Here is a 72,089-nt window from a genome sequence, read left to right as displayed (position 1 = left end):
AAGTGAATTGCTACGTAAACCTACCTGAATTTTTTAGAGTTCAAAGTGGAGAAGACATTACAAAGTCTTGTGAATTGGTCCTTTTGAATTATTTTCTCAGAAAATACTTGTTATGGTTTTTAGCTAACTCCTAGGTATTCTCTTCTTTTAAAAGGTTTTTGAAATTCAGTCAAATTAGAAGCCAACAAAATGGTGACTCTATTGGGGAGTGCATTGGTATGTTTTAGTAGACAAACCTTGAGAATCTAAAAAAGTCTCAATACACTAGGCATAAAGTACATGACGTGGGTTATATCTCATAGTATGGTGGGTCATGTGCCCAAGTAGTGCCTTGTATATGTCATAGAGTTTTCTTTTCCTAAAGTGCATCATGATAGAATTATTTTTGTGTATTGGGCCCTGGTGTTAGATCTACGGTCAGCTTTCTTTTCTCATGATATTTTCCTATTTTTTGGTCATATTAAAGTTTTTCCCTTCAGTGGGTGGCAACTCAGTCAAAGGTTTAGTAGCTAGTGTTATATTTTAAAGTGTTGTTTGAAATGGCTAATAGAAGGAAAAACACAAGAGCATATATGAAGGTAAATCCAGAGGACCCTCTATACACATAACTACCTCAAGTTGGTAGGAAGAACCAGCCTAAGAAGAAAGGAGATTTTAGCCATATATGGAAGCCCTAAGATAATACCTTAGCCCATTTATGGTATCATCATGTGGTAGAAAGAGAATCTTCATCTCTGAATTCTGAATCTGAGAATACTAGGCTTTTGGGTGAAATCTTCACTACTCCATTACTTGAGGAAAGAGTATACTAGGATAAAATTGTCTCTTCCATAGGAGATACTACTTTTAGACCCATATTTCTAACAAGGTAAATCAACAATGGGGATATAAGAACATTCTAAATATTAGGCCAAACCTCGGGCAAGTTCCATATGTCGAAAGAAATCTCATAGATCTAGATGATCCAATAGATTCAAAAGTCACCTCTACAGATCCCAATGATCTGTTATCTGAGATTGAAACATTTAGGAAGTAGGTTGCAGAGGAAGATGCCAAACTTATACGTTTGGAGAAAGAAAAAGAGGTAATTATTGTGAATACCCTTATAGAGAGGGATGCTTTGCTGAGAAGAATGGAAGCACTCAAAGAGCATACTAGGAAGTTGGAAGAGAAATCTTCATACATTTAGAGACATGGAAGAAATAAGGTCTAAAATCCAAGATCAAGAACATGTTCTAAGAGAAAAAGAAGGACATGTCATTTCTCAAGTTCAACCTTACAAACCCATTGAGGAAAATGTAATAGATCTTACTACCAAGAATGTTGATAAAGGAAAACAAAAGGTGGTGGGTGTCCAAATTAATGAGCCTCATGTCCCTCCAAAAAATATTGTTATTTCCAAACTTGATTTAGAATTGGAAAGAGCAAAAACAAAGAGGGAAGATCTTGCTAAAGAATTGGAGAAAGTTGAAAATGAGGCTAAGTCAACAGAGACAAGGAGACAGATTCATTTCCTTAAATCTGCCTTTGGCTTAACAAAATGGCAAAACTAGACTTAACAGGTTATACCTTTTATCCCAACTTGTGGACCTATGATGAATAGTCAAGGATTTTCCCAATCAATAAAAGCTTCCTCTTTTACTACTACTTTTCAGTTAGTTGTAACTCAACAGGGAAAAATTCACACACAAACCCAAGGGGTTGGACCTAGTTCTTCAAATCTCTTAGGATTTCAAAAAAGGCCAAAGCTACATACAACACATAAAATGACCTCGAGATTGTTTAACCTTGTGTGATGCATTGTGTTTCTAGATCCCCTTAGGTACACCACTAATACTATAAATTTACATCATAACATTATGCAATGTACAACACCTATTATACTTATGTTAGTGTTATTGTTGTTGAGTCGTTAAGCCCAAATTGTAGGCCATTAAGTAAATGATGCTCTACATTCAATATGCATCAACATGGAAACACAGTGTCTTAGAACGTTGGTGCTTATAAAATTTGATCATCTAGAGTTTAGACTAGACGTCCCACCCATTAGATTTTGTTTCAAACCATGAACAATATGATTACACTTTAAGTAGTATGGGTTTAATACTACAAATATTTTACTTCTTGCCATAAAAATAATAGTAGTTTAGGTCCTTTGCAATCGAGTCATCAACAAGGACCTCAATGCAAGTGTGGATAGAGGTATGGTGAATACCATATACCATATGTGCTTGATTTCACCAAAGAATTTTTAGTGTTAAACTATGTTGAATTGCATATTTAAACTCGATATTGATACAAATTTCTATTGATAGAAATGTTTGTTGTTTTATAATAAGATGTAAGGGTATATTGTTGTTAATGTTAAATAATATAGTTCGTTGGCTTTCAGACTATGCACATTGGAAGAATCATTGTGTATAAATATATACTCAATTAACAAGAAGTGCCTTATAAATTAATGATATCATAACAACTCTTAGACAAATAATTGTCATATATTCAACTTTTTATTTTAAAGACAAGGTGCCTCTTTTATAGTAAATTTGTCATTTTATATTTATTTGCTTGTTGTTATAATAACACGTGTAACATAAAGAGGAGAATATGTACATGTGTATATTTCTACACACAGAGAAATCAAAATTCAATTGACGATAGAACTTAAGGTTGCTTTTCAAATTATGTCAAGTGAATTCTATTCATAGTACTTACAAGCTAATGCTTTATACTTTGTCATGTGTCTAATCCATTACATGCATTTCACCATTATAACTTTGTATAACCATTTTGTTTTTAATAAATAAGTAGATATATTCATTTGTTTTAAATATACTTTTTTTATACATTAATTACAAAAATTAAAAGTTATATTATTCAAATTTATAATTTATCAAATGCCTTTTAAATTATAATTCTATCAAGAAACCATATAATAGTTTCTTTATTCATGTTTAGGGGGAAGTGGAAATAATCAATTTGTTGATGTAAACTAGATGGGCTGAGTTCATAAATTAAACATCTTCACCCTAAGTCATTCAATATGAGAGAAAGAGGGGCTTCCAAACATAACTTTCATTATAACCCAAGTAAGCAAACAAGAAAGTCCTCTTTCATGCAATGTCCATTCACTTTATATTTTTAATGTGAAGGTAAATTGATTAAGATTACAAGAAGCATAAATGGTATCTAAGCATGTGAAATTTTAGATCTAAAGCATTAAGGTAAGAGTTGTGAAAAAATGCATACCTTAAGAAATGAAAATAGATAGATGGAGAGGAATGATGATTTTCTACCACCTATTGTTCCTAAAATAGAAAAAATATTACAAAATCTAATAGAAAACCTAAAAATCTAAATTCGGTCAGTCTCTATTTTTGCCTAGGTACAGGTCAACTTCTGGTATAGGTCAACGAGGTCAACCTGTACCAAGCTCCCAAGATTCTGCCGAACCAAACTTTTTCCAAATGGGTGCTCAAATATGTATTTAAAACTCTGATCCTAAAAGTGCATATAAGGGGAAACAAATTTTGTTTGTTGGGGCCCTAGATTGAGGAATCAACCTTAAAATTGAAATGTAAATATATGTAAACAAGATATATGTAAATATTCACCTTGCTTATAAAGGATGCTTGATTGTTGAGTTGCTTGAATATAAGATATCTCCAAATATGTAATGAATGTACAAAGTCATCTCATAGACCCATGAATGAAAAATTCTCAATAGAAGAAGGAGGAATGCTTGCATGAAGATGCAATGTGATGAGTGTAGATCTCTTCTCTCGATGGCCAACTCCACAATCAATAATTAAAGACACAAGATCTTGAAGAGAAAATGCAACATGAAAGAAGAGTCTTCGATGAATCCCTGTTTTGACTCCTTGAATGTCAAAATCTTGCTTGAGAATCAAAGTTAATACTTGCATAATATGCAGATTGCTAGAAGATGTTAACATGACTTGAAGATGTAAAAATCAAATGAGAAAACTTCATTTTTTAGAGATCTCAAAGTGGCCAATGCCTTAAATATTAAAGTGAGGTGAAACTCATCTTAAAGTGGTGAAATAAAATGATTGGTCATAATAAGATTTTTTGAGAGAAAAAATTAAAAATATTGAGTACATATCAATATTTAAGAGAAATTTAAATTTAAATTAATAATAGTCTACCTTAATTAAGAAAATAAGAGGAGACAAATAATATTAATTTACTTATTAAATTAATAAAGATTTATTAGGGAGAAAAATATTAATTAAGATACCTAGTTAATTAATATAAATTGGTTGATAAAAGAGGACACACAATATTTAAGAGAAATAAAGGTCCAACTCATTTTATTATAATTTAAATTATTAAAAGGTCCAATGAGATGAAATAAATTGTTCGATTAGAGGATAAAATAGAGGTGCACTCCTAAAAATAAGCGTTAATCTTGAATTTTGAACCAATTGAGTCAATATTTAATATTAATATTAATTAATAAAAGAAGATCAAAATCATTAATTTAATTTAATAAAGGATGATGCATAATAAAAAAAGAGATCCAAGTAGACAAAAAGGTGAATAATTTGAGCATGAATGCATATGTGTTCTAAGAGATCACCAAAGAGGAGCTAAACATCACAAGAGCCCCAAGTCAATGGGTGTTTCCATTTTAAGATGGCACATTTAGACCCCACTTTAGCGGGAGAATGAACCTAACTCAAACTTGTGGTAAAGTAGATCAAAAGCAAGAGATAATCTTATTATGACTAAAGAGACAAAGAAACTATTAAGCCCCCAACAGATTTGAGTGTCTACCAACTCCAACATCATATTAAGATATATGTCACTATGTGTGTGTGTGTGGGAGAGAGAGGGTGGGGGGGCGTGGGGGGTGTGTGGTTACTTCAAACACTAAGATTTGTGTGTCTTACTATCAACCACAAAAGAGAGGATTGAGTAGTCTAGCCGGTTTGTGTGCCTTGTAGTCAATCCCATAAGAATCTAAAAGGTAGAATTGAATAATTTAGAAAGGTTGTATGTCTAATAGTCAATCCTACAAAACATTGTGCCTTCTGGTGGCTTTACATGTGTATACCTTCATGATATAGTACTCATATATCATGAGGATGGTTTGTGTAAGTGTCATGATAGGTCAAATAGTCTAGCAAGTCAAGTTATGCTAGTCAACTAATTCAAAATAGATGAATGAAATACTTAATCAAATCTAAAATTTGTAAAAAATAGATGAATGAAATACAATCAGTACATATAAGTCTCTGTTAAAAGACTTTGAATCTTTGTCAGGAGATTCTAACCCTATTAGGAGTTATGTCAACCCTCTTAGTTGTTGGAAGGAGGACAACTGAACCCACTATTCAAATAGCCTCAAACTATCTTCACTAAACAATCTTTAGGATAACATATCCAAGTTCTTCAACTAACTAATAAAAACTTATTTTCAAATACAATTCCTTTGAAGCTCACAATACATCCTCAACGTCAATCTCTACTCTAATAAAACATAATTCACATTCAAAGCTTGCATAAACAATAACCATCGACGCTTGATACCACAAACACTTTACCACAAGGAAAAAAGCTTTCATTTATACCAAGTCCTAAAACAAGTATTGAGTTGGCCTTTAGGTTTTCTCAATTTAAAATGAATAGTATAGGACCACATTAAGATGTTACAATACAAGTAACATTACAAATAACACTTCCCATAAGAATTTTATCAATAGTCAGATTCAATGGAAAATACAATGAACAATCTTCACAAAACTTCACTGAATGAACATCTAATTCTACCATATTAACCATAACATCTTGAATATGTCTTCAACCATAATCCAAGCGTGTTGAACAATCCTCAACCTCACCAAAAAGATACAATGCAAATACCATATAAACTCTCTTTGAGACCAGTCTCCACAAAACTTTCTATAACTCATAAAAATCTTCATAACCCTTTTCGTGAATATATACGTAGCATTAGGATAGGTTCATGAATATACCTTCAAGTGTGCATAATGTAACTCACTAGTCGCGAACCTCGTCAAATGAATTTTCCTTTGCAACTTTGGTTGAACTATCTATAAAACTGATATGTTGACATCAATGACAAACATTGTCATGAATGCAAGACATAAGTACTCAATCATGTCTCTGACATTAAATCAAACTCCCTCATACAATTGCATCAAACATTCATGCTTAAGATAATTGGCCTTAGCAAGTTGTATTATGTTAGTGTACTCTATATGGCTTGCTTGAAATAAATAAAAATATATGCAATAAGGAGGCTATGTATGCCCCCCCTGTACAATGAAAAATAAGTGCTTATTTTTGGCATCTTAAGGAAGCGATGAACAAGGATAAAGAAATTTCAACATCAAGATATTATCCACAAACCACACCCAATCCAAGCAAAAGAGGTTGCAACTCCTATGATCCCATGGAAGGGAAGAATACAATTAGATACCATTCAAGAAGTAAAATAGATCCCAATGAAGGATAATATACCATTTGAGGGTCTAAGGTAAAGGATTTATCTACTATAGAAATCAAATTAAAAATTATGTAATATTGGATGTAACATGATAAAAAAATAGCATGTAACCAAAGAAAAGTGGATCCTTGAGAGAATGAAAAAGATGGATAGGATTCCGTTGTGCGCCCCCCCCCCCCCCCCCACCCCGCAAGTGTAGGAACATAGAAAAAGAGGACCTATTATGCTACTCACAAAGAAGGCCATGCATGACAATGAGACCCCAAAAGATAGGCTAACAATGTTACATGGTGTAGAGCAACATAATAGAGACTCAGATGTTATTTAGATAAATCAGATTGAAATAGAACTCATTGTGCAAAGATACGTGAATAACCTCATTATCAATGTACTATCTAATTTTGTAATATAAATCTTGAAAACGATTAGTAAAGTGATCATGATAGAAATGATACATGAAAAATACAAGATTTATAAGTTTTTGACTATGTTTCTTGTTGTGTTTAGGTGTAGTAATCACCTTAGCTTGAAGAAGTTTAGACAAAACTATTTCTTGATTAACAAGAGAAGGTATGCTAGATGATAAAGAAGAGGATATGGACAAAGATCAAGATTTAAAACTTTGTTGTACACATCCTAAATAATGATTGATAATTGTGTTGATTGCTTGTGGCTTATAAGGATTGAATTCTAGTCCATAAGAATGTTCAATACCCCCATTTCCTAAGGGCACTTGAATTCCTTGTGTAGAACATCCATTCCTAGTGAATAAATGGTAACTAGGACCATAACAAAAAGCCATATCAGAAGGATGTAGAGGATCTTCCTTAATCACTATATCATCACAACTAGGCTTGACATATTGATCATGAGTGTAAGGAGTGACAAAGTTATTATAGAGATAATTTGTTTTAGATTTCATAAATAAAAAGTCAAAAACTCTATATGCTTTGATAAAAGTTGGTGTGAAATCTAAGGATCCCCAATCATCTTCAAAAAGGACATTGGTAGAAGGAGGATCATCTTTAGATTCTTGATTCTTTTCCTCAACATTCAAACAATTATTTGGTCTATCATTCATAGGAAGAGTGCACATCACGTTATTGTAGATGAATTTGACTTTTCAATGAAGAGTTAAAGGAATAACATGCATATTATATAACCAAGGTCTACCCAAAAGAAGGTTGCAATTAAGAGGTCCAAACATGACATGAATGAGAGTATCCAAATGCCTAAGGCTTTTTTAGAAATATTATCAAAGTGACATATATGAATATCATTAGGTTGAATAGTTGAAAGATTGGCTTCAATTGCCTTAAGCATGTCCATACTTCAAACATTAAGCCTAGACCCATTATCAATTAAGTTAATAAGAATGAGATTACTGATCATGAGGATAGTTACCATAAGAGCATCATTGTGATCTTGAATCTACTTAGGAGGAAAACCATCATGAGTAAACATAATTGGAGGTGAAAACATGAGTAGAATTCATGCATTGCAAAAAGGTATTTGTATTATCTTGATTAGGAGGTAAAGTTGAATGAGTGGTTTTTTTTTTTGCAAGGCTTCATGATATGTTGGATATGTTTGAAGAATTTCCCAGAGAGAAATCTTGGTGGGAGTATTAGGTAATTGGTCTACAAAATGATATTCCATTCCAAGATTTCAAGGAAGAGCAGGTAGAGGAAGACAAACAGGTTGAGAAGGTGGGAAATAAATAGTAGTTTGAGGATTATTTCATATAAGATATTCGTGAGACACAACATGATAACCCAAAGGACCACTAGGTTTCCCTTTAAGGGTTATTGAAGGATAACCTTTAAGGGTGATCAAAGGTTTATTATGAAGTTGATTGAGGGTAACCTTTGAGAGCAAGAATAGTCTTGTTGACAATCATGGGTTGAACAACTTTAACTTGATGAGGATCTTGCTTCTTCGTAGACTCATTGATAGAAATTAAAGATTTCTTTGAAGGAGTCCTTGGAATAGGGATTATTGTCTACCACTAAGGCTACGTCTCCACTAGGAGAATCAAATGAAGGCAAAGTCACATTGATAAAGAGTTTATAATGTCTTCCTCTTGCTCTAAAATGTTTATAAAAGGAGGGTATGTTTTAGGAAAAGAAGAAACATCAAGCTTGTCACATTGAAAAAAAAGGAGAAATGTATCAATCACTATGTTATGTTTTTCATGAACAAGAGAATAGTCAACATTATCATATAGAGGTCCATCCCATGTAATGAGATCATTGCGGACTTTAAGAGAAGTATCATTGTAATCCAAATTTTTTTAATTCCTTTAAGGAAATGTATCACCAATGGAATGTTGTAATGTAGATCCATGGGGGATTTACACATAAGAGAAGAGTTAACATCAATCATCAACACCTCTCTCAATAGAGAGAGGTCAAATGTAGAGTGAAAGACATATTTTTGCATCAAAATAGTCTCATTAAGAGAGGGATCTTTAGGAGAGGGATAAAGTGATAAAAGGGAAGCTAGAACCACTACCACCTTGACAATAGATGTATTACAAGAAGTTAATCTAAAAGAAAACTACAACATTTAATTTTTAAATTTTGAATGTAAATGCATATATCTAAATAAATACAATGTGGAAAAGATGAAATGCATACAAAGTATATCTAGATGCATAAAGAAATCAATCTAACTCCACAAAGAATGGGGCACAAGTTGGGTTCATCAAATGTTTTAGGTGAAACTCATTGCCTTAGTGCACATCTACATCTGTGGTTCCATGATGTGGTATTGATTAGATCCATTGGATAATTATCTATGGTGCTTCCATTTTGAGTTTCATAATTACTTATTTTCTTACAATACTTACAAGCATGTTGATTACAAATGGTTTTGCGAGATAAATTTGAAGAAGTAGGATCAACAGACATAGGTTCTAAGGAGGGCATAATTATGGGTTGAGAGATGTTGTTTGAAGGAGGATTAGGTGGAGTAGGTAGGATAGTTGTAGAAGGATCAACCTTGAGTTGACTAAGTGTGAGAATCATTTGGATTTTGAATTTATGATAAGATCAGTAAAGTTGATCATGATGAGAAGGAGATTTATGAGCTAAAAAAGACCAAAAGAAGTTCATATGAGAACAATATTGTGAGTGAGAAGGTTGATAAAGAGAATGATTCATAGTGATGATTTCTCCATGTGAGGAAATTTAAGGCATCTATGAATGGGAGAAATAATATTTTGCATGGAAGAAAGCCATGTGATACCAAACTTAACTTGAAATTGATTGGAATTAGGGATGAAACAATGGTAGTATCCACAACTTTATTAGAAAGGGTCACATGAAGAGATACAAAGCCTTAAAGATGATTAAGGAAATCATTACAAGTTTCAATCCAAATATTAGATTTTTATAGGAATATTTATGAAATTGATTTTTGTAAATATGTTCTTTAGTGATAACGTTAACCATGGAAGAAGGATCAACTAAGACACCATGAGAAGGGATATGAGCAACCCTATCGATAATGTAAATATGACCATCATGCACTTTAATCATCTCAAAATGATCAAATGTGATAGAAAGTGGAGATTTAAGTTTAGATGGAGGCAAATTCAAAGGTTGAGATTGAGATTCAACATGATTAACCACATTATTACATTCTTATGCCTTGCCATCATAAGTGATATTAATAACAAGAGAGGAAGATTAATTGATAACACTCACTAAATGTGAAGGTAAAGGATTAGTGTAAATTTACAAGTTTTGATTAGGAGGTGCTACAAATGTATTTGTACTATTAACCTCAACACCAATGGATATAACATTCGAATCAATAAATCTTGAATAACATTTTTCAAAGAAGAACACTTTTGAGTATCATGGCTGGCCTATGATGACATTGAAAAAAACAACATTTTGTTCAAATGAATTGGGCATCAATTTACCAGTGTTGATAGGGTGAATAAGAGGAATTTAATTAATATTATCATCAATTGATCTTGAAATCACAACATGTAAAGGTTCAGTTAAAGAAGTGTACTTATGATTAGAATGATACACACAGGAAAAAGATAAAAATGCCTTTAAACACGACAACAACTTGATGATCTACTATGTTCATTGTCTTGCCAATTTTGACGTAGTTGTTAGGTTTAGAATACTTATTTTGATGAACAATGACATCACTCTTATAAATAGTCACATGAGCCATTAGAGTGGTACTCTCAAGTTGGTTCACATGTAATTGATAATGGTGCAGTATTGTAGAAAGATGTGAGAAGGAAGTTCACTCAGCAAATATAATCTTATCTCTAATGTGTTTTCACAAATTATAAAAATAAATATCTTGAATATCTTGATTAGGCACAAGATTGGGTGTTTGAACATACTAATGTTTGAATCTACCAATAAAGTCACTAACTTTTTCTTTAACATTTTATTTACAATGCATTAAATTAGTCAAATAAATTTGAGGACTAATGTTGTTTTGAAATTGTTGAATGAAAATGTTGACAATTATTTGAAAGGAATCAATTGAATAGGGGGGTAAAGAGAAATAACATTGTAAATCTTTTCCACTAAAGGTTTGTGTGAACAACTTAACCATGAGCCTATAGTTGTAAGAAAAATCACTACATATAGTTTAGAAAGTGCTATCATGAATCACATGATCACCTTACCAATGTAGGTCTCAAGACGAGGTATCTCAACATATTGAAGAATAGAAACATGAAGGAAGACTAGAGAGAGATGATTAACAATGTCACATACAACAATGTTGTATTTGGATTGAGTAAAATGAGAAACTCGTTGTTATAAAGCCAAGATAGTTAGAAGCAAGCTACTAATGGTGGGATTAGAAGATGCAATAGTAGGCATAGACACACTAGATGTGTTAGCAAAGTTGTTGTAAGAAGAAGATGGAACATCAAGAGTGGTAGCTAGAAGAGTTGGAGTGGGAAGAGGATTGAAACATATAAAAGACACAACATGATAAGAAGGCAATGAAGAAGGTAAAAAAGTAGGAGGAATACTCATGGGAAGTGTGGGGTTAGGAAGACCAATACTTAGGGAATTAAAGACTTGTGTAGAATTCATCATAAGAGGTGGATCATAAGTGAGAATTCTAGGAATAAGAGTTGATATAGGAATTGAAGATCCAATGGTTGCGGAAAGAGGATTGTGTCCTAACTCTTGAGCACATTCCATCAAAGGCTTAGCATGAGTATCGATGAGATGAGAAATGTGACACAAAATAGAAATGTAATTGTCATCATGGTTAAGAAGTTTATTTATAGCTTCAATAACAACAACACTATTAATAATTTGATTTTCTTTCACAAGCCAATTTTCTATTTTATCAAATTCATGAGCGAACTTGTCAACTTGGGAAGGAATAACTCTTGAGGCTTCACCTTCATCGTGAGAAGAGTTATTCTCCATGATAAGATCATGAGGGACAATGTTTGTATCACCATGGGTCCTAAGAAAGAAAGAGGAATCATGACCAAAAGAGCCCATGAGTTTATAACTTCTTCTAACATGAATGTTATAGGTTGGACTTAATGTGATAAAAATGATAAAAGGGGATATCACCCAAAGATAGCCTAGTGAGATCTAATCACAACAAAGAAGCTCTAAATACCACCAATACAAAGAACATACAAATCAGATGTATATATGCAAACAAAGCAACAAAATCTAATATAAAAAATCAAACAAAGGAGGGGATGTGCAAAGAAGCAATCTAACTCCGCGAAGAAAGGGGCACAAGTTGGATCCAATATATTTAGGGGGGAATGGAAGCAATGAATTTGTTAATGTAAACTAGAAGAGACAAGTTAAATAGTTAAACATCTTTACCCTAAGGCATTCAATACAAGAGAAAAAAGTGCATCCAAATATAAATCTCAATATAACTCAAGTTAGATTAGTGAAACCTAAGTAAGATGAAGGGATTCCAATACTACACTGAAATTATACCAAGGAAGTACACAAGAAAGTCCTCTTTCATGCAATACTCATTAACCTTTACAGTTTCATAATTATCTATTTTCATAGCTTACAATAGATAGTAATTTTTTTTTAATGAATATGCAATGGTGATGAGTGTAGATCTCCTCCCTTGATGACCAACTCCACTATCAATAATAAAAGAATCTAGATATTGAAGACGAAATGCAACATGAAAGAAGGACCTCCAATGAATCCTTTCTTGAACTCCTTGAACTCCTTGAATGCCAAAATCTTCAAAATCTTGCTTGAGAGCCAAAGTGAATGTTTGCATAATATGTAGATTACTAGAAGATGTTACCATGACTTGAAGATGTGAAAATGAAATGAGAAAGCTTCCTTTATAGAAATCTCAAAATGGTCAATGCCTTGAACTTAAAAAGGAGGTGAGACTCATCTTAAAATGGTGAAATACAATTATCACTCATGATAAGACTTCTTGATACAATAAATGAAAATATTGATTAAATATCAATAAAGAAATATTTTTTAAAACATAATAAAGATCTACATCAATTTAGAAAAAATGAGGAGACACAATTTTAATTTTAATATTAAATCAATAAATATTTAGAGAGGAGATAAAATACTAATTAAGATAGGACTTAATTAATTAATTAAAATATTAATTTGAATTAATTAATAAGAGAGGACATATGATATTTAAGAGAAATAAAGGTCCAACCTACTTTATATTAATTTAAATTAAGGGTCCAAGAAATTAAATGAATTATTTACTCAGAAGATAAAATAGACCCCACTCTTAGAAATAAGTGCTAACCTCAATTTTTGAACCTATTGAATCAATATTTAATGTCAATTTAAATTGATAAAGGAAGACCCATATTATGAATTTAAATTAATAAATGATGATGCATAATATTAAAAAGATCCAATCAAACACAAAAGTGAAGAATTTGAGCATAAATACATCCATGTTATAAGAGATCAACAAAGAAGAGCTACATAGTCTTAAGAGCCCCCAAGTCAATGGGTATTTCCATTTAAAGATGATACAATTCATATAAAATTTACTGTTATGTTATATCCATTTTGATGCATTCTAATTACTTTTATTTTTCTTCACCTAATCTTGTAAATGATTTTGAAAACCAATAAAAGAAGTTAACTCATTATATCACCCGTGTTCTACTTTTAAATTGACATATAACATCTTTCCAAAATATTTTAGTTAAAATATCAAACCTTCTCCAATGCACAAAAATAATCTTGAATAACAAATAGATAGAATATGTCCTGTCCATACTTTCGATAACAATTTACTCCTTGCTCACCTAACCACCTAGTTAGTATCCTTAAAAAAATTAATACATAATTATAAAAAACCTACTAAAATATTTTGCATTTATCAATAGTGGCCCAATTGCACTCTCAATAGTTAAAATTTTAGTATAAAATTATGAGAGTTACACAACTTTATTAAGATATTTGTGCCTAAGTTTTAACTAACAAGATTATTAGAGGAACATGTAATTCTGCAAATTTTAGAGGTTTTCGATGTACATTTATTGAAGCATTTATAAACATGTATTAGACATCATCTATACATGATGACTTTTTGATCTTTGTACATGTAATGAATCCCTTTGCTTTCTTCCTAACTAATTAGAAGTTGAACAATAACTTTATACTCTTAAATTTCACACAAAAGAACATTTTCATGTTCTTTTTTCTTACCAAAATCTGATTAACCATTTAGGAGCTTAGATTACATGACGTCAAAGCACACAACTTGGTACCTTTCCCCTAAGCATTGATTGTGTGTGTTTTCCAAGTTATTGTCTTTCTATGGAATCAACACCCTTCTCCTAAACAAAAACTAAGTCAATGACATCAAGTTTCCACAATTCATATATTGTAATGGGTTTTGAGTTTGATTGTGTAGTAATTTATTTCATCAAGATTTTATATCACTCTCCATAACCCACCATCATGACCTAAGTTGTGATCTAAGATCAAGAACTAAATTTGCTTTTCCAATTATTGTCTTTCTATGAATTCACCTTTGTCTCTCATATCTTAACCATAATTTTCACAAATTACCTCCTTGCTCTATACCCATTACCCAAATACATTATAATGGTTGTGACAACAATTGTAAATTTAATGAAGAATCCTTGTTGGACAAGAGCTTGGATTCCGGCCCTCATCCCTAAAATTAACATTTATTTTTTATCCTCCTTCAAAACAAAATTCTTACCATTGATGATCTTTGTAAAAGAGGTTTACAAATCCTCAACATGTGTATTCTTTTTTGCTTAGAAGTAGAGACTATGAATCATCTATTTACTCAATGTCCTTTTGCTAGAGATATTTGGGCTTTCTTCCTGAACAATTTCAACATGGCCTGAATCTTCCCTAGTGCTATCTCTGATTGCTTCTCTTAGTGGTCCCCTCCCTGCTTGGCCTCTAAGGATTTTAAATTCTTGTGGTCTTTATCTCTCCCTCATATCTATTGGGGTATGTGGAAAAAAAGGAATAATATAATCTTTAGAGAAAAAACAACCCCTCCAAAGTTGGTCTTCTCTAAAATTGAGAATGCTCTTTCTAGGAACCTTAACACCAAAGGCTCAGGGATTGGTTTGAAAGGGACTATTGAGAACATGTTTTCAGGAAACCCCACTAATAAAAGAATAATGGAATCTAAATGGACTTTCCCTGCGGAGGATTGGTGTAAGGACAACTTTGACGGGGAATCTAAGTTCAATCTTGGGCTAGCAAGGTGTGGGGGAGTGATAAGGAATCATCATGTTTGTTGTCTTGCAGCAGTGGCTCTCCCCTTGAGAACTCAAACTGACCATTTCGCTGAGGCAATGACCACACTCTAGATAACCAAACTAGTTAAGGCTCAAGGGATATATAAGTTATGGTTGGAAGGAGACTCTTTGAATATAGTCAATTGTCTTAATGGTGTCTCTCAACCTTCTTGGAATATAGATAATATCACTAGGGAGACCATTAACATTCTAAATTCTATGGAGAGCTCCCATATTACCCATGTGTTCTGTGAATCCAACATGGTTGTTGACGTCATAGGGTGATAATGGATTACCAATGAATGTCATATCTTGCATTGATTACAATATAATTAATGGGAAAGAAGGCATAATTATTAGTAAGGATGGGTGAATATAGAAGTGATGTTTTGATGAATTTGAGATGTCAGAATGAGAGGAAGGACAACATTTGGTATAATTGCTTCTTTTTCTCACACATTTTCTAGGTGATTTTGAAGGCTTCTACAAGTCTCATTTGTTTGCATTGTCTTGAAAATTCTCTTTGTGGTGGCTCTCTGGATTTCAAGAATTTCAATCAGGCCATGGAGGGACAATGTAGACACTGAGAACCATCCAATTATGACAAATGGAAGAGAAGAACAAGGGTTTGGGAAATTTTGGAGAGGGGTGGTCTGACCACTTTCATGGTGTGGCTCTGGTGGTAACCTCAATGTTACCCAACTCTTCATGTGTAGATATAATGATGGTATTCTGAACTTGGGTGGCATGAATATCTCTATTATAGAGGAGCTAATTTCTACGATGATGAGAATTCCTATGGTTGGGCAAAATTTTTGCAGAGATTGTAAGTTCTCAGACTTTGTCATTAATGACTTCCCAAAGGAGTTGGGTGAGAGTGAAGCTTTGGTCAAACAAGAAGGTAAGACCTACTTCTAGCTTGGATGTATCAAAAAACTATGGCATTTTGTTTTGAGGGCTATCATTTACTATGTGACTCTAGATGGTAGACTCTTTAAAATTTTCTCGTACCATTTTGTGTCGTTGAATCATTTCATGCATGGCATCAAGATTTCCATCCCATTTTATCTTTTATCTTCTTTAACTACTAGCATCAATGTTGTAAGTGAGAGAAAATCATGGTTAACTCTCCCCTCCACAAGGGTTTAATGTTGCTCATTTACAAGCACATCAAAACCCATTCCATTGGTAAATTTCTAGAGGTTAAAGATGTGGAGGAGGTAGATGATAGTGATTAAGAGGAGTCTCAAGGCTTCTCTGACATTGAGGACAATGAAGGATTGCATTCAAAAGATGGGGAGGTAGGGCTTAAAGAAAAGGGAAGGGGAAAGCTATTGCTCGTAAAACCCCTAGGAAGACTCTGAAGAATAATTTACCTCTTGAGAAAAAGTAGAAAAAGAAATCAATGGAGTTAGACGAGGAGCTATATGAGGAGGAGTCTATGGAATCTAAGTATGAAGAAATCAGCTATAGCAAGAAAAAACCTGGAGGACATACAAGTAGATGAAGGCTATGTCGACCTCAAAGTATGGTAGAACCCCTATGTCCAAAAACAAACCAAGGTTGTTGTTTTATCAGATGAGTATGAAGACAACAATGATGAGATGGACACAAGCATTGGAGATAAAGGAAACAACAAAACTGTTAATATGGCCAAGAAGAAACCAAAATATGATAGAGGGGCCCTAAAGGGTGGTCGAAGATCAGTTTCCCTAATGTTTTTTATAAAAGACCAATACGGGGATGCATCTTCTGCGGAGAAACATGATTATGATCTTGAGCCCATCCATATTGATAAGGACATAGCTATTGAAGGGACTTTTGCCCATTTGAAAGGTAGAAAGATGGTTTGGAAAAATATGAGCATGGACAAAGTGAGGTTGGGGATAGTGAGGGAGAAGATTTACTTGAAAATTGGTGAGGTGGAGTTGGGTAACGTGGACCTCCAAGTGCTAATTGATCCCGCCTTAACCATTCTTAGTGACAACAACAAGGACGAGGATATTAATCTTTTGAACAATGCTAGAAATAGTCTCTTAGACAACTTAAGGTCTATCAAATGGCTAATCCACTAGGTGATTGACTTAAAAGAAAGGATGGGGACTATGGAAGGGAAGATTGAGAAAGACAATACAGAGGAAGCTATTGGGGGGAGAATACTCTCATGGGCTCTCTCATAGACATGTTTACTTTCTACAGGGTGGAGGCTCAGGTGTTGGAGCTGGATAATAGAGTTAATAGTATTAAAAGCACCCTCAGGAGTATAGTAAATCAAAGCTACAAAATCCTTAAAGATTCCAATGAGCATGTAAACATTCTCATCACCAAATTGGAAGGAAGTCCTGGGGAGAAAGCTATTGTCTTTGTCAGTGATGATCAGGGGATTACTGTTGATAACAAGGGGTTGGGAGGAGGACTATGGCCAACACAAGGAAAATGACTATTGAGGCCTCCTCAGACGTGAGTCAGAGCAAAGAAGCAGCTAAGAAGATGGACTAGCTAGAGGAGTAGGTAACTAAGTGGATCAAGAAGATGGGTTAGGTCCCTTTTGGTGTCCTTCTTTGTAGTTCCTTTTGTGTCTTTCATTTCTGTCTTTTGTTTGTTTTGTTGTCCTTTTGTAGCTGGCTTTGTCTCTTTTTGTTATGGTGTTCTGATGGACTTAATGTAATATCTTTTGATCTCTCATGTACATGGTTTCAAGCCCCCTTCAAAACCCATTTTCCCAATAAAAATCAATTGTTAATTTAAGACTTCAAAATTATTTTTGCTAAATGATGACTACCCATAATGGAATGAAATGTGTCTGTAATTCTAAAAAATAACCAATTGTGTGATGCCACATCAACTACACAAGTATGAGTATTCCTAATGCACTACAATTGGTCTCACTCTTTTGGACACTTTGGCGAAAAAAAACATGTTAATGTGGAATCATATTTGATGATGTGGTCATAAAACCTTAAGTAAAACCTTAAGTATAAGCAAGAGACTTGCCAAATAAATTGCTGTAATAAAATAAGAGTGATTTGAAATTTCTACGTAAGCACAAAATTAAGACACTCAACTAATGAATCTTTTCCTCTACATAAAATTAAGCAACGAAATATTTTCAATCATCTTTGACATCATTCTATCCATTTATTTCATAAAAATAGCTCTCTTGCCACATCCATCACAATTATTGTCCTCTCTTATAAGATGCAAAGTTGAATCTCCATTCCTTTACAAATACCACTCAATCACCACTTCCCAAGAACAACCCAACCCACTCTAACAACACAAAAGATGTTAACCACTAATAATGGAGTTGTTGGGCAAGCATATGTTATAACAGTCAACTACCTGAAACCTTCTTCACCGAGCCCCAAAACATTTGTTTGAAGCACCCCTACATTCCCAACATATGTACCTAGAGCGGCCACAAGTACAAACCCAATATGTACAAATGGGACCCTTAGGAAATATACTTTTATTTTTTTAAAGCTTTCGGGGGCCGGTCCACGCTCACGATCCCATATTTTAACATTACACCATACGAATGCAAACACGCAACATCGCTCCAAGATACGTGTAAAGACAGCATTGGTCCGCCGTCCTATACTTTTTATTCGATGCTTTTGTCTTTAATTTTACAAAATCCTCAGAAGTAAAACCAGACAATTTGATAATAATTTTCTCTAACGGAGAAAAGCGTTGCTGCAGAACTTGTTCAAAAATCTCGGAAGCCTGGTTTCTGAATTATTTCGGAGGATAGATTTTGTGCGGCTTTTGCAGTTTTAAAGCTGAATTCTGAGTTATCAGGAGACATTTATTTTTTAATTTATTTATTTGGTCTCAGAGGGTTTCGATCCACAGAGGTGTGGCTGAGGAATTGAGTTTTGGGAGAGGGTTTTATATTTTTTGTTTCGAGGGAGAGGGTTTAATTTTCTGTTGGAGGAAGTTCAGATCTTTTGTAATTTGATCTGTAAATATACAGAAAGAATCATGGCGGCCGCTCTTGTTGATAGAGCGACGAATGACATGTTAATTGGTCCAGATTGGGCGATGAATATTGAGATCTGCGATATCATTAATCACGATCCAGGGTACGTACGATATTATTGTTTCTTTTTTCTGTTTTGAGGAATTGTTATATTCTTCCTTATGCAATTTTAATGATGTGCACATTTATTTATTTTGTTTTCTTGAGAAATTTACCTGAATTTGGATTTTTTTTCAAATTGTGTACGTGAATCACACTTGCCTCTTTATACCATGAAATTCTTGCCCTTGTTTATTTGAAATTGTTCCCTAAATCACGCCTGCTTCTCTGACAGCTTGTTTCAGCCTTTGTGTATATCCATTACAAGTTTTCGTTATATGCACGGACGATGATGTTTGTATTGGCCTTTCTAGAATGAAAATTTATCCTTGGGGAGAGTCAGCCGATTTAGATGCGATCACCAATGTCCATTAATTTCTTTTTAATTGGTAAAATATACAATTCTTCTTACTTTGATCCCTTGGCTTCGATGCCACCAATTGGGCCTTCCCAAATTCGCACAGTGCTTGCACCTCGTTTGCTGTGGTGTGGTTAGCGGCTTAGCCATTCTTGGATTTGATGTGGTCATTATTTAATTTAAGCACTCGACAGCAATTGCAACTGGCATTGCCTGTTGGGGTTTGCCACACTCACACTTTGATGTAGAAGTTTGCCCAATTTGATGATTCAACAAGACTCACACCTGTCCTTGTATGTTATGATTTGCCACGTGAAGTATTGGGTTTTGAATTTAGCATAAATTAAACACTCCTTCTCCCTTGGTGTAGTACACATGAAGAATTGGATGTGGTATTTTACATAATTTAAACACTGCTCCCTTGGTAAACTCCACACCTTGAATAGGATGTGATAATTTCCCTAATTGAAACACTGAACATCTCTTGCATCTACCTTTGACCTTGGCATTTTACCACAGCTGGAACAGTTTGTGGCAGTCTACTTGATTTGTTAAATCTACAGCACTGTCACCTCGCCTCGACTTTTGTGTTTCACTTATCAAATGTTGTCATTTACTCAACTTAAAGACTTAGCAGCACCTGTACTTGGTCTTTTGCACAGGATTTGCCACACTCAAAATTGGATGTACTAGTTTACCTCATTTGTACACACAACAAAGCTTGTACCTGTCCTTTTTGTTTGGGCAGTACACATTCCGTATTGGATGTGATAGTTTATCTGATTTAAACATTCAACATTATGCATAACTTCCTAACATGGTTTGTGTGAATTTGTATACGGTTCTTTTGTATGAAAACCCTGTGTTTTGCCGTTTGGGTTTATCTTATTCGGGCTAGACCCATTTAACTTTGTTATGACCTGATATAATTGAATATGTTACACTTAAATTACCCTCTGATTTTTCTTGATTCATCCCTCCCTTGAAATTTTACATTGAGCACACTCAAAATTCATGACTGCTTAGTTATTAAAGCTTTTTCACTGGACTGTTAGTTATTTTATCTTCTTATGTGTCCCTAATTTTAATTCATTGACTTATTCAAGTTTCTGTCTTGTGTTTTTTTTTTCCTAAGAAATTTTTTTACCTATAATCTTTGAAGTTAATATATCTACAATTTTTCCTTGAAGTATGTCTGCCGAGTCTCCACGTGTCTTTCTGAGTACTTGGTCCAGTCTGGGTTAAAAAATTGCTTAGTCTTGGGCTTGGTCTCTCGAGTCCTCAAATCAAACTCTTTGCCTGCAAAAGAATGTGCCAGGTGGAAAAAAAAATCTGCCAGTTGGAGTTTGAAGTCAAAAACACTTTATTTTCATCCAGTTTTTACTTTTTAGGGAGTTTGAGGTTTCATGACAAATTGATAGTCAATTTAGGATTTTATGCTGTCTTATTGCATTAATTAATTTTAATGTAATAGTTTTCTTTTTTGTGTTGAGTCTGTATGGAGTCCATGTTGTCACCAAATCTAAATTTTGGGCTGCCGAGTCAAGTCTGAGGCCCAGTCCTAAAACTATGGCGGGACAAATAATGCTACACTACACAAATGGAGAAACTCAACAAGATGCCTGCTTAAACCCTCAATGGGGTCTACTCTAAACAATTTTTTACCTTGTACCTTGGGGTAGCAGGATTTATGGAGGCTTGAGAAACAATCTTTGAGGGAATAACTACCTTCTTGCAGCCATCATATATGTTCTTCCAGCTCTAGATTCTGTAATTCAAACTTTTCTTATTCATGAATGCACAATTTATCTCAATTTGTGCCCTATCCTCACATGGTTTTCCTCTTAAGATTTTCAGTACTACATCCACTTCTTAGTGGGTATGCTCTCTCTGCCACAATGAGTTTTCTTTCAATGGGCAGTTTTTTTTTTGCCAGCCATAGGAAGCAACTCTGGAATTGAGATTCTCTGCTTGATGGATCTTCAGGAGCAGTAGAACCTTCTCATATACTTAAATTAGAACAATGACTTGTCCTTCAGTGAATCTCCTATTTTAAATTTATTTCGTAGAGATTCTACACATGGTGAATTTTCATTAGCAACAGAACCCTTGCAGCGACTTAAATCCATGGTAACACGGGGACGCCTTCCCCTCCTTTTTGCCCCATGTCCTGGAGACGGGGACAAACCAAGGACTTGGGGACTCCGTTCTGCCATCCCCAACAGTGCCACCAGATTCCGCCACCTCCGCTGAGGAATGGAGGACCTTCCGGTGTTGACTATTTGCTGATTCGACTATTTCTGTTCAATATTCGATGTTACCATTTAATGAAATGTTCAAGTATTTACTCTTTTACATCTTTATATCTTATATTGCAATACATCTTTTCATAACTAGCATTTTAAGTACCATATCTATAGTATATACAACCCCTTCCATCCACCACCACAGTCCAACCGCCGTTCCCAAATTAAGGCCCCTTTGTTCCCCCGTCCTGGAAACTTGTCCCCCCGTTCCGCTGTCCCACCGTCCCCCAAGGTGGTGTAACTATGCTTAAATCTCAATCTTGACTATTACTTCCATGAAATCTCCTTGTCCTATATAAGACCCAAATTCTTTCAATGAAATGGAGTTTCTTTGGTCAAAGGTGAACACCATAAAAGATTCCATGTGAGTGAATCTACAATGACAGTAGAAGTCAGAACCCTCTCAAGAAACATAGACCCCAATCCTGACCCTATGGCTGGCAAAATCTCTTAATATCAAACTCTTCTTGATCAAACACAGATCCAATTCAGAAATTCTTCATAAAGTTTTTCTGCTCAAAGATAAACACATTATACTACCACCACTCCAGTTTCAGCAGAGAAGCGTCTTATAAACTATCGCCCCTGTTTTCCCTTTGCCCCTTGCCCCACTTCCTGTCACTGCCTTTGTGAAGAATGCTCTTTAATATGGTCAAAATAGAAGTAGAATGGTTTAGTGCCTTGATATAATACTCGGTTCTTTCATCAAGAGTTCACAAATCTACCTCAGCTAGTGGGTATCCTTTCTTTTCAGTAAAGTGACTAGAACTACATTATTGATCAGTTGAATTACTTACTAAATTTCTCTTTTAGTTTCATGAACATTTTTTCTGATTAAAATTATTGATTCCCAGATTAGCATGTTTCTTTCTATTTTAGCATATCTTTCACTCTGTGTAAGCGGACAGTTTTCCCTTAGCATTTGAGCTCAGTTTTCTCTCATAGTTTATGGTCTTTTCCCCAAATGTTTGCTTGTATCTTTACATGATTTGATTTTCTGTGTTATTGGGGTCTTCATAATTTAAAAACAAAAAGATCAACAAAGCATTCTCTTTATTGTGATATTTTTCACCTGGTTCCAATTATGAATTTTATAAGATCAACTTACAACTGTGTCATCTTTTTTTTGTTATAATCAGGCAAGCAAAGGATGTAGTCAAAGCAGTGAAAAAACGTCTTGGGAACAAGAATCCTAAAATACAACTTCTTTCTCTCACGGTATGTAATTTAGAAAAAAACTAACATGGCATTCCTTTTTTATATAACAAGGCATTCTTTTTTTATATAACATGGCAAGCGTTTTGGTATTCCACCATTGATTTTTAATAGAAAAAGTATAGATTCTGTTAATATAGTGAATATGAGTACAAAAAGAATTACAGGAGCAACACTAGGAGAAGCTGATTATAAAGTAAAGATCAATAATGTTACCAAAGCGGAATATAATGAACTGTACTTAATATAAAGACCAATTGCCATATGAGATATCAAAAAGATCACTTAAGAACTTAAATGCTTTGTGCCCAAAAGTTTGTACCCACTAGATTTTGATTTGATCCATCTTTATTTATATTGTCGGAGCTGATGTGCAAATAAATATATGTCTTCGTGATCTTATTTTGGACAGCATAAAACAAACTCTTAATGGAAATCATGCCAATTTTAATGACGGGCCGTGATGGACTCACGTACAGTTTGCTAGCAGCTATGGAATGTGAACTTTTTACAGGGGTGATTTTATAGACAACCAATTTTTAGTCACTGCCAGCTTCTCTAATATATATCTTTTGAGAGCTCGAATATTTAATTTTGCTCAATGTTTGGTGCAGAACACAGCCTTCTAAATCAAATTGCCAAATTTTTAATATACTTTCTTTGAGACCTCTAGTATTTAATTTTACTCAATTCTTGGTGTAGTAATTGCCATCACAATATTTTGTTCCCAAGTCCCAAATTAGACATCACTATTAGAAGGCTAAAATAGCTTTGTATGCACTGAAACTGAAGGGATAGACAATATGAAATATAAAAGAGCAGCGGTTCAAATATAAACCATCTCTTATGCTGTTGTTCAATGATCTTGTTGCCTTTGGAACATACTGTTGCTTCGACTCCCTTAGGAGAAGCTGGGTGGCCGTGTGGGAGGTCATTTTAGCATGTGCTAGCAAATTGAAAAGACAACAGAGTTTGATTTGTTGTTATATTTATTATTAATCTTGCATCTTCCAAAGTGCTTCTATGAGGACACTTCTTGGATTGTATTAACCCGGTCTTTGCCCTCTTTAGAGCTGCTTTGTATGTGCCTTCTCTTGTTTTTCCCATCTGCGCATGCCTTATGTCTAGAGCTTCTTTTACCCTGGTCCATTGTGATTGTACCTGATCTTTGTTCCAGTCCCATTGATCTTATTTTGGTCATTTGTGGGATCTCCAAAACTTTTACCACTTCAAAGTGCAAACATAGATCATATTAAACTTACTTCACCATACACCTCATTAACCTTATCATGTCATTACATGTAATATCAGATTTAACATCCATCAGCATGAATAAAACACATAAACATGTAATTAACACACAACACAAGATTTGGTAACGCATAAACCCTCCAAAGTGAAGGTAAAACTACGGTGGGGATGGCACCAACAAAATCTTCATTATTGCAGCAATTAAGTGCCTGTTAGGGCTAAAATTTTGATCACTTTTAATGATCTACCCTGTGAGGGGTATGCTCTGTTAAAAACAATGTAACCCGGGGACTTGCACCTCCCTCCCAAAACTCGAAGTAGCTGTCCCCGAGATGTCCCCGCACTGGGTACTTGAGTACTCAAGTACCCCACCTCTGCCATTCAAGAACCATGCTGCTGTTGGGATGGGTACTTGAATTTCAATTTGAATTTTGATTTTTGAATGTTACTATGCGGTATGTAATATCTTACTATGTTGATTGTCCAATAGTTCTAGCTCATGTTGCAATTATGCTATGTTCAATTATTTAAATTTTCTATGTTCTATTGAAACATCATTTCATAACTAGCATTTCAACTTCTATGTATATACTATACAACACCCCTCCCTTCCCCGTCCTCTTGTTGTCGTTGTCCCCCTGCTGTCCCCTAGCTGTCCTGAAAATGAGGCCCATTTTCTCCGAGTCTCGAAAACTTGCCCTTGTGTCACAACGTACCCTAGTATTGGGGTAACACTAGTTAAAAGCTAATAAGACTATTAAGTCTACCTTTACAAAAGGATTTGAACATTACAATTAAGTGAGTACTCTGTTAGGGGATTTATAATAGGCTTGTTAGGACCACTTTGTTAAGAGATTCAACTGATACACTTGTTAGAATGTAAGAATACCTTGATCCTTCGGTTTGCACTCAGATGTTGATAACAGATCTTCTCTATCCTAATTGTAATCACCTCACTGTGACTGATTTGCAATATCTCCTCACTACATTGCTTGGTCGCCTTACTTCTTCACAACTTGCTGATTCTCCTTCAGCTTCGCATACATGCATTCCTCTTAACTTGCAACAACGTTTTCTGTCTTGAAACCCTTCTTTTATAGCCATCTTACAAAGCTTCTAGATTGCAATCAATGATCCACATTCATTCTTTTTGCCGCTTGACCTTTCCAATTTTCTGATTGGTCCATCATCCTGCATAGGGATTAATGATGCAAAATTACAGGCGTAATTTCCTCCATTTTGTTCACCTCGATTGTAGAAACATGTTTCATGCTCGGCAAAATGGTTTACATAGGATTTTTTACCATTCCAAACTCATATACTCAAACAATATAACTTGACACATTAGCTCTGACACTAGGTCAAGCTTGGTTCTTCATGCCGTCCCTCGGCATAGACTATGCGTGGCTTAAACCACTCTAAACTTTGAACTGCTCAGCTTAAGTGCAGCACTTGGGAAAAATTGAAATGCTCGGCAATTGTTGATGTGCTTGACAACTATATTTGCCTTGGCACATACTGAACTTGTATACTTCTACTTTATGTAGCTCGGCCTGCATTGCGACTCGGTCGCAGTGTTGACCGACCAACTCTGCCTTGTGAATGACTAAGTGTTTTGCACTAATAGGCAATACTAGGATTTCCTGTAGGGTCAACATTGATATCTTCATATGAAAATAAACAAAAGTCTAATTAATGCTCTCCATTTTACAAAGACACATTTCAAGAGAACGCACCTCCCTCCCTCTGCATGCACCCGTGCAAAGGGTAGAAACAGTAACGGATATTTATATAAAGCATTTTGCCTTTTACTAGATTTTGCCCTATCATATATGTCCATCTTAGATTCTCATTTTAAAAGTATATCAAATAATCATTACATTCCCAAGATCACAATAGCCAATGGTTTAAACTTTTATATGAATCTTGATATTCTTTTTACCTTTTAGCAGTCATGAAACCAAAAATTGTAAATTAAAAGTGATTGGTCTGTACGTTGGGGTTAGATTGTATGTTAGGTTAGGCCGACTTAGGCAGATCAATGCTTATTTTATACTGTATGTAAAATTGTATATATTTGCAAAGTTCTATTGATTCTTTTTATGAATGCCTTTTATGTGTATTACACTTGGAAAAGTTTTATGTATCTAATTACCTTGGCGAAGGAAACCATGCTCTAATTTTTCTTCCACATCTTATTAAAATTTGCTTATATGATATATTGCACCATGCTTTAAAATAAACAAAAAAATCTAAGTTGCTGATTTGGGTTCGGGGTCAGATTCAAGTTCTAGGTTCGAGTTCGTGGGTTCAGGCAATTTTTTTTCCATTTGGGTTCGTGGGTGGGTTTGTGAGTATATATACACACACACACACAAGAGAAACATGCATAGTTGCAAAATAAAGTCATTTCACAGCATGAATAATTTTTGCTTGATCATTGATCAATGCCAAATGTCAACGATAAACATTAAATATTCGCTCATTAATCTACTTTCATGATTGTAAAGAAAAGTATACATTGAATTACTAAATTGCAAAACATAGACTAGCTCATTAAATAATAAAGTTTGAAACATAATGATAGATGACAAGTGTTTAGTAGTTTATCAATGATCATAGTATCAAATGCCCATCAAGGGTCAAATGGATCATCATAAAATGAGGGATCGATGGCTTCATCCCCAACTGCAACTATATCTAGATCCTCATCATTGGAACCCAAACTGGTTGCTCTATTCCCATATGATGCTATATCATCCTCCTCCTCAACATAAGAGATTAGATGAGTGAAATGTTTTTTATTAGGTTCTTTTTAGAGTTACATAAAAAACAAAAAAAGCACTCTAAAAAGTTGTTTTATTTCACATTTTGGACCCTACTGCCCTGGGTTCGCTCTAGCAAGGACTCAAGCGAACCCACAGTCCAAACTAAGGACTCTGCTTGGACCTGCAGCGAAGCCAAATGTGAATTTGGACTCGAATCCGGCCTATATGAGACAAATCTGGCTTCTTAGCAAAAAATGGTAAATTAAATGAAATAGGTCGAAAGAAACTCAAATGGGACGCTTTAGGAAATATATCTTGTTGGTTGAAAAATGATGATGGTTGTGTCGAATCCCAAACTAGACAGCATATCACTGCTTGAGATTTACAGTGGCCCTAGTACAGCAAGGAAACAAAGATTAGACTTTAATGTTTATAAATTATTAGCCATGTTAGGATATATATCTGTGTACGATGGAAATCGTGAAGGCAAAGGTTATAAATTTGCAAAGGTTAACTTTAAAAGATTAATGAATTACATAAGCATTGTAATGCAAAGGCAAATTAGTGCTTTTAAGAATCCAATGTTTTTAATAGTTGAGTTTTTAGCTATGTTACACAAAAACATGTTTCTTGTCCCTAGAGGACTACTTGGATAGTGGGATGAAAAGAAAACGTCCCCTAGCCATCCCCGATTTCTAAAAATAGTAGGAAACTGTAGGAAACACCCCTTGACATTTGGGGACTATGATCTGTCCTTGAAACACTGAGGGGATGCCTTGCCGAATTGACAATGTGGGGGGTGGGGGTCTAGAATGTTCGAATTTGAGCCTATGGATGACAAAATTTGTGATAAAATATTTGGCATTTAAATTTGTGAAAATATGTCTAAAATTTTATATATTAAATTATAAATATTAAAATTATAAGTCTAATATTTAATAGAAGTTGTTCAATATTCATTAATAAACAAATGTTAAAATTTTATGTAAAATAAAAATATATCATATTTATAAATTTAATTTGATAACTTTTAAATATCTAAGTACAAAAAAAAATTAAGTAATATATTTTTATATTGGTATGGGTTGAAGCCAATATCAACGTGGGCCTTCAGTAGACTCAAACCCAGGATCTCCCAGATGAGGGGCTCGCAACTTACTGTTGTGTTACGGGGTATAAACTTTAAGGTCATTGAATTTAAAATTAAGTTGCCAGATCAGATTTTGGTTTGGTTGCGGGTTTGAAATTTGCTCAAATGTTTTAGGGCTGCCACTGCATAAAAGCCCAAAATGATGTCATTTAGGGTCTGTTTGGTTCTTGGAATTTAAAAAACCAGGATTTTTACAAACCTTGGTTTAGCCAAATCAAGGTTTTGCAAATCTTCATTCCAATTTTTGGGATTTTACTTGAACCGTTTGTTCCACTTGGAAGATGGTGTCTAGACACATTTTTATGCATAAGCTTGGAGTTGAAGGCAAATTTCAAAAAGTAGTCCAATCTATTGTCTTTGCACTCTTTAAAAAACATAACCAGGTTTTGATTTTCAATTCCTACTAGTTGCTAGTAGGAAGTTGAAAACCTGGTTTTGAGACAAAATTGGAAGTCCGGTATGCTAATTCCATTTTGCCAGTTTTGAAACAAACGCATAAATTTTCAAATTCGGATTTTGAAAAAGGTAATTCCTGTCATCTTCCAGAAATCAAACAGACCCTTAAGGTTGAACAAAACAAAAAAGCGCTTTATTGAACTGTTGAAAAATCAAAAAAAGTTGCTGTTTCCCATATTCTTTGTGAAGTCATTGAAATTCTGCCCAGGCTCGTTTACCCAAACCAAATTCAATCTAAATTCCTGCAAAGTCGACCAGGGTTCGTAATTACGAATCTGCAGGGAATTTACCAGGAAAATAGCAAATTTGACATGAATGCGAACCAACTAGAATTTGGGCGAATCGAATTTTGACTTTCAGCTTTCTGGACCGAATATGGTAACTAAGATTTAAAAATATAAACATTCATTGGACGATCCATTTCTGCTAGAGGGAGATAGTGATTCAGATTATTCTAAGCCATTGGATATTTCATATTTGATAGCTAGAATGCTGCTTAGTTTCATAGGCTTTGTGTGTAGCTTGTTATATTTTGAGGTTTGAGACTTTTGGATACATGTTTGACACATTTTGATTTGGAATTTATATTGATGTTTGAGACCATTATTATAATGCTGGCATACTGATTCATACTGCTGCTATTATCATTTATGCTATTATACTACTATTGTAACTCGTGAATCGGTGATTCATTTGCATACTCTTGTAATAATCAATTATTCACATCTCTCTTTCTCTCTAATCTTAATATATTTTTGAAAATACACACACACATATATGTATATATATTTTAAAAATTTGTATACTGCCATCCCCTAGTTTTGGCTAGGAAATGTCTTGGAAACATGTCTTCTGCCATCCCTGTCCCTGAAATGCTGTAGAATATAGGTTTTTAGTGTCTTATATTAATTTCTTATCTTTAAGCATGACATTTGACAGTAAAAAAATAGCATATTTTAGTTTTATGAAAATTTCAATATAGTATTCATTTTTTTAATTATGCATGTTTTGCAAGTTTTTTCTGTTTGAACTTTTGAAACTTTAATTAATTGCATTTCATTTGCACTTTTGCCACATTGTATAAATGGAATACTGTAATGACAAACTATGTTTTGTAGCTAACAACCAACAATTTTTTTATAATGTATATTCAATGATGTACCATTTCTCTTTAACCAACATAAATTTGGAGAACTGTTTTTTCTCTCACAGATTGTAATTCTCACATTTGAGCTATCTTATTTTTATTTTATTTTTTAGCTGTTGGAGACTTTAGTAAAGAACTGTGGGGAGTATGTGCACATGCAAGTTGCTGATCGGGATGTGCTGCACGAGATGGTGAAGTTAGTAAAGAAAAAAAATGTCAGTATTCTTATCTTGAATATCCTATGCATTGGTGGATGTACCTTTATATGCAATATTCTTATTTTTATCTTTGATTGATCTCTTTTATCTTTTGCAGTTAATTTTATCTTATTTTTATTTGAAGTGTTAATCATAGGTTTTATATGTTTTATTTGCAGGCAGATTTGCATGTCAAAGATAAGATTTTAGTTCTGATAGATACATGGCAAGAAGCCTTTGGTGGAACCATGGGAAGATATCCTCAATACTATGCTGCATACCATGAGTTAGTGGTAATTGCTCTACTTTTCTTAGCACTTTTGAGATTACATTAGTTGTCAATGAGTGCATTTGACTGTGAAAGCTCATATAGGTATACATGACACAAATGTTTCTCTTTTCTAAAAGGTCTTCCATTTCTTATTTGGAAAATCCCAAGTCTGCATTTTATATGCTACGAAAATTGCCATGCTCAAATAAGAAAATTGTAATTCTGAATTGTAATGCATATATTAAGTCACCTGTTAAAAGTTAAATCATGGTACTTGTAGCTCAAAAAGTTCAATCCAAGGTACAAAAGAAGGTAAATGAGCAAGTTGGAAGGGTTAAATTTTGAAATCCTTTATGCTTTCTCATGGGTAAAGGATTTTCCAAGTTTTAAAATGGCATTTAGATTAAGCTCCCGATCCTTCATGGCCCAGAATGTAGGAGAATGGGATAATGAAGGCAAGATACATCGGACAAGAAGATATATGATGGCATAGACAAAAAATGAATATTATAAATTAATGTTTGCTTAGACAAAGGAATTTGCTTGATTATCTTCTGGATTAGGTTGTTTAAGAATAATTAACATCAACGTTTCAAATCACACTCTCTGATTCATCATCAGGATGAAAAAGTTCAAAGGAGATGATGAATCACAGAGTGCGATTTGAAAAGTTGACGTAAACAGTTTATACACAATCTCATCCAGAAGATTATCAAGCAAATTTCAGTATGGATTGTGGAAATCTGAGAGAATTAGACTAAGCAAAATGACCCTCTTAAGATTTCTATCTTTATCAAACACTCTCTGATTCATCATCAGGATTAAAAGTTCAAAGGAGATGATGAATCACAGAGTGCGATTTGAAAAGTTGACGTAAACAGTTCATACACAATCTCATCCAGAAGATTATCAAGAAAATTTCAGTATGGATTGTGGAAATCTGAGAGAATTAGACTAAGCAAAATGCCCCTCTTAAGATTTCTCTCTTTTTGTGCTGATAAATATTGTGTTGAACAAAAGGAGTTGGATAAAAAAATCAAACTGGGCATACCCTTACCAGATTTGCTAGCAACTGTCTTATCTATAAATGGATAGATATATATTCTCCTTGGCATTTCTGGAACACGGATGGCCAGGGATGGTGGGATTTGTATTCATAATTCATATAATTTATGAAAAGAAATTGCAGCAACTATGTTCACTGATTAAATTATACCATAAAAAAAATTACAAATATAAAAATAATAATATTTGACATCAAAGTTCCATTTTTCAATATTGAAATGAATAACTACGTCTCATTTGGGCTATCACTATCAAAAGACACATCCAATGTTTATTCAGTATGTATATCAGCTAGTGATTCATTCAGTGCAATTCCAACTGGTCTTGGCTATACCTCCTTGTCAATCTGTCTAGCATTGTTAAGATTATCGCGTTAACATTTAGTTGAAGTCTACTTGGTAGTGTGTTGATCTTCAGTTCCAAGTTACTATAAAATGCAATTAGCTCCTAAATTTGTCTAGAGATAAGTGTATTCCTCTTGACTGAGTGAATGAAACTTTTCGTGGATCAATTTCTTTTTGTAATAGAGGAAATAGTAACTTGTGAAAGTAAGAGAAAAGCAAGATGGCTCTGCTTTATCTTTTCCATGTCATGTCCACCATCCAATATGGTCCTTTTCAGCAAAATGACCCTATCCATTAGATCCTTTAGTTTGCTCAGGTGCAGGATTCCAAAGATTGACAAAATCAATCCATTAATCTTAGTGTCTACTCAAATTCTCAGTACTTTATATCCTCCAAAGGACATTCATAGACGCTTCTCTTACTTCATACTTCATCATCAAAAGGAGGAATTTGGGTAGGTCTGCATGCATATACCTCAGGGTTAATGACAGGGTGCATATTCTCAGTAAATATAATTTATTATGGTGTGGAGGAATGGGAGGCACAGCACCATCATTTGCCTGAATTTATACAGTTAGACTGCATGATTGTTCTGGACAAACCTTGGGCTCTCCTTGCACGCCATTAGTAGATTTGTGCAGAGCTTTAACTGTAAATTACTCATAGACTTGTCATCTTGATAGCTAAAAGCCTAAAGCTGATATATCATAGAAAAATGAAGATCTGAATAGAAACTGTCAAACATTCTTTCATCTCAATGTCAAACATATTTGCATCCTGGATTTATATATTCAAAATAATGAATTCTTTCACTCCTTTTGTAGAGACAGTGCCGTTGTTGTTTGAGGAGACAATATAAGTGCTGATCTGGTCTTGCTGTTTCACTGAGAGAGCCTTGAGTGTAAAAAAACCTGTGAGAAATTTGTATTAACCAGCGTTTTACTTGCAACAGCATTTTTACTCATGTTTTCCTTAGTCTATAAAAACTTTAGACTTAAACTCGTAAAAACTTGCTGAACAGAAAAAATATACTTGGCAACTTAGAGAGTACTTGCAGAGTTTGCAAACTATGATCCAATTTACTGGTGGTAGGTCTCATGATTGTAGATGGATATCCATGTTACAAGCCTGTCATTGTTGAGGAAATAGAAATGCTGTTGGGATATTTGGCTGTCCCTAAGATGGCTGGGGATATTGAGATGTCCCTTGGCTGCCCAGGGGATGGCCAGTGATTCCTGACAGCAAGGCGAGTTTTCATAAGGTTTTATGCCTTGCAGCCCCAGGGATGGCCAAACATTCCTGACAGAAAGGCAAGTTTTAATAATGTCTTAACTTTCATTTGCGATTTTATAGAAAGACTCTTAAGCATATCATGGCAACATAATAACAGCAGCACTATATATACCGTACAGCAGTTCAAGAGCAATAAAATTTGTTATGACAGAAGTGATGGTATTATATATATCATGATTCAGATTCACAACTAATGATATATTATATGTAAGCCTACAAGAATTAACATGAGAAATGATTAAATTTATTAATTCCACTCATAAAATTTAAACTCAAAAGTCCCAAACTCCAAAATGTTTGATATGGTATTAGAGTCCGTTATTATTGTCAGCCACAAAAGGGATCAAAGGTGCCCAGGCCATGATCTGGTACATTGTGGTATTTTGTGAGAAGTGGAGATAAAGAATTTTAACAGAATCATGTTGTCTTTCTGCTATTTTATTTTTGTCCATTAATCTGTAGAATCTCTCTCTCTCTCTCTCCCTCCCTCCCTCCCATATGTTTATATAGCCATGGCATCCTCCCAAAATGGCTCTTGTACTGCTGTACCTCAATTGTGCCCTCTACCTTTCTGCTATTACCAACCTTGTTCTTGTCCCTGAAATACTGTGTAGCATAGTGTAAGTAAAAACGCAAGAGACAACTGGCAGACTTGGTGAATTGCTGTGTTTCACATACTGTGTTTACAGTATTATTTGTCTACTATAATCATGAATATGTTGATTATATTCCAAAATTATGTAGATTGAACCATGTGATGACAAAATGTGCCAGGCAATGAAAATAACAGAGTAACTTCAGCTCAACCACATACTTGGTAATAAAATTGTCGTAATTGTCATAAAGTACTAAATGTACTATTTATGTATGGGTTTGTGTTTAAACAAAAGAACTGTGAGGTAAGGTATCCTTTATTTTGTAATTGGGCCATCCAAAGCTAGGGCAATCATGCAGGGACCTTTGTAGCTTGTGGACAAGTTATGGGCTTGCAAAAGTAATATTGTGTGATGTTAACTGGCCAAGTGAAATTATGTGTTATGAGGAACTCATCACTTCACGAAGAAAAAGGAGATGCGATTTTGTCATCTGATAATGCTTTGATAAACTAAGAAGAGGAACTCATCACATCATGTAGAAAAAGGAGATGACAATTAATCATCTTAGAATGCTTTGATAAAGTAAGTTTTCTTCATAGTTTTGACAATGATCTATATACAGCAGGCTACTTATTCAGTATTAAATTATTAAGAAAATATTAATTAGCCCCAGATGATTTCATGTGTTGTCATGGTTCAGTAAAGTTGTAAACTGAATATTTATGAATGGTTATCTTCATAGTTTTGACAGTGGTATGTATGGTGCAAGTTATCTATTTAGCATGGAACTATGAAGAAAATTTTATATAGCCTTGGACGATTTAACGGCTGCTCAAGTTCAGTAAATTGAGTTCATAGTAGGCTAGTTCTAGCAGATACCATTAACTTTTTAAGTGTTAACTCTATTTTTCTTAATTAGAACCTAACCACTCTTGCTACAATTTTTTTCATAAAATATGCATTCTAGACTGGGTTACTGTATCGGAAATTTTAAGCATGATTAAGGTAAAAATGAAATTGACATGGGGATTTCTGATGTAATCATGAACCAGTTTTCTGTGTGTACGATACCATCTTGTAATGAATGATACCTTTGCTCATTGTTGTTGAGTTCAAAACACACATTCCCTTCTCTTCATAAATAGGGGACTGAAACAAAAGTGAAAAGTGAAAAATATAAATTTGCACAGATAATAAGTGGTTGCTAAATAATATTATAACATGATTCTCATTGAGGGGTCAATATTCTCAATTGCTAAAAGTATTCATATTTGTATAAATTGAAATAATTGCTGAAAGTGTTCATAAGCATCCTACACTTCAGATTCTTAAGTGTGATGTGTAGTGTAATCTAATGAGATCTTTCAGTAAAATAATACAAAACCAAGTTGTTAAGCATGCCCACAAGTCACGGAGATATCATATAACTTGTTGATTTGAAAAATTAATACGTACTGTATTCTTCATCAAAATTTAACGAATACAATGGATTTAATGCTTTATATCTGGTCTTTAATATTGGAACTTTTATTTAAATATTTGAACTTAAGTTTCAACTATGTCCTTAAAATCTTATTTGGTCTGGCTGTTTTGCTGTATTTTAACAGCGTGCAGGGGTAAGATTTCCCCAGAGAGCAGAAAGTTCTGCCCCAATCTTCACTCCTCCACAAACCCAGCCAATTGCACGATATCCTCAGTCATATGATTCATCAGATTCCAGGGTTGAGCCAGTTCAATCAACCACAAATTCTGACCTTCCACCCTTGAGGTACATTTACTGTAATTATAATTTTATTAGTTTTTGTATAGTCATTCAGTTGCAACTAATATAGTCATGCAGGTGCAACTAATTAACTAAAATTCATGTAGTCATTTGGATGCAACTAAATTTTGACAAGGTGCTTGTCACTTTTGACTTGCTAAAGGATATTTATTATTTTTACAATATGATTTATATTCTGGTCTTGAATTATAATTTTTTCCACATTATTTCTCTTTCACCTAGATTTTAATTTTGTTAAATCTTATTAATAGATTCATAAGTAGCAAAATTATTATTAGTAAATCTGACATACATACAATAATTCTGATACCTATTATATTTCAGGGGACATTTCAATCGATGCTTTCTATTCGCTTTTCATTTTTCTAAGAATTTTTCTACAACCGGAAATTGAACTTAAACTTTACTAGTCAATCTAATTTCTTCCTTTTCAACTTCCAAGATTTTCTTTTTGTGGTCCATAGCATCCAATCGTCTTTGTATGTGTTTTTAATTGTGTTAGCTGTGTTGAAAATATTGCTCGTTTATGTTTGTGTTATGTTAGATTATTTCTAAATGACAAATGTTACACTGTTTGTTTGTAAGCAGTTCAACTTCACGCTAACCATATATTCATTGCCCTATAATATAATTTATATTAGTGTTTTTTTTCTTCATAATGGTGTGTTTCTGCTGATTTTCTTTGTTCCTAGCTCTTATAAGTGGTTTCAGAACTGTGAAAAATGGGAGTTTAATGATACTTGAGGGTCATGATGATAGTTGAAAATTGCACGCTTACCTCTTCCCATGTAAACCTCTGTTATTTAAGATTGCAAACAATTAGTTAATTGTGTCCCTCAACTATGAGAAAGAAGAACCTTGCAATCTATACATAGATTTTTTTTTCACATTTTCTGTGTTTCCTGTATATCACATGAACCAATGTATTGATGCTTATCTTTTTGGTCAAGTCATCTTTACAAAGTCTCCTTCGAAGATTGATGTTTTATTGCAAAGATGATTTGCATAAATATGAGGGTTTTTCTGTGGTTATGATAATTAATTTGTAGATGGAGATGTGAATTCTTTTTCTTGCACTCTATTTTGTTCCTTTATGACCTCTAATAAATCAATGATGTAGTGCTTGAGGATGCTGTTCTGTGACATTCTGGGGGCAAATTCAGTGCACAGACAAAGGTGTTTTGTTGAAGAACCTTTCTTTGGCAGATTCATATACATATATTATGGTTTCAGTGGCAATTCTGGGTGTGGCTGCAATTGTACCTTGCAAAACTTGATTTCAATTTCATGCCTGGTAGTTTTATGGCAAGACAAGCTTGTATTGAAGGCCTTTGCAAGCAATGTTTGGTCAAGATTTTTGTCTGGCATTTTGTTGAGGAAGAGATGAACTTTGGCTTCATGCAATTAAATTAAATTATTGGAGAGCAGAGATGTTGGATTATATTTTAATGTAGGACAAGTAAAGTGGTAAATCACAAAGTAAAACTCTAGTGATTAGAGACATGCATTGCTTGGCGTTGTTTGCATCTATTTTGTGTGGAATCCATTTATGAAGAGGAAGTTGCATAGGAAGAAGTGGAGTAATATTGATGACTCTATGATATTATTTGTTTTTGCGCATAGCATGATTAGAGAGGGACTTTCTAAGATAATGGAACTTGGAAGGTCACACGTTTAAAATCTGCAAACTTTATTTTTAATTGCACAATTCTATGTTAGAGACATGCATTTCCTGGTATTGTTCGCAACATTTCTGTGTTGCATGCATTTATGAAGAGGATGCATTGGAGCAATTTTGAAATAGAGCAATATTAAAGTCTCCATAATATTATTTATACTTATGCATAGCATGCTTGTAAAGGAATTTTTTCTAAGATTATGAAACAACGGGAGATTGCTGGTTCAAAATCCACTAACTTTATTTTTAATTACATCATTTTGCATGTGCTCATGGAAAAGGGTTTTAATTTTCTTTAAATGAAGTTACGTGTATGTTCAGTAAAACTAGAAGATTTGAAATGTTACAGATTCATCTGAAGTTTTGTTTTTCTGTTTTGAGGCCTTATATTTGATTTTTTGATGTAATTTTTGGAGTAGCTGCTATGAGGTTTTATTGTTAAAAAGAGACATTCCTGGTTGAAGCCAACATTTATATCTCCATGGATTTACAAGCGTGTATGATAACTGTCATTCTATTGACAAGCCTTTCAAAGATCCTCATGTTGCATGTGGGGGTTATGATCTAAGGGCAGTCAAAGATACCTGTACTTTTGAGCTGAAATCTGATCACATGCCGCTTTTTGTACAATTTAGAGTCCACAGCTATAATGCTCAGTAAACGGAAGGTGGTCTCTTGCATAAGAAAAATAATTCTGAAGGTTTAATCATCACAAGTCCATAAAATCAAGAGTTATCTGTGGCTACTTTAGACTATCATCTTGAATAACAAAAGATGACTCTCCACATAAGGAAGTATGGGAAAATAAAGACTACATCTGTAGAAAGCTGCTTGTTCAACGAATGTATAAAGCTTTAGAAGCATGCAAAAGATCGTGGGCTTAGAAAGGAGTCAACAACATTTCCCATCTAACCAAAGGTATGATGAAGAGTGCAAGACAGCAAAAAGAACTAATCAGACAAAAACAGAAAAATATTATATGAGAAGCTGATAAAACCTAAAAAGGAAAGCTATGTCATTTGAAGGATAAAAAAGCTATTTTCCTTTAGTAAACTCAATCCCAAGTGATTTTGGAGAGAACTTCAACAAAGGAGAAAGCAAACGGAAAACTGTATTATGGATAACCAATGGCTTGATTATGTGAAACTCCTATATGAGTGGGACACAAGACAAAAGTAGTCCTATAATTGACACTTCTACCTTAGTCTTTTTCGGTGGAAGATTTTGAACAAGGTATAAAGAGCCTTGCAAGTAATAAAGAAAAAGGATCGATGGGTTGCAAGCTGAAATCTTGAATTGGGGAAGGGATCTATTTGCAAGTCACATCCAATTTTTTTCAAGAATGTCAATCAAAGTGTTTTTTTGACAAAATGGACTACTAGTGTGGTTATACCACTGCACAAGAGTGGTGATCTTAGTAATGCTTCTAACTACTGCATGATTATTGTCAATCTGCTTCTTGGTAAATTATTTGGAGGTATAATAGAGCACATAATCAGTAGTTGGGCAGAAAAGGAAGAAAAGAGAGTGAAAGGGCAGGTTGGATTTAGACTGAAACATTACCATCAATCATTGCATCACTCATTGGATTTAGACTGACAGCTTAGTGAGAAGTTTTGGAACTTCAAGGAATGGAGGCTTTCTGCTGTTTGTAGATTTCAAAAAAGCATTTGACACGGTTCCTAGAGACGAAAAAGATGGAAGGAACTTAAGATTCCGAATGAGCTTAGAGTGACGGTACAGGGGCTCTATCAGAAGGTTAGAGTGAAATCAAGGAAAAATAAGGCATGTCAGAAAAAATCAACAGCTTTCTATAGAATTTCCTCATATGGCCAAGAACAAAATAAGCCAAGTGCCTTCCCTCCCTCTATCCAGAGACATGGAAACAGAGATGAAAAGCTTAGATTTTTTGTTGATAAATAATTGGCGAGAATTCTGAAACCATGACTTTTTGAAAAAATCGTTAGAAAAAGTTGCTGCGAAACAGCACCAAGATTTTGTGGAAAATTGGTCAAATTGTGGATTCAATGCTGAAGTGAAACAATTTTGTGGAAAATTCATCGAAACCCTCATTTTGTAGAAAAAAGCGATAAAACATGACTTTTGTTAAGGAATATGGATCAGTGACAGAGCAAATAATGGCCTCTTTATTTCTGGCGAGAACTTTAACCTTTATCACAGACTTCTATATTCTCCCTTTAAGAATGTTGTTTATTAATGATCTCAGTATTGACTGAGAATATAATAGTGATGAACTATATGTATAATCTGCACTAATTATTATCAGTCTTTAATAACTGATGGATTTATATACTGCTGACTGTAAGCAGACTGTTATTGAATAATATAGAGTAATATTGAATGCTTGCTGTAGATAAACTATTGCCACTGTTATTGATTGATATCTCTCAACAAGCATTGATAATATATATATATATATATATATATATATATATATATATATATATGTGCATAGAGAGCTATCCCCACGTAGGGTCATGAGCCTATGTGGTTATAACTAAACTATTAACGCTGCCGATAACACAAATAGCACCGATTCATATTACCACTTACGGTGCATGATTTAGTATACCATTTGGTGATTATTGAATATGACTTATTGATATGAGATTCATAACACTCGATCATAGGGTAAGATAAGTGCAGAATATACTATTATCTGACAGACTTCATTCTGCCCATAGGCATATAAATTATTATTAATTTGTCTATTAAATATTGTATTTAATTATGATTGTGTGTGTATATATATAAAATTCCTATTCAATCATATGTACATATATCAAAACTAATTATAATATATTATTCACTTCAATCTGAATGAAGCTATATTCTTAACACTCCCTCTTAGCAAAAGAGGATTGAATCTCATAACAATGTTTAAACACCAACATCCTAGATGTATTCTTTTGAAACGCGCATCTAGATCGTAATGCTTATCAATAGAACATTAGAGAGATATGAGTTATCTGATTATCAACTCTCCGGGACAACATCTAATGAAGTCTATTAGATAACAATTGTTATCTTAGAAACAACATCATTGTTTCCATTCTAAGTATTACGACTTCTGGCAATCTTCGGGACATCAACTTAATATAGTCTATCGTAATACATTTGTCATGATCTCTAGCATAGTCCAGGACAACAACTTAATGTAGTCTATCATGACAATTGACCAAGATGTCAAGTATTATCCAACATAAGTATCATCATGATTTCCGGCTCATTTCGGGACACCAACTTAATGAAGTTGATCATGATGTTTGTTATCATAATTTCCAACACATTCGGAGACTACAACTTAATGAAGTCATATGATAACAGGTCAATCTGTTGTTAAGGTCATCACCTTATCATAGAGACCTTAGACCCAAAAATGAAAGATCGTCACCTTTCATAAAACAATACACGTGCACAAGAGTAATCACAACAATATATATATTTACATCTTAGCCATACTAAGTTTACCTCGGAAATATTCCACTTTTTAATTTTGCAAGAGGTTTGGTAAATATATCGACAGTTTGCTCTTTAGTGCTGATATATGCCAACTTGATAACATTTCTACCCACCCACGATATCCTTTTAAGTTTTATGTAGTGATAGGGAATTTCTATATACTTGGACCTGTTATGGAAGATTGGATTTATGGAGAGTTTAATGCAGCTTTGATTATTACAATGGATAATTGTGGGATTTAGGGGTTTCCCAAATAGTCTGACCAATAACTTTCGTAACCACACTACTTCTCGAGCTCCCATAGGTGCCGCTATGTATTCTACTTTTGTAGAACTCTGAGCAATTGTAGACTGCTTTCTGCTAAACCAAGATACCATCGCAGATCCAAGACTAAAACAACATCTTGTAGTGCTCTTTTGATCAGTAGAACTCCCAGCCTAGTCAAAATTAGAAAATCCAAGAAGCTGCAGCTCAACATGGTCATATTTTAGACCAAGTCCAATAGCACCTCGTAAGTACCTCAAAATGTGCTTGGCTGCCATGAGATGAATCTTCTTAGGTTCACACATAAATTGACTTAGTGCATTTGTAGTGTAACATATATCTAGATGAGTATTCACTAAGTGCATTAGAGATCCAATGATCTGTCTATAGTATGTAGGATCAACAACTTCAAATTCAGACACCTCACTCTTGAGCATAAGAAGATTTGTCTCCATTGGTGTGGACAATGGTTTATCTTTACAATCCATCATGCCAAATTTGTTTAATATATCAATAGTATACTTGCCTTGATTCAAGAAGATATAGTTTTCCTTCTAACATACTTCTAATCCCAAAAAGTAGTGAAGTAGACTTAAATCTTTCATTTCAAATTCAGATGTAAGATTTTGTTTACACTTCACAATGAGGGTTATTAGAAAATCATCAACATAAAGATCAAGTATTATCATATCACCCTTTGATTCTTTGAAGTATATATTCGGGTCAACTTCATTTCTTGAGTTCCCCAATTTGATAAGATAATTGTCAATTTTCTTATACCATGGCTTGGGGGCCTGTTTAAGACCATAAAGAGCTTTCTTTAGTTTACATACATGTGTGTTCTTGTCATGAATAACAAACGCTTCTAGTTTTTCTAGGTATACTTCTTCAATGACACCATTTAGAAATGTTGTCTTTACATCCATCTGATGTATTTTCCACCCTTTGGAAGCAACAATTTGCAATGATGGTTTTGACAAGATGTATATTGAGCAACAGAAGCAAATGTTTCCTCAAAATCAATTCCATCCTTTTGGTAGAATCATCTAGTCACAAATCTAGCATTATGTTTTCCAATGCTGCCATCAAGTGCTTGTTTAATTTTAAATAGCCACTTTGAGGAGAGAACAGTTTTGTCTTTGGGTCTTGGTATGATGTCTTAAACATCATTTTCTAGTATAGATTGATATTCTTCAATCATGGCATCTTCCCAGGCTTGAGGTTTTAAGGCTTCTTCAACACCTGAGGGTTATGATTGAGTGGGGCTCATTTATATGAGTGACATAACATGAGTGATTTCTTGTTTTCTTATTTTGTCTAAAGATTTCATTAGGTGCCACATTATTTTCTTGAATCATTTTTCTTGCCCATAATGGTCGTTTTCTTGCCCCTCTCAATCATAGTCTCCCTCTCAATCCCAAAACTTTCATCTAATTCTAGTATGGGTTCATCATTTGATTCTTCTATATTTTTGGAGTGTTTATATCATAGTTCCCAAAATCACAACAATTCATGCGATTTGCGCGATTCGGCGATTCGATTCAAGGCTCAAGTGAAACGATTTTTTGTGAATCGAATCAGTGATAAAGGGTTTATGAAATAAGTTACTGAATTTCAAGGGTTTTTTAAATTTGTCGATTCGATCTCGATTCATGGCCGATTCACGATTCGATTCAGCCTTGCCGATATCGATCCGATTCCGATTCCGATTCTTATTACTTTGGTTTATATGGAACATCTTCTTCAAACTTAACATCTCTACTAATTTTATTTGTTCTTGACCTTGGTATGTATACTTTGTAAGCTTTGGAAGACTCCCTATAGCCAACAAATATACCTTTCTTCCTTGAGGGTTCTAGTTTAGTCTTTTTCTCTTTAGGTATATGAATGTATACAAGGCACCCAAAGTTTCTTAGGTGACTTAGATCAGGTTTGATTCTTGAAAAGACTTCTTTAGGTGTTATATTTTTTAGAAATGAATGAGGACATTTGTTTTGAATGTATACTGCGGTAATCGAAGCTTTAGCCTAGAATGTTAAGTGAAGATTATGGTCATGCATCATAGCCTTAGCTGCTTCAATAATAGGTCCTTTTCTTTCTTTCGGCTACTCCATTCTGTTGAGGATTATATGTTACTATATACTCCCTCTTAATCCCAACAAATATGCAAAATTCTTGAAATTTTTAGAAATATATTCTCCCCCATTGTCAGATCTTAGGGTTTTAATTTTCTTGTTTGATTTTCGACTAAGGCTTTGAACTCTTTGAATTTAGATAGAACTTCATTTGACTCTTTTAGTTTCAGGAAGTAGATCAAGGCTTTTTTGGAATAATCATCAACAAAAATGATATAGTACAAGTAACCTCCTAGGAAGGAACTGACATAGGTCCACATAAGTCCGTATGAATGAGTTCAAGTACAATCTTAGATTTGTGTTCACTATGACGAAAAGATGTGTTGGAGTTCTTTCCTAATGCACAACCTTTACATGTTCCTTCATGTTCATATTTTAGGGTAGGTATACCTTTCACAATTTTCTCTATGGAAGGTAGAGCGTGGAAGTGTAAGTGACCTAGTCTTCTATGCCAAATCTCATTGTTCCTTATGACTTAATGATTTAAGGCTAAATTTTGAATGTCACATAGTTTATATAGACTTCCATCTTTGAATCCAATGAGATTGCATTTTTATTGTTTGAATTTTTAGGCCAAGATAGAACCTTATCTTCTTGGAAGGTAATGCGATACCCTTAATCTGCTAAGCCTGAGATAGAGACTAGGTTTCTCTTGATACCTGGTACATATAGGACATTTTTAAATGTAATTCCAAATTTCGGTTGGACTAAGTAGGTCCCAATTCCTTTCATTGGGTTAGTGGAGTTATCCCCAATTGTGACTTCTTCAGTGGAGTGTCCTTCGAAGGTTTCATATTGATCTCTAAATCGTGTTATGTCTCTAGATGCTCTGCTGTCAATAATCCATGCATTCTTATTGGAGTTTACCATACTTGTAAGGCAAGGAAGAATAGTGAGTTTTTAGGTTCCTTGACTTCAGATACGTTGACTAGGGCTTTCTTTCTTTTTGGACAGTTTCTGTGTGTATGTCCAAATTTGTAACATTTGAAACATTGAACTTTTGAGAAATCTCTTTTCTTATAGTTTTGATTTTTCTTCCCTCTTTTCTTTAAATGTCTCTTCCTTTTATTGTTTGAGTTCACTTGTAAGGCTTGAACTTCCTCTTCTTTATTTGGTATGATTCCTCTCGTAATTAATCGTGACTCCTCCTAAGTACAATCATTCTTGAGTTGATCAAATTTAGCTAGAGTAGGATGAGCACTAACCCCTTGAATGAAGGATTCCCGTGTAGTAGGTAGCCCTTTAAGAGCTATCAAAGATAATTCTTCATAGTTGACAATATGTTCGAGAGTAGAAAGCTGATCTCTTAATTCTGATATCCTCAAGTAGGATGTGACAGTCTCTCCTTTGTTCATCTTGATGTGCAGGAGTTGAGTTTTTAGAGTAAGCAATCTACTGGTGTTATTGATTTCATATGAGTGTTGAATTGTCATAAACATTTCATATGCGGTTGAAGATTTTGTTATATATGGGAGAATGTGATCTTTCGCAGAATCAATTATAATCTTCATGGCCTTGTTGTTGTGCCTTTTCCATACAGTTTTGTCAGGTTCATTTTCAGGCACGGACTTGTTCTCTTCCACATATTGCTCTAATTCGAGTTCTCTAAGAATGATTATGATTCGTATTCTCTAGGATACAAAGTTTGATGCTCCATCAAGTCTGTCTTCTAATTTGACTCCCTTCACCATGATTGCTCTTTTGAGTAGATTAAATAGTATAGGAACTTTTGAAAGTGTTTTCACAAACTGTTTTTAATCTCTATCTACCAATGAGGCTCTGATACCATGTTAAGGAATATGGATCAGTGACAGCAAATAATGACCTCTTTATTTCTGGTGAGAACTTCAACCTTTATAATAGACTTGTAAATTCTCCCTTTAAGAATGTTGTTTATTAATGATCTCAGTATTGACTGAGAATATAATAGTGATGAACTATATATATAATCTGCACTAATTATTATCAGTCCTTAATAACTGTTGAACTTATATACTGTTGACTGTAAGCAGACTGTTATTGAATAATATAGAGTAATATAGAATGCTTGCTGTAGATATACAATTGCCACTGTTATTGATTGATATCTCTCAGCAAGCATCGATTTTTATTGATGCTTGCTGAGAGATATCAATCAATAACAGTGGCAATTGTATATCTACAGCAAGCATTCTATATTACTCTATATTATTCAATAACAGTCTGCTTACAGTCAGCAGTGTATATATATATATATATATGTATTACCACTTACGGTGCATGATTTAGTATATCATTTGGTGATTATTTAATATGACTTATCGATATGAGATTCATAATACCCGATCGTAGGGTAAGATAAGTGCAGAATATAGTATTATCTGACAGACTTCATTCTGCCCGTAGGCATATATATTATTAATAATTTGTCCAATAAATATTGTATGTAATTATGATTGTACATACATATATATTCAATCATATGTACATACATAAAAAGTAATTATAATATATTATTCACTTCAATCCGAATGAAACTATATTCTTAACAACTTTGTCAATTAAATGTCAAATAACAGCATAATAAAACCATGACTTTTGGGAAAGAATTATTTAAAAACCTTCCATGATTTGTGGGAAAACATCATGCAAAACCTTCCTTGATTTCTGGGAAAAATCAAGTAAATCCCTCCACTGGTCAGGAAAATTATTGTTGTGTGATAGTGCAGCATACAAAAACCCTTCCCACAAACAAAACAACCTTTCTGTCATACCAGAAACAAGACTCGTGATTGTTTGATGAAAACTTCACAAATGTTTTTTTGCACATAATACTGAAAAACCCTCATAAGCAGAAAAACAGTTCCCACACCCTGAGCAGAGAGTAGCAGTGATTTTTTGAAGCAAAAAATACTGACAAAAAATGCAGCACTTCAAGGAACCCTTGGCTTTAAAAAATTTGGTGTTTTGTTGGAGTGTAAAGTCAAAGAAAAAACCTCTGCTACAAAAAACTCAAATTTTTAATTAGAAAACTTATAAAAAAGCCCACAAAATGCTTAGGAAAAAGCATGAAATTTCTAGAAATTTCTTTGAAAATTCTTGGTAACTAACCATGAATTTTATTAGAAAAATTTGTCAAATACCAATGTCTGCTTTGATACTATGAAATGATAATCAATTGATATTTAATGTAAAATAAAGGAGAGGAATAATCCTTATTAAGCAATTTCAAGTTCTTTCTGAAACGGAAAGTAACTGAAAATTGGCTTAGAGACTTGAAAGAAAGTTACATGATCTTTATTCTCAATATTACAATATTACTTTAATAATTATCAGTGGGGGGCAATGGGGCATGACATGTTTGTTGTTCGTATATAAGGTTTTTAAGTTTGTTGTGTATGAATGGAGAAACAGTGGCCATGGATATTTACTAGGAAATAATATATTTTTGTTTTTGTATGTCAGCATTACAGAGATTAGAAATGCTCGTGGCCTTATGGATGTTCTAATGGAGATGCTAAATGCTTTGGATCCAAAATCAAAAGAGGTAAATTTCCAACACCTTTTAATTGCATAAATCTTTTTTGGGCACGCTTAGTATTATGATGTCTACTTAAATGCATTGGCTATTTTTGTTAGGTGGGTCATGTTAATACCCACTGGTATAAATTTGACATGTTAACCATTTAACATTTTAGATTGAAAGGATGAGAATAAAGTCATGGGATTGAACCCAGTGTGGTGGGCTGCCAGTTAAGATTGTGGTCTTAATGAATAGGCTTAGAGCCTTTATTGTAAGATAAGTAATGACATCGAGAGCTTAGGATAAGTTAAATAATGCAAGTTGTTCTTTTGGAACAAGCATTCTTATTGTAACAAAGCCCCTTTGTTCCAGAAGCTCAGAGGACTGTCACGATACCTAATATTTGCATTCATAGGACAGCTTTAGATCATATTTGCCTATTTTGACATAATAGACTATTTCATCCAAAAGCTTTAAGGAGAATAGCTATATATAATATTCTTTGTATTCACAAACAATAACTAGAAATAAGCCTGTAGTCTATGCAAGTTTAATCTTTCCAAGAGCTCTGGTGAAGATACATGTACTCTGATCCTCCACAAAGTTTTTGGTTGATTTAATTGCATATTTCACAACCAAGGTTTTGATGTACCAATCTGTTGCAAGATGCATGTCCTGCCCCTGTGTGTCCAGGATGCACATCCTGGACTGTATTTCAATTTTAGATATTTTCTTGAATAGTTGGCATTTGGCATTGATTAATGATGAAGTGTCGTACTACCAAATGATTTAGTTTTACCAATCTGTATATATCTGTTATTTTTTTGTATATATCCAAAACCCTCCAAATTGTTTTCCATGCATTCATGTATTGGGTTCTCGTGTAAGAACCCTTAAAGGCTCTAACTGCTGAACTAACAATGTTTCTTTTTTATTTTTAGTGTTTTCCATTTTTGTGTGTTTTTGAGACAGCTTGACATAAAAAGCAATACTTATGCTGAAATAAAACTTTCGAAATTTGTAGACTAATAACAAGGGAACAAAAAATAAGATATCAATTATTCTTCTTCATATTTTCATAAAGAAAATATATTGTTACAATCAAATGGCATACCCACATAGTGGAAGAAGCCCTTATAACAAGTGCTGGCCGAAAAAAACATGTCAAGAATATAAAACCCTTCGCCAACTAGCAGCAAAAACTTCAAGAGATGATGTCAAACCCTTCTGTAGCCCTAGGCGTTCCTTCTTATAATGTTATTGATTTTTTTGTGCCTCTTTCACCAAAACCGAAATGTATATGGAAGAGTAGATAGGGAAGATGAGTAACCAGCCAAAAAAGCAATGATTTCAAATCACTTTTAATAACCAATAGCTTCACAATCTGATGCCCTCATCCTGCCATAAAATATGCCTTCAACCTATCAATAAATTCTGAAATTTATTTCTCCAATCAGGACAATGCTGAGCTCTGTATGAAGCGACCCCAATAAGCAATATGGGGTGAATATTTCACACCCTCTGCTGCTGCTACAAAGAACCAGCAATGCTCTCCAATGCCAATAAGCTCAGAACTCTGCTGAAACCCTTGGTCTCTCACAAACTCCCATGCTTCAGAGAAGAAAATACCAATTCAACAATCAACATCATAATAATGAGAATGAGCACTGAAGTCCCTTTTATAATTTATTATATTCTTGTGAGAGCTCAAACACTTTTCTGGCCAATGTGGGATAAAAGATATATTCCCAGTTTTATTTTTTTCACTTAAAACTATTGGTGCAAAAATAATTCTTTTAAAATTAATTGTTCGCTTAGCCCCATCAATGATAACTTGACCCTTACTATAATTTAATAATATAAACTCAAAACTATTAATATTTATTTTAGCCAAGTAAATATTAATATCTCCGTTATTACTCATTATCTCTGCATGCCATTTGAACTGGGAGCTGACATGATCAAGCAGCATACAACCATACCCCATTTCTAAAAAGAGCAAAGGTCCTTTTCTTAGCCTCTCGAAACTTAGTATAAATAGAAAAACGAACTATAAAAAGCAATTACTGCATATGGCGTCTTGGAGACCTTGAACGAAAGCCAAACTTTGAAAACCTTGATCACAAAAGAAGATCATCCCCCACATGCCTCCTAACCAACCTCATTAGCCTACAAGGGTCAGTGATAGGCTAATCTAATCTGCTGATTGATGTCAACTAGAAGGGGACATCACATGTCGTACCTACATCCAAACCAGTAAACTTGGTAACGATACATAGTGACAGTGTCAATATGTTTTGTCTTTGCTTGATGTACTGAATGCTTTGATATGCTTATGGCATACTTAGTATCAACAGAAAGGGTTGTTGGTCTGCCTGGCTCAGATAGTTTTAAGAACTATTGAAGGCAAACAATTTTGGCAATAAATATCTCTTAGGTACGATTTTTTTTGGTTTGTGTGGAAGAAACTGTTGCTTTCAGCTAAAAGAAACAACTCATGCATGATGCATTTGTTACAAGATTCAAGAATTGGCAGATTAACAGATTTCCGGATGATTGATTGATTAACAGAGGAACAAATGTGTTCCTTATAAAGAATTACAAGGACGTTGTTTCTTTTTAGAAACAACGTAGAGTGAAGACGAAATTAGAAACAAAACTGAAGACAGGATGGGAAACATGCCTATTTGGATTGAAGACAAAAGAGACAGAATAGAAAACATTCTTATCTAGTCTGAAAAACAGACTACAGACAAGTAGTTGACCATTATAGAAGGTATTTAACTAAGGAGATAATATCTTAATAAAGATATTATCTTAATATCCTCCCTTAATGGTCAACGTAGAGATGTCAGAACATTCCGTGATAACTGAGACCCTCCCTGGATCTACAGAATGCTGAAACCAAGAAGCTTTGCTAGAAGAGTGCTATGACTCAAAACAGATTGCAATTACAAAACTTCGTTTTTGTGGAAAAAACGGTAAAACCCAGAATCTCATGCAACCTTGAGTATTACAGACAACATGAAATGATTTTTAAGGAGAAAATCAACAGACCCAGAAAAAAAGAGAAGCAGATTCAGAAAGCGAAAAATGCAGCTTCGCTTTGATTAGGAAGCTCAACAACTTGTCTTGTTGTTTCATGCAGCTCCTTTAGATATATCCTGATTTCTGTAGCTGACTTGCCGAAAGGAATTTGCAGTAGTTGATCATCGGTAACAGAGAGCTTGAGAAGCATAACAACCTCTCGATTGCGATCATCAAACTTGTCCTATTCTGCTTGGTCGGAGGTTGGATGAGTCTTTGTGCCTAGAATAAGCTCATCCAGGCGACAGTACTCAAAGACAGTTAGCATGCGTTGCTTCCAAGTGTTATAATTGCGGCCATTGAATTGTTGACTGCCCTCCAACATCAGATTAGTCAAAGATGCCATTTCAAAGAATTCAGGTACAAACTACAAGACTGAAATTCAACAAGCATGGATTTCAAGGAAAAAATATGGAAGACCTAGAAGAATCAGAGAGTGACCTAGAAGAGAGCTCGGAAAACCCAGAAGGAATATGCTGTCGGTTTTTGAATCCGCTGGCTCGAAAATCAAGGCACACAAAATGAGGCACCTAGAAAAATGGACGACAACCAATTGAGCTCTCGAAAAACCCATCAAGAATTTGAAAACAAAAAAAATTACAACCCAAAAATTAGGATTTTGAGCAAAAAATCCAGTCAGCGTCCATGGAGGTCAAAATGGCAAAAAATGGTGTTTTCAGTCCAAAAAACTGGCCTTTTTTATCAGAATACAGGTGTTAGGGTTTTGATGGCGGGGAGAATGAAGATTCGTGGTAAACCGAACTCCATTCAGGCATCAAATGGCACCAAAACGTGAGTCAAAATGCAGGTTAAAAAATGCAGGCGTGGATCTCAAAATTGGCGCCAAAAAACGCAGACCTATCTCCAAATCGGATCTGCAGAAAAACCTCAAATACGCCAAATACCACCACTGATTTGTTGGTCACGATTTTCAGAGAAAAACCAGATGCCAAAACCCCCCGCTTTTTCAAAAAACGGATGCAACCCGCTTTTTAAAAAAACGGATGCCAAACAGAAACCCTAGCTGTGATTGGGTGTGCGAACAGAAACCATAGCCGGGTTGTTTGTGAAAGACCAAAAGTAATTTCACAAAATGAAAAAACCTTAACAACTAATTTCAATAGAAATTATAAAAATTTTTTTTGAATTTTTTTGAAGTATTTGCTTTGATAACATGTTACAATATTCAAGAATTGGCAGATTAACGGATTTCCGGATGATTGATTAATTAATAGAGGAACAAATGTGTTCCTTATAAAGAATTACACGGACATTGTTTCTAAAAGAAACAATGTAGAGTGAAGACGAAATTAGAAACAAAACTGAAGATAGGATAGGAAACATTCCTATCTGGACTGAAGACAAAAGAGACATGATAGGAAACATTCCTATCTAGATTGAAAGACAGACTACAGACAAGTAGTTGACAATTATAGAAAGTATTTGACTAAGGAAATAATATCTTAATAAAGATATTAAAGATATTATCTTAATAGCATTTGGTTGAAAATCTGTTATCAACACCTCATTAATCAGTGTGTGAAAACAGGTCAAGAGAAATTATAGTCTCCAATATTCAAGATCATCATCTGTCACACCTTGCAAGTAATTAAGTATGCACTTAGGTACAATATAATGAATTTCTTCTGGTCCGTGCATATACTGTGAAAGTGTGCTTGTTGCAAAAGTTTTTTTGTCTGGTCATCAATAAGTAGGTACTAAAGTATGCTTGCAGTAAAAGCTTTATTTCGCCCATTCATCAATAAGTAGATCAGGAAATGTTCCTTAGCTTTATAGGCAAAGCAAACTCATCTCAAATTTTCGGTAAGTCAACAACATTGCACTTAGGTATAATGAAATGAATTTCTTCTGCTTTGTGCACATACTTTGAAAGTGTGCTTATGCTTGCAGTAAAAGTTTTATTTCACCCATTCATCAATAAGTAGATCAGGAAATGTTCCTTAGCTTTATAGGCAAAGCAAACTCATCTCAAATTTGTGGTAAGTCAACAACATTGCACTTAGGTATAATGTAATGAATTTCTTCTGCTTTGTGCACATACTTTGAAAGTGTGCTTGCTGCAAAAGATTTGTTTTCCCTGGTCATCAATAACTAGGTATGAAAGTATGCTTGCAGTAAAAGTTTTTATTTTGCTTGGGCATCAATACGCAGGTTTCTTCCAACAAGCTCTCTATAGTTACTAATTTGGTCTCGTCAGAGAAGTCATTATCATCATACCAAGAAAATTATTAGGAAATGTTCCTTAGGTGTATAGACAAAGTTTTAAACTCATCCCAACTTTTCAGCAAGTTAATGACATCCGTAGTTTGAAAATTAAAAAAAATTGTTGCTTTTGTTTTCACTCTATTCCCAGAAAGTAATGAAATAGGTCCAAGGCTGTCATAAATTATTTTCAAGTTCCTTTTTAACTCTTTTTGTTATTTCTTGTGAGAATGAGAGGATCTGTGACGCAGGTCACAGGTGGAGAATCTCCAAAGGAGATGTCCAAACCTTGCAGCAAAGAGTTACACAGAGAAAACACATCATGATACAACAAAATAACAATATTTTATTAACAGAAGAATCTCCAAAGGAGATGCCCAAAGCATGCAGCAAAGAGTTACACAGCGAAAACACATCACGACACAACACAATAACACTTTCTAAGTTTTTTAACAGATCCAACCACAGCAAAAACTATAATATGCTTCTCCTAGACTTGGAGAGATCTACAAGACATTCAACAACTCACTGGAGGAGATTAACCAAGTCATTCATACTCGGGATTCTAATTTTTTATTTTATGATAAGTGTATTAGGTCCATTGTGATGCAATAGTGAAACACTATGGACATCTTGTTGCATATGCCAAGCTATGCTCTGATTCCCATATAGTGTGCAAGAAGCCTTGGTAGAGTGCCTCATCCAATGATGAAGAGGTGAAACAATGGCTCGTGAAGGTCATTTGAAAAATCTATATTGATGATGAGTTTACTTAAATTTGAACACAATGGCTAGCCTTTGTTAATATTCACATTGCAAAATTTAACAAACTAGAGACAAGGACATTAGAGTTGCATTAGCTTAAACCAGCCAAATTGGATGGTGGACACTGCATGCCAAGGATGCAATAGACTGAGGATGCTTGCTACTTGCCTCCTTCCATAAGTTGCTCGTTCCCATGTTGTAGAGATCAATTGGTCTAGATACATCATCATCTTTCTAGTCAAGAGCATAGTGCTTTGTGACAGTAGAGTCAATAGACACTCGAGTGTTGTCAAAGTCTTGCTGAGGTTGGAATGTTGATGCCAAAGCTGCAACATACCTTTATGATAAGGTGACAAAGGAGGATTGAATGGTCAACATACCTTTATGAAAGGTGACAAAGTTACCTTTGACAAGGTGACTTTTCATAGTGGGAGTGATATTAGACTTTGATTTTGATGCAGTTTTAGTTGTGAAAGGAAACAAAGGTGTAGAATACACTTCCTATAGTAATTTATAAGAGTGGGTGGGTGCAAAAATTAAATTCATCATATTGTTGTAAGGAAATAAATATAGACACAAAAAACCATAACATGATGATTAATGTTGGAGGAGAACCTCAAGTCTAAACCAATGTAATCTGTCATTTTGTAATCAGTGTTTACACTTACAATTATAATACATTTCTAAGCTTTTACATGAGTATCGCCAAGAAGAGATATAGAGCAATTTTGATTGCATAACAATACTTACAATGAAACCTCCTCCCCAAGCACTCAACAATAGGAGAAGCAATTCATGAAAGATATCAAACGGTAATTAGGAAACCATTGCTATAAATCTAACACTGAAATCCCAAGGTGAGTCCACTAGGTAAACATCACATTTATCTTCAACTTTCGATTAGCTTGTCCTAATCGATTCATCAACTTTTGTGCTAGGTTTGGTTCCATGATCCTTATTCAAAGAGGCCTCATAACATGTCATAACATGTGTCACAAGTTGGTCAACAAGTTAACTGCATGTTACAATTTTGTTATTTAACATGGATGTTTTTACATTTTGAATGTGAAAGGCCCATCTCATAGAGGCCATAACTTTTCATTTGAGAAGCTAATTGAGACCCTTTAATTTTCAAAACTGTAGATGTACATTACCAGTCCATTTTGCCATTTTTTGAGCCAAACGTAACTTCTATGCTCATAAATTGGCTTTCTTTTTTCTAGAGCCCAAATCATTTATTGTTTATTTTTTATGTTTGTATATTATTTATAATATTATTTATATTAGTATGCAAGCTTGAGATGCCATTCTTGGTATTCTCCTACATGGCAAACATTTTGCAAGAGGAAAGGGGGTACTGACAGTATTAACTAATTGCTTAGTATTGAGAAGCCTAGGCCACTTATTTCTGTTCAATGGATTTGTTAACGCATTCACAACAATATGTGTAGTGTCAATTTTCTCCAAAATAACCATTCCATCCTGTGCCATATTATGAACAAAATGGTAGTGGGCATCGATGTGTTTAGTCCTTGAATGAAAGGGTGTGTTCTTTGTTAGACATATAACACTTTGATTATCACATGGAACTGTAACAGCTCCCTAATTTAATCCCACATGTTCTTTGTTAGACCAATAGCACTTCGATTATCACATAGAACTGTAAAGCTCCCTAATTTAACCCCACGTTTTAACATATTCTCTTATGTTAGATTACCTCTTTATAGACATGAGTAATTGTTGTTTATTCAATTTATATAGTAAAAAAAGCAACCAAACACAGCTCGATCTGAATCCACAAATCCAAGAATATGTATTGAAGTATTTGTCCCCTAGAGAATCACCATGACATGCATCAAGTTCCTAGAAACACTGGCATAAGGTACTAAAGCCATGTCTTCAGATCTCATGAGGTGAAGTTGGACATTGCTTTTGAGATATTTTCACCCCCACTGAGATGGGAACAAACGATGACCTAATAATCTTCTGGCTTCTTTGTTAATCTGCATTTAACCAAAGGATAATATTATCTTTTATTTGTCAATCCCATTTTACTAGTTTCACAAGTTTATTTTCACTTTGAAATAAAAGATTTCATAATAATGTGCTTTTAAGAAGCTTTTGCCCATAATGTTTGCCAAATTATTGAAAATCAAAGTCACCACTTCATAGAGGAATTATGTATAATTTTATAATTTACCTCTCTATTGATGGTAAGGTTTAAGGAAAATTTAACCTTTGTTGTGCAGGGTCTCAAGCAGGAAGTAATTGTAGATCTTGTTGAACAGTGCCGTTCTTACAAGCAGCAAGTGGTGCAACTTGTGAATACAACATCGTATGAGATGCTTTCCATTTTCTGAATTCAGTAGATTTGTTGTAGTGCGAACTAATTTGTCAAGTGCCACAAATGACTCCTTGCCACAAATGACAGGGATTTGAGAATTGCTTCATCATCCTTTTTGGTCAAGTTACACAATTGCTTAACTTTCTGAAATGCACAATTTATTTATTTATACAGGAAGATCTGAAATCCATAATTTGCAAAAACTTTTACTCAGGGATGAAGAACTTCTTGGTCAAGGTCTAGCTTTGAATGATGATCTTGAGCGTGTTCTTGCTAAGCACGATGCAATAGCTTTTGGATTATCTGTTCCACCAGACAAGAAAAAAGCTCCTGCACCCCTAGTTGATGTTAATCATGAAGATGGACGAGGAGATGATGTGGAACAGCTTGCGCAGAGGTAGGGTAAACAGACTAAAAAAATATTCTTAACATTTATTTTGGTGGTTTGCAGTATGAATTGACATAGTTGTGGCTTTGCAGAGCCTCCTCAAAAGCTCGTGTTAGTGCCAAAGACCAGCCTGCTAGTCAGCAGTTGTTACTTCTTCCACCACCTGGCATGCAGGTCAATGCTTCAACATCGCGTGTGGATACTAGTATAGATCTTCTTAGTGGTGATGATTACAAGTCACCAACTGCGGAGGCTTCCCCACCACTTATTCCAACCACTGGGCAAAACATGCAAAGTTCACAAGCAACTGCTACAAACTCATTGGTTTCACTATCAGGTCCGGAGGGTATCTTAGCTCTACAACTTTCTTCTCCACTAGGAATGCAACAGCAGCCCAATTTATCTGCCAATGGAAGTATTCCAGTGCAGGTGCCACCCCCACTACAACAGGGACAATTTCAGTCTCAAGGGACATATGTAAATCAGGCCAATCCCGGGTTTCAGTGGATAAATCCAGCTGGGCAATCCCTCAGTCCACAACAGCAAGCTCTTGTATATGGCTCAGATCCGACCAGCATGCATGGACAATCTCAAAGAAGCCCACAAAGTCTTCCACCTGCTCCATGGGATATTCAAGATATGGAGAATGTACCACAGACAGAAAACAGATGGCAGGGACCTCTCACGTATCAAAACAATATTTCACCAGGACAACAATTCTATCAGCAACAACAAATTTTGGCATCTGGTCAGTTTAATCCAGGCTATTCTGTAGTTTCACAGGATCAACTAATAAGAGCGACACACAACCTTTCTCTTTATGACGCAAGGTACAACACTCCCTATCAAATGACTACTGATCCATATCAAAACATTTCACCGTATTCTCAACAACCTTCAGTTCCCAATAAGCCAGTTAGGGCTGAAGATAGGCTTTTCTCAGATTTGGTTGACCTGGCCAAATCCAAAAATAAAGCAACATCTAGTAATGTAGGAAGTTTGTAAAATAAATAATTTCTAGTGGGAGTTTTTCAGCTATGCATCATGTAGATTGGCTCATATGATATTTTTCTGTACAAGCATCAGTTTAGTGAGGATGCTGTACAGTTTTATTTTTTTCACTTACAATTTTGTTTCAGCATCATTGAGATGTCTTGTAATATGAAAAATTCCTTCATTTGTTTGACCTTTCTGCATATTGTGTTTTGTCTTTGAAAAATCTCATTTAGCTTGGACATGTACATCACCATGGTATGTTTCTAGTTGATCCTTTCCCCAAAATCTTCGGCAAATTTATATCATTTTCTAAGATATATCTTCAGAAAGATATACACTTGCTGATTTCTTTCTGTGAGTACTGGACTCATTGACTTGCACTTTTAATGCTGCAGGCCTTTTTGTTGGATTCTTCTGTTAGGATTTTGTAGATAGTTATGCCAATATTCTCACGTTTTCTGTAGTCAGAAGAATTCAATTTGATTTAATGAACTATCTTGTTTAGCGGAAACAAAAAAAACCACTATTTGCAGGGTGTTTCTGGTTCTGTACAGGCTGCACGGTCTTCCAAATATCATACTTCTGGTTCTGACTTGCATAATCTGAGTATTATTTAGATGAACTCTAACCATATCAAAATCATTATCCATGTAACAAATTAGTATCAACACGCCCATTTTTTGCTTATGCAGAAGCTTGTGACCTTGAGTAATTAGTGCCGATGTTCGCAAATAAGTTGGTGCTTTTCTAACAACATGTCTCAGGAGTAGAATGGATTAATGGCTGTGATGGGGGAATGGTATGAAATTGCTCAGAAGAGCAGCCAGTGGGTATTATAAAAAGTGATTTATTATTCCAATTTTCATTTCCATGTCATATCTCAGATTTGTGTAATATTCCCATGTAGCAACATTGGTGTTTGACTCTGTCGATGCATTTTACATCTGTTGTTGGAGATTTCAATATTTTCATTAATACGAAGAGTTCAGAGTTCAAGAAAAATGAAGTCCAAACAAGTGACCATGTCAAGCATGATACACATTTTGTGATAATGAGCGTCAATAAATCTAGTTTTTGACATAGATTATGTTCTTCAAATTAATAGTATTATTTCTAAGAAGTTCTTTGTTGAACCATGTCAGCAGGGGAATTTATTGAAACGCTACATTTGCTCTGTACTATTGTTTGTGCTATGTAAAAGTCTGGACACTCCAAAATATGTTGAAATATAGACGCACTTTCAGTTTTTGTAATATTGAATTGTTATTTGTGTTACGCACAACCAATCCAGCCTTGACTCATTATTTGGACAGCAACAGTTAAATTTGTTCAGACGCTGTTCATGACCTTGCAGGTTACAATAAATCATCCATTATGAAATTTCTTTTTTTCTCTTTTTTTTGAATGTTGTAAGAATGCCAAAAATCTTCTTAAAAGGCCACGTTTCATATATTGTTTCAGGAGTTTGAATAGAAAGAAGTGCTTCTATATTCTCGATGAGGTGTCCATCTGTGACTCTAATTGCTAGGTGTTCCTTCCCATAATGTAATCATTCAATCGGTCGATTGAAAGAATAAAGTTATAGAAAAGGGACAACAGCGTTCTGAGTATACAGAAGGCTCATAGAGAATAGTTGCCCGGTGTGTAACTCTTGAAAGTTGTCAAACATTTGAAGCCGAGGGCTCATCTTGTACATGAGCATAAAGCATGTGACACGAGTGCCAATCCTGAGCACGAGTGCTCCCTTTTCAGTTTTGTCCATGCACCTCATTATTTTTCGAATCCTTCCAGGCCCCTTTTCCGGCCAATCACAATGTTTCAAGCTGTCAAAATTTATTAATCCGCAGTAGCGAGAACAATTTTTCACATCTTACAATTGCTGTTTATATTAAGTTCCAATTCTATAATGTTTCAAGCTGTCAAAATGTATTAATTCGCAGTAGCAAGAACAATTTTTCACATTTTACAGTTGCTGTTTGGAGTTCCACAGAGGAGCTTTTTAGAAAAATGTCATTTAAACAAGTTGTACATGCACTATAATTGAAATTATTTTAGTCTTCAATTTTTTTTGTTGAGTTTATGTTTTGAATAATGTGCGAGTTGGACTAAATCTGTTAGGCTTGTTTTGAGCAGGTCTTTAAATAACCATCTTTTTTTTTTATCAGTAAAAATGCCGAAGACATTTGATTTATATATTTATTCAAAAGAGAAAAAAAATTACATAATTTTATCTCTGTTCAAACGAGTATTAGTAGGAAAGAATGGAGAAGAAAACCTTCAGTCTTGCCTAAGACTTTTGTCTTATCCACTATTACAAATTTAAAAAGGGCATACCCTAGTTTACATAGAATTTCTTAAATCTTAAATAAATTTTGATCAAGTAATAACTTAGTGAGAATCTGCTTTCTACTTTTCAACAATTAGCAGTGGCACATGATATATCACATTTCGTAAATAGTAAAGTTGGAAAGGATCAGAGGTCCTCAGAGCCACCTTATTAAACAAAATAAAAACTTTCCTCTTCTTGCCTATGCCATTAACTTCAAACTCATTTAAAAATGTTAGCAATGTTAGAAATCCAAAGTATGTTATCTTGTTTGACAACATTATTATGCAAAAATTGTTATCTTGCTTGGCTACATTATTATGCTTAGCATATGTAATTTTTTTACTCCAATAGTTGACATTTTTAGATAATGAGCAGTTATATATCTTAAAATCTATCAAAAAATAATTCTTATAAGCCAAAGCTCTATACTTCCATTTATTAATAGGATAATTGTTATATTTTAATATCATTTGCGGATACCTAAGATGTGAAGTAATTAATTTACCAACACAAGTTCATAATTACAAGGGGAAGAATTCTAGCTTGATAATTAAACTGAACAATAGGGGAAAACTGAAGCAGAGACAATATCTTAATTTTGAAATTAAACGAACAAGGCAAGGATAGAAGCTAAAAAAATGGCTACATCCAAAGAAAATTAACTACATCAACAAAAAAGGAGGGAGGGCTAGCCAAAAGGGAAAAATTGAAGCGAAAAAATCCAAGAAAGTGAATGTTTCGGTTTAGATTAGTCTAGTAATGATAAAGTAGTAGAATGAAGTTGAGCGGTCTGCTAGAGTCCACAAAACCTTATTGAATTAGAATAAAGCTACGATTTGCTAAAACATGTACTAAATAAAAAACGAAGAAACATCTCAACCTCTATCAGGTGCCATACATAGTAAAACTAACATAAATGCTTTAGTCTAAGTTCTAAGACTTCTATGGAATCCATTCTTGATAATTTAAGTAGAGATCAAGAAATAAAAAACCATAAAATAATCCTCAAGAACTTAATCTAAAGGAAGAACTTATATTGATAATCGTAATATATATCTTTATACAATACTGAACAGGGACACAACAGATAGGGAGCAAGAAAATTCAACCAGCAGGAACATAGGAAAAAGGACCAAACTAAGTAGAGCCCACCTACCTAAACAGGGCAATTGAGGAAGAGGTTAAACATGATATAAGGCCAAAAACCTAAAACTAGCATAAGAGAAGTAACACCAACAAAATAGAGCTAAGGACCCAAGGAAACTCCCAACTAGAAAAGAACCACAATTAGTTATCTCCACCAGATTTCCATGTCACCATGATGATGTCTGTTGTATAACACCCTGCCAAGGGATCCAAAAGAATTAACCTAAAGTTTTACTAAGTTTGTCAAACATTTTTTTTTAAAAACATGAAAGAATAAAATATCATACACATCAAACATAAAGTAGTGGAAGCAATAACATACAATCATCAATAAGCATACATAACAGGTTACATTCCTTAAGGATCTCAAGACGTTGAATCACATTTAAATTTAATTAAAAGCAAGTCTAACAATTACCACATCCACATGAAAGAATAATTAAAAATCCAAAGTCCATTTAAATAATATACATTTGTTCCAAATGTCACTTGGCAATAAAATTTGGAATGCTCAATCATCCACTGTACATGTCACAGGGTATGAAAGGCTAAAAGAATATACATTTATAAAAATAGAATTAAATTATCCTTCTCGGATCTATGATACAAAATACAATACAATAAATGAAACCATACATCATAAAAGATATAAACATCCATCATAAGATAGAATGAAAAGAATGCAAAGAAATGCAACCAAGGAAACTCCAACCATGGCATCTACAGACGAATCTCAATGGTAAGAGTAAAAAGCACTACCACCTGACCGCGTGGAACCTAAATGGCCAACTCTCACTGCGATGAGGAGATAGTCTCAAGTCCCAAACAAGATATCAAACCAAATATCAAAAATACTCTCTAAGTCTAGGAAATCCTAAAAGTAATCAAACTCAAAGGTTCCAAGATAAATCAACATCTAAACCCAGAGGCACACAAAGACACGTAGGGAATCTACTATATAAGAGGGCACGTGTCATCGCATGAATCACACTAGAGTTACTCAGACAATCTCTCAGGCCCCCGGCCCCCTAGTGATCCCTATGCGACCACTAGTATCCTCTCATACTGATAAGGCATATTACAGATGCAAGGTCACAACCAAGCGTTCTCTCTACTCCCATCCTAGTCTGTACTAGCATTCGAGGCATGGGCGAGAACATACAAAGACTCTTATTAGGTTCATTTTACTATCATTTAGTGAAGTGTTTTCACTTATTAAACAACTTACAATGGGTTACCCTGGGAACCACTTAGGGCCCCGGCCTCCATTGCAAGTCACTTCCCGACATCACATATAGATAATCTACTCTAGGCTCATAAAAGTACAAATCAATAATCATATAAAACAACCTCAATCCTATACAAGTGTCTGGAAAGCATCAAAAGATAATTCACAATAACACATCAGTTCTCTACGAGCAATTGAAAGCATCCCAAAAAGATGATCGAAGACTCAAAATGGTTAAATAAAATATGTCATAGCATGACATCACCAATAACAAAACATACAAATACCTTAGTCCTATAAAAGCTACTGGAAAGCAATCCAAATATAATTGATTGAGGACTCAAGTCAAGTAGGTCATACATTCACCTCAATGTCACACAAGAACACTGGAAAGCAATAACACTCAATAGATCAACATACATCATAGAGCATACCAGACACATTACCATGGTTGAGTATATAAAAGATCGAGATCAAACAATATAACATCACAATCACATAACCCCCAAGCCTCTGGTAACATCCTAAGACTGGTCAAAGCTAGTTCAGACTCCGAAACTCGAAATCATAAGATACACCTCACATATAGGGCATATAATGAAGCTTAATACATTACGTTTTGAAGACACAAAGGTATAATTTTACTATAGGTTTCAAGTTTACAATTTTGTATAAATCCAACTAGGAAATAAAATCTCAAGTTCAACTATTAATCATTCACGACTTACAGTTCCAATTTATAATAATTTAATTAAGTACTCTAATTAAATATTATTAAAATTAAATAATCTTTCTTTTACCTTCCAGATACATAATAATAATAATTAATTAAAAACTTTTAATTAGTTATTATTAACTTCTTTATATACTTATTTTATTGATAAGCAAATAATTATTCTCCTGATAATAATAATAAAAAATATTATTATTATTATTAACTAGCATTTAATATTTATTACTTAATAAAATATAATAATTTTAAAACATTTAATAATTTTAATATATTTAATAATTTTTTAAAAACATTTAATAATTTTGATAATATATATTAATTAAAATTCTTTTTTAAAAACATTAAAAATAATAATTAAAAAACAACACTCACCTTGGTATCAAAAGTCCTTGCACTTTAAAAATGCCAGCCTGTGGATACAATAGCCTTCTTGTTGTGGAAAACAGGCGTACCTACTGCCACAACAGAAGGCTTGCTTTGTAGCCTTTGTTGCCGACGTAGGACAGTGGGGGGTGGGGGTGTCACGGTCCCGCCTCCCCTTTCTTTGTATATATATAATTTTTAAAAATTATATGTTGTTTAAACTTTATAAAACAATAACCCCCTGCTTTGTAAATTATCTAAAATATATATTTTTTATAACAAGTTCCAGCCTTAATCTGATAGAGGAAATATAACCAACCGGTCGAATTTTCAATTGAAATTTTTGAATTAAATACAAAACCTACCCCGTTCAAATTTCCACTTTTAAATCTATTGAAGAAGAATTATATTGATCTTTTGATCTTCCCTTATACGGAAGATTTAACATACATACTAGAAATACACAATACTGAAACATTTTTCATAAGAATTATTCGGATAACCATTCAACAGTCACGATAAAGACAAGAAAAGAAAGAGTGTAATAAAGTGTTCAAATAACCACAAGAATCTAACTAGACTTTGATGCTAATCACTACGCCCAAGAAGATTGCGAGAGAAATTTTCCCTCTCAAAACCTTCTCTCTTCCGAAAATCTTTTCTCTTCGAAAATTTGCGTTCCCTTCCCAAAACTTCGGTCCTTTGAAAATGAACCTTCAATTGGTGATAAGGAGTTCTCTCCTAAAATTGAGGCACTAATTGTGCAATCACGCAAGAGAACTCTCTACTCACCAGACTTTAACTCTTTATTAACTTTTCTTTATCTTTTCCATGCACGTTTATTGAATTATAAAATAACTTTATATTTAATTTTCACTTGACTTCTCTTTTCAATTAATTTATTAAATTTTAATCTCATGCACGCATTATGCAATCTTAAAACTTTTAATAAATTAATATATTTGTTCACTTTTTAATTAATTTGTTATATTTTAATCTCATGCATACTTTATGAAATTTTAAAACCCTTAATAAATTAATATATTTTCATGCTTTAATTAATTTTTAAAACGTTAATTGATAAAATATTTATTAACTTAAATAATAATAATATTTAACATTTATTTAAAAATGAACTCTAAATATATTATTATTAAATTAAATAAATATTATCACGTTTTTAAAATTAAACTTATAACTTTTATCTTCAAATTTAATTCTTTTTATTTAATTAATTCTCCAATTGATTAAATATAATTAAATACTAAAATAACATAATAGTTTTCCATTAAATTAAATTATTGATTTAATAATTTAATTTGACTTAATTAATAGAAAAATTACCAAGGACTCATAAAACAAAATATGAAAACTTATTATAGAAAAACACATACAAGATCAAACTAAAGGATTATAATCACGAATTAAAGTCATTCGACACATTCAAAAGGTAAATAACTCAGATACTTGTCCTAATTTTCTAGGACAAAAAATTTAAAGGTTTAGGATTTGGACTTAGGAACTTATCTCCCCTCTCTTACCATTGAAATAATGCGATAGGGTACGCTCATCTTGGCAATTCAGGGAAGTTGATACCTGGTACCTGCAATTTGCATAAAATCCGTGCATGTATAAACACAATATTCTAAACTAAATGGGTAATAGCAAGAAGTGGTGCATCGTGTAGATCCTGGCTATCAGGTGACTACGACTCCCTTCCTTAACCACACCAGAAATGCCATACATAAAGAAAATATACACGCACACCATACACATGCAGTATAGGGTAAGTATCCATAAGAAAACACATAATGATCCATCTAACTAATCATCATCAATAACTGAAAACACTAAATAATCATCATGCATACGTGAAGTATAGAGTACCAAGTAATTTCATTGTATAATCAACTGAATGTAAAACAATATCTGATAGTCTTGAAATAATACTACTAATCATAAGCATAAAATTGGCCTAAAAGAGTTTGGTAGTAATAGCAAAAATGCAAACTAGGGGTAGGCACTACATGTTGCTTCAACTAGATCATTTTCCCTAGAGCCTGGAGGAAAGACAAAAGCTGTTTTCTCTTTGTTGGATTTGTACAGATTTGACAAACAAAAGTCCAATTCATTAATATCATCAAAAATTACCCTTGGTTCGATGTATGCATCAAAGGTCCGAAGGTAATGCATGAGCCAATTCTTGCCTTGTTCTTCCAAAATCCCTCTCCAACGGATCAAGAAGTTAATGTTGGCTTCAATCTTTGGCCATTCCTTGTAAAATTGGATGTTAGCCCAATTTTGCATTTTCTTAATGCATTTAGGATGATTTGAGAATCTCCTTTGATAATGATTCTCTTAATCCTCGATCTTAGACTCTGTACTAACCCTTCATAGAGAGCTTCTAGTTCTGCTATGTTGTTAGTTTCTATTCCCAAGGGCTTAGCTTTTTTGATGATACAATTTCTAGAGTCTGATCTGATTATACAACGTATACCTGCCTTTTCTGATTTTCCTCTTGAGGCTCCATCGAAATTTAGTTTTTTCCATCCTTTTGGTGGTGGTTCCCATTTGCCTTCTTTTCTTTCTTTTTGATATTTTTTATTGTAGGCTAATGCTGGGTTAATTAAGTGATGCCACTTCTTCTTCATTTCTTCATCCCATTCTGTGAACGTCCCTTCTTTTTTGGTTGTCTTCCTTAAGTGATTGTTCACAATCTCTATTATACTTGCTTCTATTTTGTTGAGGAGAGAGGAAACACTTAGTTCAATATTATTAAATATCTGTCTATTCCTTTCTTTCCAAATTTATCCACATTAGTATAGCATGAGATATGTTCCAAAGTTTACCATATATTTTATATTTACTACCATTGGGCCACCCAATTAGATGACTATTCAGATCCCCAGGAAGAGGAGCGATCCAACTTAGTTTTTGTCGAAGCCATTCTCAACAATCCTTAGCATAGGGGCATTGGTAAAATAAACACTCTACCATTTCAAAAATTTCTTTGCATAGATTACATCTTGAACGACCTTCGAACCCCATTTTCCTAAATCTGCCAATTGTTAGGATTCTATTTTGCATTGCTGCCCATAAGAAGATACTAGCCTTTGGTAACTTGTTGGGTCCCAACAGAGGTTTAGAGACATGTTTATATTTTCCCATCTTTGAGAGTTGATGGTTAGATTGTATCATTTCTTTACACTATATGTTCCATCTTTTGAAGCTCCCCATATCAGTTTGTCTTTCCTGTCTTTATAATTTAACTAATGATCTCCTATAATTTTCTCTAACATTTCCTTTTCTTCCAATGATAGTCCTAAATTTTTTGAAGATTTCCATTTCCATGCATCTTCTCCATTGATTCTTATACTTTAGATATAGCCTGTTACCTTTATTACCCATTAATTTGTTAATGTGTATTTGGTATTAGCTAATATGTTCAGTCTATTTATAGGGGGTATCTGTTCCATGAATCCTCCTAGAATAATGCTTCATCTCCTCTTCCAAGGTCCCATGTAGCATATTTGATAGCATTTTTGCATGAAATTCCAAGTTTTTGATCCTCTAGATGGATTCCTTGTTCTCAGTAGCGATCTTGGATTAGTTGCATTTAGATATTTATAATATAATATTTTGGCCTATTTACTATCTCTTTCTTGATACATTCACTAGACTAGTTTAGCTCCCAGAGCTTCATTTTTCCAATTGAGGTTCTTGATTCCTAATCCTCCTAACTCTTTTGACTTGTAGATCTTTTCCCATTTGATCAGAGTTGATTTCTTTTTGTCTTCTATTCCCTTCCAGAAGAAGTTTCCAAGCTCCGCTTCTACTTTTTTGTTGATGTTTTTGGGTAGAGGGAGACATGACATTTGGTATGTGGAAATATATGTGAGAATTGCTTTAATTTTTGTTGCTCTTCTAGCTTTGGTTAGCCATTTCACTTTCTAGACCTTTGTCTAATTATCTATTCTAAGAGTTTTCCCATCCTTTGTGCTTCTTTTCACCTTTTTTTTAGATGGATTCCCATAGACTTACATGGGAATGATCCTACCTTATATCCCATCTTATTGCATATATAGTCTTCCATTTCTAATGGTGTATTGAGAAAGATTTTTTTTTGATTTTTCGATATTTACCTTTTGTCCCAATGATTTGGTATATTCATTTATTATTTTCTTGAAATTATCAGCTTCTTCCCTTGAGCTAACCCCTAGTAAAATTGTATCGGCAACAAACTGTTGATGAGTGATATTGGGGATATGTTCTGATACCGTTATTCCTCTAATGATTCCTTCTAATTGGACTTTCTTTATTGATCTCCCAAAGGCTTCAACCATAATTATGAATAGGAAAGGTGAAATAGGGTCCCCTTGTTGAAGAGCTCTAGATATACCGAGGAAACCTTCTAGTGTACCATTGATAAGAAGTGAAAATTTAGGGGTTGAAATACATTTAAAAATGATGTTGTTCCATTGGTGCGAAAATCCGAAGGCTTATAGTGATTTACATAAAAATCTCCAATCCATCATATCATATGCTTTTTGGATATCTAATTTTATGAGCATACATGCTTCCTTGTTCTTTGATGTTGAGTGAATAGTTTCCTGAATGATTGATATACCATCTAAAATGGATTGACCTAGCACAAACCTTGTTTGTTCTTTTGAAATGAGTTTAGGGAGAAAAAATTTAAGGCAGTTTACTATGACTTTGGACAAAATTTTATAAATCGTGTTACATAATTCTATTGGTCTAAAATCTCTAGGTTCCTCTGTGACAAGTTTTTTCGGTATTAGAGTTAAGGTGTGATTAATTTATGTTAAAAGTGAACCTCCTTTTCTAGAGGCTTCTATTGCCTTTTGTAAGTCCACAAAATTTCTCAACATTTTTGAAAAAAGAATGTCTGGAACCCATCTGGTCCTAGGGATTTATCTGGATTGATGGAAAATAGAGCCAATTTAACTTCTTCTAATGTGAAGGGTTTATTGAGTGACAAGTTGTCTTCTACTGTAATTATTCTGGGGATTGCTTTTAACATCTTTTCTTGAGCCAATTGGTCTGAAGATTCAAAGTTGTTAAGGATGTTCTGAAAATAATCTATAACCACCTCTGCTATCTTGGTAGGATTTTCTTCCACATTGCCTTCTTTATTTTTGATTTTCGTAATTTTATTAATTGCTCTATTATGTATGGTGCCGTTATGATTTTTTTGTATTTCAATCTCCTTCTACTAACCATTTCTCCCTTGATTTTTGTTTCCATAATATTTTCTCCTTGCTAGAATATCTTCTTGTTTTGTTAGTAGTTCTTTTTCTTTAATCTATTTTTCATTGTCCATTCCTTATTAATGACTTCTTGGTTTAAATTCTTAAGATCTTCTTCGATTTTTAGCTTTTCTTTGAATATGTTATTGAATTGAGATTTGTTCCATTTAAGGTTTTTAAAAAAAAGTATTTTTAGTTTAGATACAAAACAATACATTTTTTTATCCTTGGGCTTGTCCTTCTTGCCACTAGTTTTTAATGTTTTTCATGAAGTTCTTATCTAAGAACCACATTTTTTCACATTTAAATGAGTTTCTAGATGGTTTATTAGGTTCTACTAAGTCTATTTTGACTGGATAGTTATTCAAGCCTACAAGAGGCAAGATGGTTGCCTTTATTTCTAAATCTATATTACTTAGTTCTCCTTTATAGAAGAACCTATCTAGTTTTTTAGCTATAAAGATGAAGTCTTTTCTTCTATTATTCTAGGTAAATAATCCATTCCTGGTTGGGATATCGACTAATGTATTCTTCTCTACCCATTATTTGAACTCCAGAGTCTCCCGTGAGACCATCTATGATTCTCATATTTCTCTCCTTTTTTGAGAATTGCATTGAAATCTCCTCCAATGATGAAGTGTTCATATGGGTGATTATCCACAAACAAACTTATTTTATTCCATACTTCTTTCTTGTCTGTTGTTTGAATGGTTCCATATATATTCAATAGGATTATTTGGAGGTTTTCCCTTAGACTAGTAACTCTACATCCCATCCAGTTGTTATTTATAATTATTATATTTATATCTATCTTATGAGAATTTCATATTATTCCTATTCCACCTGAAGCCCCCATTTGATTCCTTAAGTGTTGTTTTCCAGTGACCTAGTCTGAGCTCTAACTTATTTCTTTCCTCTTTATTTAATTTGGTCTATTGAATTAATATAACTTCTAATTCAAATAATATAACTTCTAATTCAAATAATGTAAGGTTATTCTTTAACAAGCATTTCTTGCTTAAGGAATCAACCAAAATGGGAAGTAGATCTTCTCCTTCCCTGCATTTAGAATTTCACTGATTTTTATTTGTTCCTTGGCTTTCTCTGTGACTTCTCTTAACTCTTTAAGTGATTTCCTTTCTCTTTTCGATTTCTGTTTGCTATATTCTGGGGTTTTGAATCCTTCCTGGTTGATATATATGCCTAGATTATCCATAGATATCTATTCACTATTTGTGATGGTTAAATTTTTATCTTCTTCCTTGTTCTCTTCTTCTTCTATTAATTCTTTGACAATTTGTTCTTCTAAAGTTCTTTCTTCTAAGTCTTGTTCCTTACTTTCTTTGTAGTGATTTTCCTTTTCTTTAATCTCTTCTTCTTCATTGGTTTGAACTATGTCCTCCATTACCCCAAATTCTTCCCTTATCTAGCTGTTTTTTGATTGGTTGTCCTGTTCTTTCCTTTGATTGAGGGATTGTCTTTTTTCTAATTATGACTCTTTGATAAATGTTTCTATTTCCATAGGTATCAAGGGCTCCTTTGTGTTATCCCTTTCTTCATATGTTTGATGTTCCTCTTCCCCTCTTTCTTTAAATAGATATTTTCCATTGGCCAACTTTTGCCAAAATTTATAGCTCTTCTTCTTTTGCATTTTTCAGATTGTGACATTACTCCCGTGTTTTGATGATGCTATAAGAATATAAGTTTCTTGTGTTTAACTATATCTAGTTTTTGTTGTTTCTGTGGTTTTTTGATTCTTTCTCTCCGATCTGAGTGATTCTGATGGTAGCTTGCTATTGTCATTAATACCAAAATCCTGGTTCTGCTTTCGTGTGTCCTACTTCTCTGTAATGTTGAGCTCTGAATTTCTTTTGTGTTGCTATTGCTTGTTTTTGTCTTTTAATATGCCTCCTTCTAGTTCTGTAATTGTTAATTCTTTAATATTTTCTATTATATGATCTTGTAGTATTTTTTCCTCATGCTTCTTATGTTTTTGCTCTTCTATTATTATCTGATCTTCTATATCATTTTGTAAGAGCAAGACCTCATGTATTAGTCTATTTAAGTTTTGCATATTGATTTTCATTTCTTCTAGACTATCTTCCTCTCTTTAACATGCTTCACATTCTTTGAATTTTGTAATTTTTTTCCTGAATTATCTTTAATCCAGCTGCCGATTCTTCCATTTTTTTGGGTTGATCAACTTGTCTTGCCACTTCTGTATTTGTTTCTCAATTTTTTCCTTTTCCTTCTATTGTTGTTTCTGGATTTTTCTAGTTGCTTTTACTTTATATTTGATTCTCTTCCTTATTTTTGGAATTTCTATTTGCTCTTTTCCCCCATTTGCTAATATTCCTAAGCATCTCTTTGAGGTTTGTGCTAGTGTTTTCCAATCTGATATTTGGTCCAACAATTCGTTGTATCTCTCCTTCATAATTTGTAAAGCACAATCTATAATTTGTTCTATTTGTAATGATTTTTTTAGGTTTGATCTTTGTTTGACCTAATTCCATGTTGACTAAAAATTTGATCTTACTAGAGGTGTTGAAATTTGATTCAATTCCTATTAGGATTCTTAAAGAGTTCCCTATCTTGTTCAAAATTTCAATGTGATTTAATTCAAGTGCATAAATTTCACATTCAAACCATTTTGGTGCTTGCAATTTCCTATTGTATATTTCAAAGAAATTTGGTTCCCATGCCATGAATTTTACTAGATAACCTTCATAAAAGAAATTTGATAGTGCAACTAATTCATTCCTAATTTTATTGTTTATACAATGAAGATACAATAAATGATTAATATAAGTAGTGATACTTACTTGGGACCCGTAGATCTTTGCTAGATTTCTTACCAGTTTTGATTTACGATCTTCTGGTCCATTCCAGAATATATATACTCCTAGAATAACGCAATCCTGTCATCTGCTTTCACTGGATCTATTACTAATAATTAATTTGTCTTTTTTTTTTTTATGGTTTTCATCTAGGGTTTCTTCTTTTGTGATTATTCCTAGTAACTCCATCTTTGATGGTTTTTACAGGCCATTTTTAATGAGGAGGGATATTGGTTTTGGAACATTTGGCCCTTTGATTTGATTACAAGGGTTGGCTAGGTTTTGAATATCATGAAGGGATGCTATTAGTAGCCAAAATCATTTTAGGCTGAGATTTATTGATCACAATCAGTATTTGATTTGGGGTGATCTCCTATTCGGGAATAGATTTGGCGCACTCCCCATTTTTCGCATATTTAGTCTTGCTGAAGTGTACTCTTTGATTCTTTAACCACATTGTTTCTATTTCTTTATCTATGGTATTATTCATCTTTGTGTGATGGGTTTTGGATTATCGATAAATTACCCAGGGCCATTCATTTCTGTCGTGGTCTCAACTCTTCTTCTGGGTCTTGGAGATTTCTTTGTTTCTTTATGTTGGAATAAGTATATGGGAAACAAGATATTGAGAGTGGGGGGGGGGGTGAATTAGGATCTTAAACTTTTGACTTCAAAACCATTTTCATTCATTCATACCTAATTCATCTTACATATCTATCATTAAAACTAAAATGTTGAAAGATAAATGAAATACATCACATCCATAAAAACTTCAACACATAACACCATGATTTGGTTACCCAAAAATACTTCAAGATGAAGGTAAAACTGGGGTGGGAATGAAACCCAAAAATCTGCACTGTTGCAACAATAAAGTTAACCTGTTAGGGTTACAATGTTTGATCATAAAATATGATCTACCATGTAAAGGGTTTGCCTTGTTAAAAGCTTAAGAAATGATTAGGTTTCACCTTGTTAAGGATTTTATACTCACAATGAAGTAAGCACTCTGTTAGGAGGTTTACATAGGCCTATTAGGACCACTCTCTTAAGAGATTTACCTTGTCTCAATTAACAATAATTGATTCAGTACCTGACCCTCGGAATGCTCTGCAAATTGATATTGGGTGTTCTCCTTGCCATATCACTGATCTGATTCTCCTAATCTATTAACTCTTTTCAATCCTTCACTACTCTGATTGCTCTCTGTTTGCTCTTCTCTCTCACTTCACCTTTGCTCCTTCACATGCACATAAGGATACTTGTCCTTATCTATTCTTCCTTCTTCATATGCTTGTAATCTCTATTATGATTCTAGGGTTAGAATCCTTCTTAAATAAACATTATGTGAAGGTTCTAGATCTTGATCGACAGTTCACACGTCACCTTCTTTTTCCATTTTACATCCCTTTTTCTGATGGAGTGAATTGCTCACCTAAGGATCATTACCTTCTGAAATGACATGTAATCAATATCTTAGCTAACTCTTCAAATATTAAATATCTTAGAAAAGTCATCCAAAATGGTATATATATGAGTTAGTGCCATTAAAAACTCTCATATCAAAACATAACTACTCAACACTTGAATGCTCTAACGCTCGATCATGCATAAATCTTTTTGTTGTTACTTAGCTTCTATATAACAGTTTTCTTGGCTCTTGATAACTTATCAATATGCTCGGTCGTCATCATATTGCTTAACTCATACAATATTGCTTGGTCTCTACTGAATGCTCGGCAATCATTTTCTTTCTTTGAATGCT

At 33.8% G+C, this 72,089-nt stretch overlaps 1 protein-coding gene across 1 annotated transcript; it reads left to right on the top strand.

The window, feature by feature from the left end:
- The first annotated feature begins 18,926 nt into the window (after positions 1–18,926).
- Positions 18,927–56,618, top strand: LOC149550866 (TOM1-like protein 4). The gene is made up of 9 exons (XM_089786449.1): positions 18,927–19,357; positions 23,157–23,235; positions 30,118–30,219; positions 30,381–30,494; positions 35,378–35,538; positions 46,558–46,639; positions 54,940–55,025; positions 55,249–55,431; positions 55,515–56,618. Exons 1-9 carry the CDS (start codon positions 19,257–19,259, stop codon positions 56,425–56,427), a joined length of 1,821 nt encoding a protein of 606 aa, XP_089642575.1. The 5' UTR covers positions 18,927–19,256; the 3' UTR covers positions 56,428–56,618.
- Positions 56,619–72,089: the final 15,471 nt, after the last annotated feature.

Source organism: Cupressus sempervirens, chromosome 6, assembly GCF_028749045.1.
Source record: "Cupressus sempervirens isolate cs-2001-9-10 chromosome 6, ASM2874904v1, whole genome shotgun sequence".
NCBI lineage: Eukaryota > Viridiplantae > Streptophyta > Pinopsida > Cupressales > Cupressaceae > Cupressus > Cupressus sempervirens.
The sequence above is the reverse complement of the archived record's forward strand: the minus strand, read 5'-3'. Positions and strand labels throughout refer to the sequence as shown.

Excerpts from the sequence above, each read along its gene's own strand:
- LOC149550866 (XM_089786449.1), top strand. The coding sequence starts at position 19,257 with ATGGCGGCCGCTCTTGTTGATAGAGCGACGAATGACATGTTAATTGGT. Across the intron at positions 46,640-54,939 it reads TGGATCCAAAATCAAAAGAG|GGTCTCAAGCAGGAAGTAAT; the intron begins GTAAATTTCCAA and ends TTTGTTGTGCAG. Across the intron at positions 55,432-55,514 it reads GTGGAACAGCTTGCGCAGAG|AGCCTCCTCAAAAGCTCGTG; the intron begins GTAGGGTAAACA and ends GTGGCTTTGCAG.